We start from the raw sequence: 72,089 nt of genomic DNA, 5'->3' as shown, positions 1-72,089 counted from the left end.
GTATTTGTCTAATTTTTAGTAGCTTTTATGCCCGGCACTGCTCCTCTCCCAGTGCTAGGATGGGCAGGATCTGCTATAGAAATAGCAGGAAACAAAACAGACAAATACATGATAGCACTTATGAAAAGTGAAAGTGAAAGTCGCTCAGTTGTGTCCACGCTTTGTGACCCCATGGAAGTCCATGGAATTTTCCAGCCCAGAATACTGGAGTGGGTAGCCTTTCCCTTCTCCAGGGGACCTTCCCAATCCAGGGATCAAACCCAGGTCTCCCACATTGCAGGCAGATTCTTCGCCAGCTGAGTCACAAGGTAAGCCCAGGAATACTAGAGCGGGCAGCCTATCCATTCTCCAGTGGACCTTCCTGACCCAGGAATTGAACCAGGGTCTCCTGCATTGCAGGCAGATTCTTTACCAACTGAGCTATCAGGGGTTATATGTGGAATCTAAAATAGGGCACAAATGAACATATCTAGGAAACAGAAACAGACATAGAGAACAAATCTGTGGTTGCCAAGGGGGAGAGAATTGAGAGCTTGGAATTAGCAGATGCAAACTAGTATGTATAGAATCGAGAAACAACAAGGTCCTACTATATAGCACAGGGAACTATAACTATATATGTTGAATATCCTGTGATAAACCAGAATGGAAAAGAATATGAAAAAGAGTATCTGTACGAGTTACTGAGGAACTCTGCTATACAGCGGAAATCAACACATCATTGTAAATCACCTATATTTCAATACAATTAATAATAAAAATAAATCAAGGAAGGGTATTGGAAGATTTGAGGGGTGATGAAATATTAATTAGGATAGTCAATGAGGGCTTCACTGAGAAAGTCATCTTTGAACAAAGACTGAAAATTGAGGGATTGAGCCATGGAAATATGGAGAAAGGATAGTTCAGGCAAAGAAGTAAAACTTTTTGGGAGGATGGGCAAGCACTTGGTGTCTTCTTGGAATAGGGAGGAGACCACTGTAGCTGGAGAGAGACAAAAAAGAGGAAAGCAGAGAGATATCAGAGAGGTAATATGGGAGAGAATAGAGCAGACCCCTGGCCAGTGTTAAGAACTATGTTGAGTGAAAAACTGATTCTGGAACTCTAAGGGACTCTTCATTGAGAAAAGATATCTTAAAATATCATTTTCCTATCTGTCTACCCTTTCTTTTAAAAAAATATTTTATTTATTTATTTTGGCTGCATTGGGTCTTAGCTGCAGTACAGGGGCTCTAGAGCACACAGGCTTCAGTAATTGCGGTGCATGGCTTAGTTGCTTCATGGCATGTGGAATCTCAGCTCCCCAACCGGCGATTGAACCCATGTTCACTGTATTGCAAGGCAGATTCTTAACCCCTGGACCACCAGGGAAGTTCCTACCCTTTCTTTTGAGTATGGGGTTTCTGCCAATGACCTCCCTGATCCTCTTAGTTCCATCACAGGAACTCTTGCTTCTCAAAGACTAGAAGACTAGGCACTTCTCTGAGAATGCAGAAGCATCATCAGAATATACATTGAAAGTAGTCTCTGTGTCATTCAGAAAAGCAGGTAGTAAGAACCATACAGAAATTTGAAAGAACCATTTCCAGAGCTCGAAGAGAGAGTAATGCATTGAGATCAACTTGTGTTTTTTTAGCAAGACATTCTCTAGGAAAAAGAAAGCTTTCCCATGAGAATCTTCAAGATACCCCAAGACATTTACTCCTTTGTAACTAAAATATTATCAATAAATATAATCTCCCATAGTTCTTTGGGCAAAGAAAGAGAAGAAACACTGAAGGAAATAAGCTACCTGTGGCTCTTCCACGTAATTATTTTACCATCCGAATCACTGAGTACCTTGTAGTTGCCTTCCTCGATATTCCTAAAGTGGTCTTTTCTAGTGACGTTGATACATTATGTTGCTTCACAGAGGTGTAAGGAATGAGGACAATTAGGGGAAAAGAATCTGGCACCACTATCTCAATGGTAGCCTCCCAAAGAGTGTAGGATTTTACATAGAGTGCAATCACAGGCCTGGAAACATGGGCTTTTTACCCTGACTATACTGTTAACTGGCACTTTAAAGTAATAATATCTACTAGTTACTGAATCATAGTTTTCTCACCTGTGTAGTAAGCAGCTGGGTGAACAATAACTATCACTTTTTCTGTTAAGAAGGTCTACAAAAATCAGCTGCCATGGATAGAGTTGAGTCCAGGTTCTCTGATAAACTCCATGCTCAGTAATTCATTACAGTTATCTTCTCTAGAGATGTTAATTACACAGCATTGTACCCCTCTTCCTCTTTTTGCTCCCATAGACATTGCGAACAGATCGCAATACTTTTCCCTGTTAAGTCATCAGAACTCAGGGTTGGTCAGAATGTTTTTTTTTTTTTTTTTTTTTTGCATAGTGACTCAGGCGATCATGACCAAACAGTTGGAGAGGGTACTCAAGGTGAAAACAGTTTGCTACTTTACCATTAGGAGAATGACTATGGAAGTTAACAGTTTTTAGTATAGCTACGAAGAGCACTTACATCCTGGCAGCCAATTTCTCCCATCCTGAAAGAGGTCTAACCTATCATTAGTTCTGCCAGCTTACCCTGGGCACAACAAAACAGATCAATTAGCTTTTCAGCCAAAGAGGCTTGACTACACAGAATTCATTCTCCTTCTTTATAAAGCCCACTTTCCCCCTGAGAGGAGAGCTTTCTGTAAGAGAAGCCAAATGAGACATTCAACAAGTAGAGACTATCACTGACTTCTTGATCTTTGTCCTTCCACTCACTCACCTTTTTATTACCCAAATCTACAGGAGCTGAGATCAAGAAAGCTGATTCGTCTCAGTTCTAATGAAAAGTCCTAACAATGTTATTTAGATAACTGTGATGAATTTTAATCTGATGACAGCTTGTGACCCACAAATTGCTGTTTAAATTAAAATGCATTCAAAATGAAACTGGCAAGACAACCACAATATTAAACTTGCAATCTGCTGGGGAAAAAACACCTATCAAAAGCACTACATTAAAAATATGAATGTAATTAATTTCTATATGGCATCTTACAACTGAAATCTGGAGATAGCCTTCAATGCCTTGTGACTAAATTCAATTGATTGATCATCTTCCTTTTTTTTTCCCCTCAAATTAAGAAGTCAAAGTAGAGTTGGATTGGTTTGTCTTGGTAATACACCCTTTGGCAGAGCTCCAGGTATAATCTAGGGCTACAGACTTCTAGGTTTCTCTTTTGATGAACAGAAGTCCTCTATTTCCTCATCCCAAATGTTCATCCACAACAAATTTATAAATGTTTTCCACCTGCTTCATTTTAAGGTTATTTATAGCTTTTAAGTTATAATTACTCAAGATACATAAAATGTTATCTTTAGAAATGTTATATATTAGTTTTAAAAATAACAACACTAATATTTTTCATAGATCAGTTCAAATCATTCCTAAATTTGATAGGAACTGAGGATATTTTTGGTAATAGCTATTTGTCTCAGGGCTATAATTAAACAATAATGTAAATAAAATTCAACCCAATGTGTATGTTTTCATCTCATATTTTGACATTAAAGAATTGTATGCAGTAATAAAAGGATTTACTACAACTGTTTGCAAATAATTTAATGACCATGTCATAGCTACATCCCGGTTTTCAAAGTGCTAAAGAACTACTGAAAATTCCACAATATAACATCATAATTATAACAATTAACATGGGTACTTAATTATAGCCTGAATGTTCCTATACATTACTTGTTCAAGAGATTCACAATACATTAAAATAGCATTAGCTAGAAATAAGGAAGTACCATCTTTCACTCTCACAATTGCCTACACAGAAAAGGACTCACCCACACTCTTTCTAAAAGATACCCCAAAATTGCAATTTTATATCCATTATCTTCATGCACTATCTCTGAACTGTAGTATATACTCAATAAAATATTGCTTGGAAAAATGAATGAATACGTGTGATTGGATGACAGGCAAACTCGGGGAAAATACCTGTTCTTTGATTGCTACAGGGATACTGCACGGACAACTGCTGTCGCAGTAGGGCTCCCAAAATCTCTCTACCATATTTTATTTTGGTTCATGTGTGCGTAAAAATGATAAAGGATTCAGTCCAGCAAGTCCCTGTATCAGATCGAGGCTGCATGTATCCAAAAAGCAGGATCTATAGCGACATTTTATGTACAATTCCCCAGGTACTTCCTAAGGTTTGCTTCCAAACGAAACCTGATACTGGTTCTGATATCAACTATATTTATATCCGGGAATCAGTCTCACTGTCATTTCTTTCTATACCTCATCAAACCCGTCCCAGGGACAGTGCCTACCCTGCGGTTGTCAGCTTTGAAACAGTGATTGGTTTTCTGTCTTGTGCCCTCGGAACCTGACCATGATGCTGAAAGAGACGAGAGAGTCCTATTTTAAAGCTTTCGTCCGTCTTATTGGTTTAGAAAATTCGACTGACAAGAGCTGGGGCCAAAGGAGCCTGGAGTGGCATCGTTAATGGGAACCGTGTATTTCGATCTTTGGGGCAGAGATGTGGTCCATCAGGTTACAGCCAATGGATCCCTGTGAGCTCTCGCTAAACCGAGAGACCTTGCGGAAGTAGCCGCTGCAGTAGAAAATATTACATCCAGTAGGGAGTCTTGTCAGCCTCCTGAAAAACGGGCAGTCAAGTGCGGAGCTTAGAAACAAAATCTGGGAGTCTAGATGGAGGGGAGGGGTGGAGGAAGCAAACCTGTATTCGCATGGAAAATGTTCATACGAGGTCAGGAAAAATCACGGGCTGATTTTAGCTTAAGTTTTCGGCCTCCGTCTTCCAACAGGTGCAGGACTCCCTCGCCCCTACCGTGTCAGCACTGTCCTGCTTTGCCTTTCTAAGGGTTTCCTCGCGAAGCCAGCTTTCCCTAGAGTCCTGGAGCATGTGCAGTCTCCCGGCGCATCCACAGCTTTGCCGGGCAACCCCTTACCTGCAGCGTGAAGACTAAGAAGCAGGCACAGCACAGGGAAGCCGACCGCTCTCCGCATAGTGCTTTGCATTGAGTGGCGGAGGAGCAACTCCGCCACGACCCCACTTCAGGCAAAGTGGTGTTGGAAAGAGCCCCCGCCGAGAGTCCTCTGGTCTCCGGGAGACATTCGCCGGTCCTGGGCTGGGGCTGGCAGAGCGGTGTGTGGCGCGAACAGAAGCAAGCACCAGCTTCTCCACCTTAAGAGAGGAGGGGAGGAAGAGGAGTGGGAGGCGGCCGCAAGCCGGGCGGCGCTGGGCGGGGGCCGAGATCGCGGGGCGCCGCTACAGCTCGGCCTTCTGGAAGCTCCGCAGCCGCGGGGGGGCGGCGGGGGGAGGAGGTGGGCGGAGCCAGCCCTGTAGCCCGGGGCCAGAGCTGTAGGAGCAGCAGCCCCACCGCGCCGCGGCGACTGAGCATGCCCGGTGCTGGCCCTCGCGCCGCACGCACAGAGTTTCAAAGTGGAATCCCACCCCTCCGGGTCTTAGCGGCTGCTGCGAGGGAAGCAGGCTCCACGGCGCGGGGGTGTGGGGGAAGCATGCTGAGACTGCCATCAGGGATCCAGCATCTGTCCAAAACCTGGGAGTGGGACCAGATGAGGGCCCGACTTGAGGAACCAGAGGAAACGGCCTAAAAAAGTGTCAGCCCCCCCGCCTCACCCTGTCCCTCCCCCAAATCTTGGTTTACACGTGGACATAGCTCATCCATGGGAGCTGACGTTCTCTGGGCCTCCGAGTGCCAACCTCTCCGGGCTGCCCATGGGAACAGAGTGCAGGTGTTGCCAGGGGGAGAGGTCATGAGGCAGCCTGCTGAGTATAAGCAGTGAACACGCATCCTGGGGGTGCCTTCTTTCTAACACGATCCCCCTCTCCCGTGTCTTCAGCGGGGTCCCTGTTTTTCAAGCTCAAAGCCTATGACCACCGTAGTGGCCTAAGTTAGGCCATACTTAGAGACTGGTAGGACATATCCATGTAACAGAAGAGAGGAAGACATCTTTTTTGTATTTTGGAGATATTATCCTTTGTCTCCACTTTACTAAGGTAAAATGTAATGGAATCACCCCTGTAACTAGACTCCTCCTGTCCAAGTCTGAGTCCCTAGGAAGGCTGTAGCAGTCTGTCTAATATAGGTGTTGATCCCCCTCATTGGGGACACTGAGTGTGGAAATCCTTCTATTAGTCCAGGGGCTCATTACTCCTGGTCATGAAGTCCCTTGGCCAGATTTCTCTCCCTTAATTAACCCAGGAGCTCTGACTTTTCTACCTCTGTGTCTTGGGATACTGTGGCCCTTCCCGGATTACTCCCACTTGCTTCACTACCACACTCAAGCTTGCAAAGGTCTAACCTTGATCTCATTTTTCCAGAAAGCCCTGGGCTAACTCCAGATTACAGTATTTCTCTTCCACATGTGAATGTATATACAACCTTTGCTTAGCAACATCACATATTTTTCTTTTATATTCATTCATCTGTGGTTCATCTTACAACATAGCTGAGGGGCCTTAAGAACGTCTGCATCTTTGTATCACTGAAATTGAATAAAGTCATTCTGGGTAAATAAAATGTATGACTAAGTGCTTGTTGAATTGAACTGCGTATCTCTTCAATGCTTTCTTTCTCCATCCTCTGTGGACTGGGACAACTAATGGGAAACATGCTACCCATAAGAGTTTCAATTAGAGAGGATGTCACAGGATCTGAGCCTGGGCAGTATCATTTCCTTTATAATTTATTTCATCTCTAGCACTGAGAGACAAGGCCAGAAACTTCTGTGCTGAAAATCGAGCTCTGTGCAGCTTTACTCTCCCCACTCCACCACTTCCCCACATGGGTGTGTTACGTACCATTTCTGTGGCAAAACCATTTCACCCCAAATCTCCCTAGGCTACAACCTCTTTCCTTACTCTGGATTCACTTTTCCCCAGTCTCCTTTCCCATAGTATATATCGGTTTCTAACATACCAGAAGAATTACTAATGGCATGGAATGGTCTATCATTCATTATCTCTTTCCTTAACCCCACCCCCTTCCCACAATGGAATCCAACCTCTACAATGGCAGTTATCTTTGACAGTTGTATTCACTGATGTATGCCAACTGACTCTAACAGTGCCTCACACAAAACAAATGATCAAAAATAAATTAATTAAAAGCAACTAGTTGATAAAATTCAATAGTGACAGTTTCCCAACTCTTTGGAATTCTTACTAGATATTTGAGATAACTTATTTATCTATGTTTAAGAATCAGAGGAGTAACTCTTCTCATCTAACATCAGGTCCTAGAATTGCTGAAGGGCTGAGAGTCAGGAGGAGTGATTGCAGCCCAAGTACAATGGGTGTACTTCTATTATTCCTAATAAAAAACAAACTTACCAAACTCCATAGATCTCCAAGAAGAAAATGCACATTCAGCAAGGAAGCAATATTACTGTAATGCCCCAAACCCCTTGCTTTCCCACAGATAATTTCAACATTTATTTGGGGGATATTTAGAGTTTCAAATAATATAATTCGCTGTGACTTTGCCAACAAGCGTTCAGCTAGCTATTTATTTTGCCCAGGGGTGGAGGTAGCTGAATTATTAAACTGTGCATGAAAATTCCCTTCACAGCAAAATTTCCAGTTTCTAATTCAAGATATACCACTAGAATAGTTCAGTACAGTAAAAATAACCTCAAGTGAGATGTAATTTTGGTGACTGGACAGTAATTATTAATTCACTTGAAAAAGATAAAGGAGAAAAAATTTCATATTCCTTGGTGAGTTGACCTAATATACTTTCAAGAGATTGATCCCGTGACATGTGAAGTCAGAGTATAATAAGTAAATCAGCCAATCAATGAAAAGCCAACCCCTTAATTCTTTGAGACAGATTCGCTGCTTTCCCTTGACTCGGCGATCTAACACCAGTGAGGGCAATTTGGTGTTTTAGAGAAGAGCCTCTGTTAGTAAACTACACCCAGTTTCAGAAAACTAGCTCCAGTTTAAAGAAGTATGGAAATTACTATGAGAGAGCCAGGCAAATTATTAATAATACTGGATTACAGAACTATGTCCTAAAGGAAATCATTTACATTTTGAAAGAGAAACAGAAAATTACTCTCATGGGAAATCTTTTCACCAGAAAATGCACCATCTCTGTTTCCTATGAAGTGAGAGTCAGGAAGAATTTATACCGGAAAGAAGCCTTTCAGAACATGCCCTCAAACTGAATATAACCACTATGAGCCTCCACATTAACATGTCTATAAATGGATGGAAACCATTCATACTGGCCATCTTTCCCTAGGACACTTAAAAGAAATTGGATCTACTGACTGTAAAAGTTTCTTCTTTAAATTATTTAGATTATGATTATTATTTAAATATGAGCATTAACCTTGATTAGCGCTTCTGTGTGCCAGGCTGCATTCTAAGCATATGAATTTCCCACTTAAACTTTACAATATCCCTGCAAGGAGGTATTATCATTATCTCAATTTAGAGATGGTAGGGCTTTGCTGGTGGCTCAGTGGTAAAGAACCCACCTTTCAATGCAGGAGACGTGGGTTTGACCCCTGGGTTGAGAAGATCCCCTGGAGTAGGAAATGGCAACCTACTCCAGTATTCTTGCCTGGAAAATTCCACAGACAGAGGAGCCTGATGGTCTATAGTCCATGGGCTTACAAAGAATCAGACACGACTGAGCACAGTTAGACAAACATCAGAGAAGCACCTTGCCCAAACTCAAGTAGTAGGTAACCAACCAAAAGACAAATTGGTAGAGTTAGGATGCACAATCAGATAATTTGTTACCAAACCACTACAATAAACTACTTCACATATAATCAATGTAAATAGTGACAGTTGTAATTAACTGATTAGAATTAGGTCAGGGCCAGAGCAGAAGACACCGATCCTATATCTGGCAATAAAGCTCTGTAGCGAGAAACACCCATAGGAGATTGTCTACAAATGGATGAGGCAATGCTGTGGCAGTGGACTCTAAGGTCAGCATCTAGTGAACAAAGATAGACAGCACCCACAATCATGCTTAGAAGAACCTGTAAGAAGTATGCTTACAGTAAAGTAGAGCAGGAGAGAGATGATCTCTTCTTGAAGGGTGGAAGTGGGGGCAGGGATGTGTAGCGGGCAAGAAACTATTCGTGGAAAGCAATAAATAAGCTGAGTCTCGCTGGATAAATAAGTTCTAACTGTTCCATATGAAGAGAGAGGTTGTGGGATTGTGTGAGCCGGGAAAAGAGGCATGAAATAGTGAAATGAGTGCAAGGAACTTCTGAGTGTGTTCAGGAGCAACAAGTGACAGTGACCACGTGTTATTGAGGCCTGTAATGGGTTTACCCTGCCCCATGCTTTATAGCCATTTTGTCAGTCACAAAGTTCGTTTCCTTCGCCTGAGAGATATCTATAGATGAGAGGGGAAAAGAAGAGTAGTAATTTATTTACACAAATTGAAGGACTGGAGGTGAATTAAGCTGCATTCAGAGTAGAACGGCTCAGAATCCAAGAGAAGGAAGTAGAAATTTGGGGGCAAAGGTACATTCAGATGAGTGGCTTCACCATTAATTTTTAAAAATAGTTTTCCAACTATGAAAAAGCAGAACAATCTACCCTTCCGTGTAAGCACACAGGGAAGAAAACAGCGAAGTAGAAAGGGCACCAGGAGTGAAGACGAAATGACTAAAATTTACAAAATATATATTTTCACACTCTCACAAAAGCTCTGGGAGATGTTATTTTCCTTTTTGAGGAAAGAAGGAAACTAAAACTCAGTAAGGCTAGTAATTTGCCCATACATCCAGCTAGTAAGTGATATGGCTGGGATTAAAATTCAGGACTGGTGACCCTAGTACTAGGCTTTAACAACTCTGTTGTACTGATTCCCTGATAAATAGAAAGAATTAACTTCAAGACTTAAATGGAAAATGTAGTGTTTTCAAGGGGTTCCCATGGTGCCTCAGATGGTAAAGAATCTGCTTGTAATACAGGAGACTTGGGTTTGATCCCTGAGTTGGGAACATCTCAAGAAACAGACTTCATCAAGAGGATTAATGACAATTAAATTTTACAACTTAACAGAGCTCTAGTTTTTTTGAGTTTTAGCTATTCAAGTGTTTGATACACATACACACACAGACACACACACACACATACAAATACATAAAGACAGCAATATGTATTCTGAGAAAAAATTAGATACCCAAAATAAGATATATAGTCTTCTATAGCTGTCTTAGTATAATACGGGCTTCCCTTGTGGCTCAGCTGGTAAAGAATCTGCCTGCAATGCATGAGACCTGAGTTTGATCCCTGGGTTGGGAAGATTCCCTTGGAGGAGGGAATGGCTACCCACTCCAGTATAATACAAAAAAATCATAGTAGAAAGGCTATAAGTACTGATAGATTCCGCTCCTGGTTCATCATTAAAATTTTATTCAAGATGAAGCATAAGCTTTCCTGGGAGCTAGCTAGTAGTCATCTACTCTGGCACTGCAAAGGTCAGATTCAGCCAAGATGTCGGTAATAGATTTGTAAACTGCTGACTCTCTGCATTAGCTCTCTGTCCATCCCAAGACACTAATCAGGATGCACTTACCCCCTACATCATCCTGAGCAGCACACAGACGTGAGAACCCCCAGTGTCAGCTTAGACCAGCTACTTGGGGCCAGTCACATACATTTTTTACATTGTTTGATCATTCTTTAAGATTTCCTTGAATGAGGCCCTTTTGGAACAATTCATTCACCCAAAAGCCCAAGACACTAAGAAGATTCAAAGAATGTAGCTATGGCTTGGTTAAATCATTTAATCTGACTCCATTCCTGTTAATCATTTTCTACCATAACTGTAGGATGATGTGAAAGAATATCTCCCAAACATGGGCTTCCATGCCTTTCTTACTGATTGCTCACTCTTAGAAATGAAAAGCCATGGTTCTCTCTGTCTTATAGTTCCTTATTCCCCTCATTCCCCTCATTCTTGCAGCTGTATGCCTATAGAAGAGAAGATGGTAACTTATCAGTCTAAGACTTAGTGTGGACAAACATTTTTAGATTAAGATGTTCCTTTGTGAAAAAACCTACACCTCCACACATGGAGAGGAGAATTAGAGGAAAGCTTAGTAAAACTGACTGTAATATGATCATTCGTGTCCTCAAATAATTAAGCAGTCAGTCACCTGTCCATGGCCATGATTTTGACTTATTCAACAGAATCCAAATGTGCCAGGACAACACTAGCATCATTGCTCAGAGAATATACTAGGAAACAGTATTTGAAGTCAAGTTACAATGGGATAGGCTACATCGCATTCATTCCCCAAAGAGTGAAATAATCTGCTGATATTTCGTTGATACCTTATTTGACCTCAAATAATTTAAAGAAAACAGACATTGAGTACCTGTGATGATCCAGGAGGTGTTTTTAGTTCTTAGGATGTATTATTAAGCCCCAAAGACAAAGATTCCTGTCCTCAAGATGCTTGCATTCTAGGAGGAAGAATTACACATTTAACAGTAAATATAAGAAAGAAATAAATTATATAATATGGTGAAAGTTGATAAGTGCTTTGGGGAAAGGGAAAATTACATGGAAGTATGGGAAATTAGGAGAGTGAGGGTGGGGTCAAAATGAGTACAAGGAGTTTAACAAATTAATAAGATATTCAAGATAAGCCACATGTGAAGCTGAGCAAAGACTAGAGACTTGAAGTTGGTGAAAGAGTTATCAAACAGATACCTGGTTAAAGAACTTTCCAGAAGGAGGGACCAGCAAAAGGCTCTAATTCCATAGACAGCTTAACCAACCTGGAAAACCACATTGTGTCAAAAAATGTTTCCAGCATGGCTTTAAATATACTATGTATATAAAGAGAAATACAGTAAGAAAAATGCAAAATTAAACTAAATGAAAATTTCTCCATAAGAATTTTTAAATTAATTCTAGTTGCATTGATTTCAAATTACAGTAATATAACTCTGCAAATAACAAAAACTCAAGAGACGGCAACTACCCAATGGACATAATCATATGAAATTCCACTCTTTATTTCATGCTATTAGTGTAAAATAAACATCTTATTAATTAGAAATGTGGGTGCATTTCTAATTAAAAATGCATTAATTAGAAATTAATTAGTGCATTAATTAGAAATGCATGTGTTGAGACTTTATTTATCCTAAGAGACTTAGAGAAAAAATTTGTGAACTACCCTTATATTAAACTACCAACAAAAGAATCAATCCAATGTATTATGGATGAGAAATCTAAGCAGAAAAAGAAAGAGAAAAATACCCTAGCAAGCATTTTTGTGTTCTCGGTTTCTTCCTTGGCAAATGGTATCAAAATACTTGAGCTAAATACTATCCAAATGCTGGAGAATGAAGATTTTGCAAATGTCCTGTTTCTTAGAGTAGCTTAATTTTGATTTTTTGTTGTTTGGGATAGAACAGAAGGTAACCTCACTTTACATTTTAATAAAATATCTTTTTCATTCAAGTCCATATGACAAGGGCTCATCCAAATACTACTTCATGGTTAATACAAAAGGAGAAAAATATAAATAACCTCTCTTGAAAGAAGTCATCTGTATCCTCTGATCTTAGAAGTACTGTGCTTTAGAAAAGAAAGTAAAGAATCTAGCCTAGATTTTGACTGCAGAGCTTAAATCAAATTTTATATTTGATCTGTTCTAAATTGATAATCACAAAGATTGAAAAGTATACTCCTTTCAAAACCAAATTCAATAACAGAAGTGCTGTGGTCAGGTGCTCAGCTGTGTCTGACTCTTTGCGACCCCATGACTGTACCCTGCCCGGCTCCTCTGTCCATGGGATTCTCCAAAAAAGAATACTGGGATGGGTGCCAGTTCCTTCTCCTCTAGAGGATCTTCCTGACCCAGGGTTTGAACTTGCAGCTCTTGTGTCTCTTGCACTGGCAGGTGGATTCTTTTCTGCTGGTGCCACCTGGGAAGCCCTCAGTAACAAACGTGGAAATAAAACTAAATTTATCTTTGAATTAGCCATAATTAGATAGCACTCTAACTTTAACACACTATTTGTAGGAAGTGGGCAAAAACAGATGCCATATTTCTGAAATTTACCACATTTCTGAAATTTATTTAGATTTAAATAAAGTTTAAATTAATTGTCTTTAGAGTTGAACATTCTAAATTATGAAAGTAAAAGCATCCATTGAACGATAGACAATACAGAAAGAAAGAAAAAGGTGTAGTCATGGATTTCATTAAGTGGTGATAAACAGACGTAACATTTTGGCACATAGAGTTCCCTTCCACTCCCACCCTGGGGAAATATGAGTCTATGCATCCATGTGTTTATAATTATTACTAACTTTAACAAAATTTATATGTCAGTAGCATCAAACTATGGATTTGGACACTGTTTTTCCCCCTAATAGTATTCTGGGAGCATATTACCATGTGATTATTTTTAATTGTCGCATAGCATTGCACTATGACATTCCATTTTGACTTCTCAGTTTTAGAGTTCTTCCTCAATTATTGTGAGCTGCTTAGAGAGTAAGAAATGATACTCCCTTAACCTGCAAAACATTTGGAAACACATATAGGAGATTGAAAGTTATAATATTTCTAACATAGCCATGCAGTACTAGCACTGGTGAAGCCGCTGCCCCAGTCAAAAAGGAAACTCTAAAGTGTCAAAGCCAGGTGTCAGGAATGGGAAGTCACAGATTATGAGTCCTACCTCAACCTCTGGCAAATTAGGAAGAATCAAAATGTGTACATTCCATTCAGACTACTGCCTTTCCTAAGAATGATGAATAAAGCAGGAGATGAATGAACAGTATTTGTTCCTTTTTTCATTATCCTTGGATAACTCAATCAACTGACTCTGAAATTACCATAACAAAAAGTATTATGGGGTAAAAAGACCCGTAAAGTGAATTGTATAAATAGGAGCTACAAGTAATTGTGTATTTCCTTTCTATTTAAAAATATTATTTTAGCTTCTGGTTTCTTTTTAAAATCTGAACAGTATAACTACCTTCTCACGCTTATTACCTTCCTGCTCAAATGTGATGACACTCATGATTTGGTAGTTCCTAATCAGAGCTTTAAACTTACTGTAAATATCCATAAACAATAGCAGCATTGTTTAAATTTTAATGTTAGTTAACTGGCATTATATTCTAACCTGTTCATGGAGTTCTTGAGGCAAGAATACTGAAGTGGTTTGCCATTACCTTCTCCAGTGGATCATGTTTTGTCAGAACCATATTCTGTGGGATTATAGTGAATATTTTGTCAGAATTAAATTCTATAAAGCTCAATTTTTTGCATTTTCCCCTCTATTAAAAATAAGTTTAAAAATGTTTCAATAAATCTTTGCATATGTTTTTCAAGCATGTTTACAACAGCTTGTCTAAGGCAGACACATAAAAGTTAAATTGCTCACATATAGGCTATCACTATGTAGTGTTGATAGTAATTTGCATTCACAACAGCAACGTATGAGAATCAATTTTGCTATAGCCATAGGTTTGCTATACCCATACATAAGCGTCATATTTAGCAATTATTTTGCCCAATCAATACCTATTAAATAGTGTCTGATTTTTAAAACATCTTTTCTTGGTAGTTAGCACAACCATTTTATTATTCATTTTTTGTTTGTCCCAACCAACCTAGATAGCATATTGAAAAGCAGAGACATTACTTTGCCAACAAAGGTCCGTCTAGTCAAGGCTATGGTTTTTCCAGTGGTCATGTATGGATGTGAGAGTTGGACTGTGAAGAAAGCTGAGCACCGAAGAATTGATGCTTTTGGAACTGTGGTGTTGGAGAAGACTCTTGAGAGTCCCTTGGACAGCAAGGAGATCAAACTCCAGTACTTTGGCCACTCATTGGAAAAGACTCTGATGCTGAGAGGGATTGGGGGCAGGAGGAGAAGGGGACAACAGAGGATGAGATGGCTGGATGGCATCACTGACTCAATGGACGTGAGTCTGAGTGAACTCCGGGAGTTGGTGATGGACAGGGAGGCCTGGTATGCTGCGATTCATGGGGTGGCAAAGAGTTGGACACGACTGAGCAACTGAACTGAGCTGAACTGAAGCCTCTTTCCGTCACCTCCACTAGCTTTGTTCGTAGTGATGCTTCCTAAGGCCCACTTGACTTCACATTCCAGGATGTCTGGCTCTAGGTGAGTAATCACACCCTTGTGATTATCTGGGTCTTGAAGATCTTTTTTATACAGTTCTTCTGTGTATTCTTGCCACCTCTTCTTAATATCTTCTGCTTCTAATAGGTCCCTACCATTTGTCCTTATCGAGCCCATCTTTGCATGAACTGTTCCCTTGGTGTCTCTAATTTTCTTGAAGAGATCTCTAGTCTTTTCATTTTATTTTTTCCCTCTATTTCTTTGCACTAATCACTGAGGAAGGCTTTCTTATCTCTCCTTGCTCTTCTTTGGAACTCTGCATTCAAATGGGTATACCTTTCCTTTTCCCCTTTGCTTTTCGCTTCCCTTCATTTCACAGCTATTTGTAAGGCCTCTTCAGACAGCCATTTTGCTTTTTTGCACTTCTTTTCTTGGGGATGGTCTTGATTCCTGTCTCCTGTACAATGTCACACAGTGGAGTTATTTCTCCACTGATCTCCAATAGCATATTGGGCACTATTGACCTGGGGAGTTCATCTTTCAGGGGATGAAGATAGGGGAGTTCTATCTTTTTTGCCTTTTCATACTGTTCATGGGGTTCTCAAGGCAAAAATACTGAATTGGTTTGCCATTCCCTCCATCCATAGTTCATCAGGCACTCTGTCTATCAGATCTAGTCCCTTAAATCTATTTCTCACTTCCACTGGATAGTCATAAGGGATTTGATTTAGGTCATACCTGAATGGTCTGGTGGTTTTCTCCACTTTCTTCAATTCCAGTCTGAATTTGGCAATAAGAAGTTCATGATCTGAGCCACAGTCAGCTCCCGGTCTTGTTTATGCTGACTGTATAGAGCTTCTCCATCTTTGGCTGCAAAAAATATAATCAATCTGATTTCGGTGTTCACCATCTGGTGATGTCCATGTGTAGAGTCTTCTCTTGTGTTGTTGGAAGAGGGTGTTTGTTATCACCAATGCGTTCTCTTGGCAGAACTCTATTAGTCTTTGCCCTGCTTCATTTGTACTCCAAGGCCAAATTTGCCTGTTACTCCAGGTGTTTCTTGACTTCCTACTTTGGCATTCCAGTCCCCTATAATGAAAAATATATCTTTTTTGGGTGTTAGTTCTAGAAGGTCTTGTAGGTTTTCATAGAACTGTGTAACTTCAGCTTCTTCAACATTACTGGTTGGGGCATAGTCTTGGATTACCATGATATTTAATGGTTTGCTTTGGAAATGAACAGAGATCGTTCTGTCGTTTTTGAGATTGCATCCAAGTACTGCATGTTGTTGACCATGATGGCTACTCCATTTCTTCTAAGGGATTCCTGCCCAGAGTGGTAGATATAATGGTCATCTGAGTTAAATTCACCCAGTCCAGTCCATCTTAGTTTGCTGATTCCTAGAATGTTGATGTTCACTCTTGTCATCTGTTTGACCACTTCCAATATGCCTTGATTCGTGGACCTAACATTCCAGGTTCCTATGCAATATTGCTCTTGACAGCATCAAACCTTGCTTCTATCAACAGTCTCATCCACAACTGAGTGTTGTATTTGCTTTGGCTTCATCCCTTCATTCTTTCTGGAGTTATTTCTCCACTGATCTCCAATAGCATATTGGGCACCTACCGACCTGGGGAGTTCATCTTTCAGGGGATGAAGATAGGGGAGTCCTATCTTTTTTGCCTTTTCATACTGTTCATGGGGTTCTCAAAGCAAGAATACTGAAGTGGTTTGCCATTCCCTTCTCCAGTGGACCACATTCTGTCAGACCTCTCCACCATGACCCACCCATCTTGGGTGGCCCCACAGGGCATGGCTTAGTTTCATTGAGTTAGACAAGGCTGTGATTCGTGTGATCAGATTTGCCTGTTGTCCGTGATTGTGGTTTCAGTCTATCTGCCCTCTGATGCCCTCTCTCAGTGCCTACCATCTTACTTGTGCTTCTCTTACCTTGGACGTGGGGTATCTTTTCACGGCTACTCCAGCAAAGCACAGCTGTTGCTCCTTACCTCAGAGGTGGTTTTAGAAAAGGAAGAGGAAGCAGAGATCAAATTGCCTACATCCGCTGGATCATCAAAAAAGCAAGAGAGTTCCAGAAAAACATCTATTTCTGCTTTATTGACTATGCCAAAGCCTTTGACTGTGTGGATCACAATACACTGTGGAAAATTCTGAAAGAGATGGGCATACCAGACCACCTGACCTGCCTCTTGAGAAACCTGTATGCAGGTCAGGAAGCAACAGTTAGAACTGGACATGGAACAACAGACTGGTTTCTAATTGGGAAAGGAGTATGTCAGGGCTATATACTGTCACTCTGCTTATTTAACTTCTATGCAGAGTACATCATGAGAAACGCTGGGCTGGATGAAGCACAAGCTGGAATCAAGATTGCTGGGAGAAATATCAATAACCTCAGATATGCAGATGATACCACCCTTATGGCAGAAAGTGAAGAAGAAGTAAAGAGCCTCTTGATGAAAGTGAAAGAAAGTGAAAGTAAAGTCGCTCAGTCATGTCTGACTCTGCAACCCCATGGACTATAACCTACGAGGCTTCTCCATCTATGGGATTCTCCTGGCAAGAATACTGGAATGGGTTACCATTTACTTCTTCAGGGGGTCTTCCCGACCCAAGGATCAAACCTGGGTCTCCCTCATTGGAGGCAGATGCTTTAACCTCTGAGCCACCAAAAGTTGGCTTAAAAGCTCAGCATTCAGAAAACTAAGATCATGGCATCTGGTCCCATCACTTCATGGCAAATAGATGGGGAAACAGTGGAAACAGTGGCTGACTTTAGTTTTCTGGGCTCCAAAATCACTGCATATGGTGATTGTAGCCATGAAATCAAAAGACATTTACTCCTTGGAAGGAAAGTTATGACCAACCTAGACAGCATGTTAAAAAGTAGAGACATTACTTTGTCAACAAAGGTCTGTCTAGTCAAGGCTATGGCTTTTCCAGTGGTCATGTATGGATGTGAGAGTTGGAATATAAAGAAAGCTGAGCGCTGAAGAATTGATGCTTTTGAACTGTGGTGTTGGAGAAGACTCTTGAGAGTCTCTTGGACTGCAAGGAGATCCAATAGTTCATCCTAAAGGAGATCAGTCCTGGGTGTTCATTGGAAGGACTGATGTTGAAGCTGAAACTCCAATACTTTGGACACCTGATGCGAAGAGCTGACTTATTTGAAAAGACCCTGATGCTGGGAAAGATTGAGGGCAGGAAGAGAAGAGGACGACAGAGGATGAGATGTTTGGATGGTATCACCAACTCAATGGATATGGGTTTGAGTGGACTCCGGCAGTTGGTGATGGACAGGGAGGCCTGGTGTGCTGTGGTTCATGGGATCACAAAGATTCGGACACAACTGAGCAACTGAACTGAACTGAACTGAACTGAAGCCTCCTTCCCTTCTTCCTTTTGGATTGCTGAACTATTTTTAATAGTCTATTTAAATTTTTAAAATTTAAACTCCTTTTGAATTTACTTATTGGCCTTTTAGAGTTTCCCTGGTGGCTCAGCGTTAAATAATCCACAATGCAGGAGACATGGGTTTAATCCCTGGGTCAAGAAGATCCCCTGGAGAAGGAAACGGCAACCCACTCCAGTATTCTTGTCTGGGAAATCTCATGGACAGAGGAGTCTGGCGGGCTACAGTCCATAGTGTCACAAAGTGGTTCAGTTCAGTTCAGTTGCTCAGTCGTGTCCGACTCTTTGCGACCCCATGAATCCCAGCACTGGCTAACTCATTTTGTATCATTTCTTCAATAGTTACTCTAGGTAGTAAAATGCACTTACCTTCCATTAACAACCTACTTAGAGTTATTATTCTGCTGCTATTTTAAGTAAAGAAGATCTATACCCAAATAGGTTCCTTGGACCTGCCCTTCTAATTCTCATATATATTACTTTTATATACATTGAAATCCATTATAAATATGATAATTTTTGCTTTTAACAGTAATACATGTTTTAAAGATCTTAAAAAATATAGTCCTTTATATTTACCCAGATACATACCATTTATCCTGCTTCACTGATGTTTAATTGGTGTACAAAAAACTGTTCATGGTTAATCTTCTAAGTAACGTGGGGTGTTTTTTTTCTTGCTTTCAAGATTATTTTCTTTACTTTTAAATTTCGGCAGTGATGTGTCTTGGCAAAGGTTTTTTTTCTTTGTTTTAGTTTATAGTATTTCTTGAATCTATAAATTTATAATTTTGTCCACATTTAGGAAAAATTTTGCCATTATTTCTTAATATACATTTTCTGCACCCGTTTTCTCTTTCTGCGATTCCAATTACATGATTTTGATTTTGATCATTTCCCTGATAGAGAATCCACCTGATAAAGAATCAGCTGGTAAAGAATCCTCCTGCAAGACCAGAGACCTGGGTTCGATCCCTGGGTTGGGAAGATCCCCTGGAGAAGGGAACGGCTACCCTCTCCATTATTCTGGCCTGGACAATTCCACGGACTGTTTAGTCCATGGGGTCGCAAAGAGCTGGGTATGACCGAGCGACTTTCACTTTCCCTGAAGTTCTGCTCATATTTTTTTTCTCTCAGTTCTTTAGATTGTATCTGTTTTTCTACTGTAATTTTTTAGCAGCAAACTCCACTCACTAGTTCTTTGTTCCAGAAGAACTGCATGTTTCTTAATGGAGTTCATGATGCCCTCTTTGCTAACTGCCACAAAAATGAGTAGTTTACGCTGTCTATGCCATTCCCTTCAAAATGTCACCTCTCCTCCACAATATACCTAGTTTTATCTTTTCTTCAGTGCTGTAAGTTCAACTTCTTTTGCATCTTTTTTCACTCTTAATAGTATCTGTGAGAGTAGTGGTCCAGTAACATCTGAATCAAACCAGAAGCATAACTCAGAATCCTTACATTGTGTATTTATGACAGTCCTTCAGTGGTTCCAAATACATGTAATCTCTCACTTTTCAACTCATTGTCTTACTCAACGTTTATTATTTGTCTATATTGCGAATTAAAGCCCAAATGCAGAATATAATAACACTCCTAATCTCCCTCCTACTCCATAGCACCATATCCACCATCATTCTAAACTTCTTTCCCAATGTCAAGTTGTGCTTAGTACCTTGACTTCCATTTCCCCATTGAGTTTTGTCCTTTGGGGATACTTCTTTCTTAATTTTAAATTTGGCAGTACTTTAAATTTATTTGTCACAATTTTTTCATCACTTCTAGGCATTTTCTCGGAGAAGGCAATGGCACCCCACTCCAGGACTCTTGCCTGGAAAATCCCATGGATGGAGGAGCCTGGCAGGCTGCAGTCCGTGGGGTCGCTAAGAGTCAGACATGACTGAGCAACTTCACTTTCTCTTTTCACCTTCATGCATTGGAGAAGGAAATGGCAACCCACTCCAGTGTTCTTGCCTGGAGCATTCCAGGGATGGGGGAGCCTGGTGGGCTGCCGTCTATGGGGTCGCACAGAGTTGGACACGACTGAAGCGACTTAGCAGCAGCAGCAGCAGGCATTTTCTAACAGAAGGGTTAGGAAGACGTTAGTTTAATCAATTATTCTGTCAGAATGAGAACATGATCTTTGTCTTCTATCTTATAAAGCAGATATCTTAAAGATGTCTTATAAAGTAGAAGCACTATACATGTATGTATATATATATATATATATATATATATATATATATATATATATATATATATATATATATACATATGTGTTTGTCATAATAGGCATTGTAACTTGGTAGAAAATATAATTATGATGATGTTAGTGATTATAACTTCTACTAAAACAAAAGTCTTTGCCTCTATCCAAATGCTGTTTTACAAAACCGCAACATATAAGGTACAGTTCAGTGCAATCACCGTGGTTTGCCACTAGTTCATACCGTCAGCAGTGCATTGTTACATAAGTACTAGCATGAAAGCAGGCACAGGTCACTCCGTATTCGGCAGCTGAATCAGGAACTGTTTCTCTTCTTGAATTGTCCTCAACAACTCTAAATACACTGAACAAGCATATAAAAGTGAACTCAGTTAATCATTACCTTCTGCTTATTTAGTAGGCCTGAAATGGCTTCTAAAAATTAGTTATAAATGGCAACCCACTCCAGTGTTCTTGCCTGGAGAATCCCAGGGACGGGGGAGCCTGGTGGGCTGCCGTCTGTGGGGTCGCACAGAGTCGGACACGACTGAAGCCACTTAGCAAGCAGTAGCAGCAAATCGTAGTGGGCTTCCTAGGTGGCGCTAGTGTCTTCTGCCAATGCAGAAGACTGGAGAGACCTGGATTTGATCTCTGGGAAGGGAAGATTCCCGGGAGGAGGACATGGCAACCCACTCCAGTATTCTTGCCTGGAGAATCCCATGGACAGAGGAGCCTGGTGGGCTACAGCCCATAGGGTTGCAAAGAGTCAGACATGACTGAAGTGACTTGGCAGGCATGCAATCATAGTTATGTGTGTTTGGCTAAAAGGGGCCAAAGACTTTTTCAAAATTTAGAGCAAATGACTGGGTATGTTTATTTGGGGGATGGAAATGCTCAATACTAAACTGTATTTCTAAAAAAAAAAATAAAATAAAAAAAATAAACTGTATTTCTTCCATAATTTCACCATTCCTGTTTTATTAAAAAGAGTGAAATTCCATGTCTCTAAAATGTACCAAAATGCTGATCTCGCTTTTGGTGAATCAGGATTTGATTTTCTGATGCCCTACTCACTATCTGTGCTTGCCAGTTTGTTTCTCTCTGTCCTATCACCACAAACACATCATTTGCCTTTGTCAGCTATTTCATAAATATGTGTGTTTCTTGTTACTGAGAGATCAAATAAGCAAGAAGACATGGATCAACAAAATGTCACTTTATTCTCAGAAGAGAAGAACATTTCAAAGCAGGGTAATCACCTTACATAAAAAGTATATCCAATAAGTGGTTAATATCTAAAATATACAAAGAATTCATACAACTCAAAATAAATTAAAAAATTGGATTTAAAAATGGGCAGAGGACGTGAACAGACATTTTTCCAAAGAAGACAAACAGATGGCCAACAGGCACATGAAAAGATGTTCAACATCATTAATTATCAGAGATGCGTAAGTCAAAACCACAATGAGACATCACTTCACATCTGTAAGAATGGCTAATATCAAGAAGACAACAAATAAAAATTGTTGGTGAAAGTATGGAGAAAAGAAAGAGAACCTTCATGAACTGTTGGTGGAAATGTAAATTTGGTACCACTGTTATGTAAAACATATGGAGATTCCTCAGAAAGTTAAAAAATAACAGTACCATATAATTTAGCAATCCTATTCCTGGATATTTATACAAAGAAAACAAAAGCACTAATCCAAAAAGATCTATGCATCCCAAATGGTCACTGCAGCATCATTCACAGTAGCCAAGATAGGAAGCAATCTAAGTGCCTATCAGTAGATGAATGGATAAAGATATGGTGTGCATAATGGAACACTATTCAGCCATGAAAAAGAATGAAATCTTGTCATTTGTGATAAAACATGGATGGACCTGTTAGGCTAAGTAAAATAAGTCAGACAGAGAAAAATAAACACTGTATGATTTCACTTATATGTGGAATCTAAAAACAAAAAAATGAAGAAACATAATAAAACAGAAATAGAATTATAGATGCAGAGAGCAAACAGATATTTATTAGAAGGGCAGGGAGTAAGAGAAGAAAAGAAATAGAGGAGGGAGATAAAGAGATACAAACTTCAGGTTGTTAAATAAAAGAGCCATATATATGAAATGTACAGTGTGGGGATTATAGTCAGTAGTTATATTTAATTAATATAATATCTTTATATGTTAACAAGTGGTAATTAGACTTACCATGCCGATCACTTTAAAATGCATAGAAATATTGAACCACTATGTCGTGTAACATAAGCTAACATAGGGATGCAGTTCAAGTGGACTTCATAAGCAAATAAACAAACTGACAAAAAATGAGATCTGATTTGTGGTTTCCACCTGTGGGAAGTAGGGAGGAGGGGGAATTGAATGAAAGCAGGTAAATGGTACAAACCTCCAGTTATAAAATAAATAAGTACTAGTGATGTAGTGTACAATACGATTCATACTGCTGTCTGTTAATATAGGAAAGTGGTTAAGAGAGTAAATCCTAAGAGTTTTTAATCATAAGGAAATTTTTTTCTATTCCTTTATTTTTTATTTTTTAATTTTTATTTTTACTTTATTTTACTTTACAATACTGTATTGGTTTTGCCATACATTGACATGAATCCACCATGGGTGTACATGTGTTCCCAAACATTAGTTTTTGAATCTATATGAAATGTTGGATATTTAGCAACTTATTGTGATAATAATTTCATGATGTATGTAAGTCTAGTAATTATGCTGTATATATCTTAAAATTACACAGTGCTGTAGGTCAATCATATCTCAATAAAGCTGGAAAAAAAAAAGAGTAGCATGAGCCTTGCCTTGAGGTTAATGAGCCACTGTGATCTTCAGTGTGTAATGCAATAATCTACTGGTCATTTGGGAACACTTCACAAGTAGGCATTTGTTGAGTGTTACACTACACATTACTTGAAGAAGTTTTCTGAGGAAAGTTTTATCTTGAGTTTTGGTTTAAAATCTTGTCAAATGAGTAAAAGGACCATTTAACATTTTAATATTTGGATTAACGCTTTAGGGACTGATTTTGAAATTCTTGAAACGAGATCCTCAATGCTTTGTAAGTTTCATGGTTAAAATGTTGTTTTCACTGATCAGATGGAAAATGAACTCATGCCCTATAATTCTCTGAGATTTGCTGATGTGATGTTTTACAAAGTTCTAAAAAACCACAACCCAGGAAAAGTCTAACCAAGAAGTAGAAATATAAGTAGGTGCTGAGGTTCCATCGCTGATGTGTTGGGTATTTTCTTTATTTCCCCATCCTATCCCAGCTATTGTTAAAGGATCATAAAGATAACCTCTTCCTGAAATTCTCATATATAAGATGGATTGCTGCACAAACTTTGCCAGAGGCAGGTTACGGTATTTCCCCATAATGAACTTTGAAATATTGTTTCAACTATTCTTAAAATATCATGCATGATTTTTATAGATGAGTTTCATTTATGAAACTTGACTGTGAGTGAAAGGAAATAACCATATAATAGGCATAGCATAACAAGAAATTACTTGGGTTTTTCCCTTCTCAAAAGAAGAGAGGAAAGAAAAATATATATTGCTATTTGATTACAATTATACCTTATCTATGCTGAGTAATTTTAATGGTGTCTGATGAGTCAGATCATAGTCACCACCTAACCAATCCCTTAACGTCCAACTCAGTTTCCATATCATGCATGAAATCTTTACCCACTTCTCAACATATAGTCACCCCTTCCTTCCTTAGTTCTTTTTGATCCCCCCTGAACTGCATACAGCATTCACTATACTAGTTCTCGAGTGAACCCCTCAAATCAAGGGCAAGTGCACTCTGATTCACGCATGTTCCTGGTGCACATAAAACCCTCATCACACTGCCTTATGAATCTGTGATCGCTCCTCAGTTTAATCCCAAACTAGACTAAACTCTTCGAGGGTAAGGTTCATGTCTTATAGCTGTAAAATTCTCAGTGCCTGTCCTAATGCCTGGTATACGATTAATAATCATACCTATCTTCTGAATTTATACATTATACATGATATTAATGTATACAAATTCACAAAATATATATGTGAATTTTGTGAAACATGCAATATATGCAATTAAATAAAGATTATGAAATATCTTATGCCCCTGGTATACTGGTTGCACTATTACGTTCCTTCAGATTAAGAACCATACTTTACCTTTCTTCTGTATCCTTACCCTAAAAAGTATCAGAAATAAATTCATTAAACACTTTGAAAATTGAATAATGACATATAATTATGAAAAACCTCAGAATTTAAGTCTTGATTCATGCGTCCATAATGATGTTCAAAATACCTCTCAGTTCACATCAGGAAACACTGAGGTCTTAACAGTTGTCAGGCGCTATGCTAGTCACTTGGCTAGAAGAATGGAGTCAAAGAATAAAATAAGCAGGTAGCTCCTAAGAAGCTTATATTAGGGTAAGATGACACATAGGATATTGTCATAAGCACTAAGGATAATACAGATGTATACTTGATATTTTGTGAGCATGGAGGACCACTTATTCTAACCTTGGGTTAATGTATGACTCCAAGAAGAAAATAATACCTTGAAAGATGAGTACATAGTAGCCAAGAAAAGAAAGATGGACATCCTTCTTAAATAGATCAGAGCAAACGAACACACAAAATGTTAAAGGAGTATAAAGCTTGTTAATTAGAGTATGAAATATGAGCTTAAAAGTGAAAAGAAATTCCATGGAGAGCAAGATTGGATCAAGACATATAGTTATTTACATGCCACTCTAACCAGATGGGGCAGTGGTAAAGAATCCGCCTGCCTATGCAGGAGACACAAAAGGCTTGGGTTCAATCTCTGGGTCAGGAAGATCCTCTGGAGGAGGAGATGGCAACTCACTCCACTGTTCTTGCCTGGAAAATTCCATGGACAGAGGAGCCTGGTGGGCTACAGTCCATGGAATTTCCTGGCAGGTTACAGTCCATGGGGGTCACAAAGAGTTGAACATGACTAAGCGACTGAGCATGTACATACTAAGGAACTTACACTGCATCCCACAGTCAATGGAGAGTTTGTAAATGTCTTGAGGGCTGGAGTGATGTGCTAAGGTGTACACTGTAAGGACATCACTTCAGTTGTGAGAGGGATTGATTATGGAGTTGGAGCATGACTGGAGTAAAAGAAAACAGGAAGCCACTGAAATTGTATAGGAAGAGATGATAAAAGCCTCTACTTGGTTAGTAGAAGTAGGTATACAGTGGAACAGAAAGGGTGCACATTCTAGAAACATCTGAAGATATAATTGGTATCACCTGATGAAGGATTGAAGGACAGATATATAAGAGAGAAATGAGTCAAAAATGACTTCTGTGCTCCTGGAGAGGATCAGAGCACCCACCAGGAAAACAAGAGTAGAGAGAGCAGAGATAATGGGTCCTGTCAAATGCAAGTGTACAGCCTATATTTAGACTTCTGTGACTGAATCACAGGGAAGAGGCTAAAGCTGAAGGCAAGAGCATACAGGTAGAAGATAAAGACATCATACTGAACCAGGTAACTGATGAGCAGTATGTGAAGACCAAAAAGCAATGGATAAGACAATGAAGTCTGAGTAACATCAATATTAAGGAGAAGAGAGTTGATGAGGGAAACGTTACCTGGCATGAATGCAAGATGAATGTCAAGTCTTAGACAGCATCATTAACGAAAACCAGTATCACCAGGCAGTCGCATTCCATGGGGTTGGACATGATGTAGAGGCTAAACAACGACAACAACATCACTAGGCAGTCAGATTTTGTTTCTCAATGTGAGCATTTGTGACATTTCTCTGTTATACCTGGGATTCCCTCATAGCTCAGTTGGTAAAGAATCTTCCTGCAATGCAGGAGACCCCGGTTCGATTCCTGGGTCAGGGAGATCTGCAGAATAAGGGCTAGGCTACCCACTCTAGGATTCTTGGGTTTCCCTTGTGGCTCAGCTGGTAAAGAACCACCTGCAAGGTGGGAGACCTGGGTTCAGTCCCTGGGCTGGGAAGATCCCTTGGAGGAGGGAAAGGCTACCCACTCCAGTATTCTGGCCTGGAGAATTCCATGGACTATATGGTCCATGGGGTCACAAAGAGTCGGACTGGACTGAGCAACTTTCACTTTCACTTCCTGTTACACCTTGCCATCACACAGTTTCTATTTCTCATAAATAGCTTTACAAAAATGAGACTGTCTGTAAGTCACTAAGGGTGCACTAAGTCATAAGGCATCACAGAATGAAGAAGAAGTAGGAGCATTTGTTCACAACTGCAACCTTCCAGTCATGCTGGGAAAGCAGAGAGCAGGCCTGTGGAGGTACACTTACCAAAGAGGTCATGCCATCGCAGCTAATGGAAAGTCACAGATGGTGAGATGTACGTGACGGGCGTACTCTCCCTGAGACATTTTGGGCAAACTGATGCTCTTGTAGATGGCTGTTTTGACTATACCTGTGAGGACCTTAATACTGTGTCTTGATGTATATTTGATGTGAATTTTTAATGTATCTTAAAGTCTCTGCACAGCTATACTCTTCTCTGTACCCCCAAAGGGATGTTATTTGCAAATCTTATTAAAAATTAACAACAATCCATTTCCTATGCTCTGTCTGTCATAGATGAAGAATGGCATATGTTGATAAGCACAAGGCAGTCATTGATTTCTGGGCGCAGACACACTGGAAAGCATCACAAATCGTATGATGGGACCGGCAAGACTCAGTGATTTATCTAAATGACGTTCAGAAATTAACGTGTCAATAAAACTCTTTGAGGGCTATAAATCCAGAAAGATGCATTTTTCTTTCAAAGGAGGAAATATATTATTCTATGAACTGAGTTCCAATTTATATATTTCTGAATGTATTTGCTTTTTATTCAGGCTTTGTATGTTAGAACAAAGCCACTCAAGTCAACACCACACCAGTGATGGATTCAGAGTTTGAGAAAAGGCAGGTCAAATGAAAATTCACAGAGAAAACCTTCTAATGCTACAGAATCCTGGTTGCAACCGACTATTGTTAAAGGTATTCAATTTATATCTTGCTACCTTATAAAAGTAAGAATGAGGCCCTTCCCATCAAAGTAGAAACAAAATAAAAGCTTTATGAAACACTGCCTAAAATTCTGGGTTAATTTTTTCCATCACACTAATATCATAAAAATATTTGATTAATATATTCTCCTCTGTTAAATTCAATATAATTCCCAAAGAAAATGTGAAATTCAGGGCAAGAGAATGATAAGGAAGAAGCAGAAACTTTAAGAGGCATTGAATGAGTTATTTATTCTCTATAATCTCAATTTTCTCATCTGCAAAGTGGAATTCTCTGTTACTAGTAGGAGAACTGCATTATATAATGAATATAAATAAAATTCAATATGCAGCTTAATTTATATAGAACAGATGATTAAGAATGGTTACAGGATTATTATTATTGTTATTATTATTATGGAGTTTGAATTTACACTGATTCACTACTTGTAAATTCATTTTGTCATTTACTAGCAGATGACATGCAAAGAATCAAAAAGTGAAGGACATGGAGACAACCTAGAGGTCCAACAAGGGAATGAATAATCGAGATGTATATATTTATACACACAATGGAATATTACTCAGCCATGAAAAGGAACAAAATTGGGTTATTTATAAAGATGTAGATGGACTTAGAAACTGCCATACAGAGTGAAATAAGTCAGAAAGAAAAAAACAAATAATTATATTAATGGCTATGTGCAATCTGAAAAAACTGGAACAGATGATTTTATTTACAAAGCAGAAATGTATACACAAATACAGAGAACAAGCATATGGCACCAAGGAAGGATGAGAGGTGGGATGAATTGGGAGGTTGGGGTTGACATATATACGTTATTGATACTATGTATAAAATAGATAACTAATGAAAACCTACTGTGTAGCATAGGGAACTCAAAGCTCTGTGATGGCCTAAATGAGAAGGACATCCACAAAAGAGGGGATATTTGTCTACATATAGCTGATTCACTTTGCTGTAGAGAAAAAACTAATACATTGTAATGCAACTCTACTCCAATAAAAAAATTTTTTTAAAGTAAAGAATAGTAATGAGGGAAAAACCAAAAATGGACTAAATAATATTCATTAACTTTATTTTAAATTAGAAAAATATTAGAAAAAAATATATTTTATATCTGCATATTTATACATCTAGTCTATATTGTGGAGACTAGATAGTGGAGAAATCAATTTAGTGGAGAAATATGTGTTTTATAGAAACATAGTATTAAAAGGCACTTCATAAGATATAGAGTAATTAACACACCCTGAAAAATACAAACTAGCTTCCATCCAGAGAGAAATTCTTCTGCCATAAGTATTAAGTCTTCACATAGAAAAATGTAGAATATTTGCATTTATTTTTTTCCACAAGAAAGAAAGAAAAAATAAATTACTGCAATAATTATTTATTATTATAGTTTGCCAACCTCATTCTTTTCCAAGGACATGTGTGTTCAGTGTTGTGGCTTTTCCGTCATGTACATAGAATATAGCCACATTTTCTGTAAATTAAAGTGCTTCTCCTTTAAGGGAGAGCTCATTACATCAACATGCATCATTTTTCCAGGCGTTTTGCCACCTGAACAAAATTGAGAAACCCCAAGCTAATGTATGAGGATGGCTGATTTTAAGAGCAAACTATAAATCTCCAGCAATAATGGAGTACATTGAGTTTGAAGGACTCCAGTGGAAGATATGATAAAGTTAGTTGGTAGAAAGAAGGTATTGTCAAAATAATTTTAAATGGGAAAGATGAAACATTTAAGGTGACACTATCCGAAGAAGGTGACCTTTAGCAATCAAGGAGCCATTGTTAAGAATGCATTCACACATGCAACTCGCAACCCACACTTAATGAAGCATGTGTTTTGCTCCAGTCCCTGTCCTGGGCACCGAGGATGCAGAGGTGAACGTGATGTTGCATAAGGTGACAGCACTCTTAGCATATTTGGAAAACAGACAGGGAAGTCAGTTACTGAACAGGGACTTAACTGATGCGGGGTCACCGAGGATCACCTCACTCTTGGTGTGGCGAAGTCAGAATGTTGCCAAGAGGAAACGACACTTGAGCTGACTTTGAAAGACATGTACAAACCCCTAGACTGAGAAGACAGTATTGAAAACATTTTAATACACAAAGACTCAGAAGTATAAGAGTAGATAGGAGATGAGGAGGATAACAATCAGTGTTCCACTGCAGAACATGCTGCGTTGAGTAGGAGAATGTCTGTAGGAAGATAACAGGGACCCACTTTGTATAAAAAAGTGATTCAAATATGTCTGGAGTCTAACTCCTTCTGGAGGGCTTTCTCCAGGGTTCTCTGTTTCCTGGCACAGCAGCAGATGTCAATAGTGTCTTTTATCCGTGGCTTGCAATACTTAGGTCACAAGAATAAATGCCAGAATCATCTTTGAGAGGAAATGACCAGCAAATTTTGAGCCAGAAATTTGTCTAAAAGCAGCAAGAGATCTTGAGCCAATCATGAGAAGCCAAGATCTAAAGCCAAACGGGAATCAGAACTACACAGATGAGTGCAAATAGCAGGAGGGTAGAACAGGCAAACTGGTATCAATCAGGATCAATTCTGGAGGAAGCTGAAAAATCCATGGTGGGATGCTTCAGCACTCTTGGCAGTTTGTTTACGCATAGTTAGCCTGATGGTCCACAGTAGACAAATTGTCTGGCACACAGAAGGGTCTCAATACAGTGTGTGATTGTTATCTATGTGTATGCTCAGTTCTGCCTGACTCTTTACGATGCCAAGGGCTGCAGCCCACCAGGCTCCTCTGTCCATAGAATTTTCCAGGAAAGAATACTGGAGTGAGTTGCCATTTCGTACTCCAGGGGATCTTCCCAACCCAGAGATTGAACCCACACAATGCAGCATGTCCTGCATTGGCAGGCAGATTCTTGTCTGTTTACCTACGTGCCCATAGGCAGGGGTTCAACTTAGAACCAAGAATCTCTAAGGACAGGTGGTTTTTTAGAATAACTTACTAGCCATACCAACCAGTCCATCCTAAAGGAGATCAGTCCTGGGTGTTTATTGGAAGGACTGATGTTAAAGCTGAAGCTCCAATACTTTGGCCACCTCATGCGAACAGCTGATTCACTGGAAAGGACCCTGATGCTGGGAAAGATTGAGGGCAGGAGGAGAAGAGGACGAGATGGCTGGATGGCATCACCAACTCAATGGACATGGGTTTAGGTAGACTCCGGCACTTGGTGATGGACAGGGAGGCCTGGCGTGCTGTGGTACATGGGGTTGCAGAGAGTCAGACATGACTGAGCGACTGAACTGAACTGAACTGAACTAGCCATACAGGTATCTTATCCCTTCGAAATAATTATCTTTCAGGTTGTCACTGTATATCAAGTCCTATTATAATACCCAGACTAGATATGCTCTGAACTGAACTGAAATGAAAGAGCCCTCCAATGCTGCCTCACCACCCTGCCCACCCCACCCCACCCTCTGGAAGCTCAAGCAAAACTGTGGAAGATCAGTGATATCTATACATTTCTCAGTTTCGATTTTTAAATGGACCAATCGGTTTAAAAAGTGATAACAATATAAGCACCAGGCTCCTCTGTCCATGGAATTCTCCAGATAAGAATACTGGAGTGGGTTGCTGTTTCCTCCTCCGGGGATCTTCCCAACCCAGGAATAGAACCTGGGTCTCCAGCATTGCAGTCAGATTCTTTACCAACTGAGTTATGAGGGAAGTCATATCAGCCATATATCAAAATTAAAGTAAACAGTCTTATGTAAAACACTAAACTAAAATTAAGAATACAAACAGACTTTATAACAAGATTCTGATACCACCCTTAGCGCAGAAAGTGAAGAGGAGCTAAAAAGCCTCTTGATGAACGTGAAAGAGGAGAGCGAAAAAGTTGGCCTAAAGCTCAACATTCAGAAAACGAAGATCATGGCATCTGGTCCCATCACTTCATGGGAAATAGAAGGGGAAACAGTGGAAACAGTGTCAGAATTTATTTTTTGGGGCTCCAGAATCACTGCAGATGGTGACTGCAGCCACGAAATTAAAAGACACTTACCTCTTGGAAGGAAAGTCATGACCAACCTAGATAGCATATTCAAAAGCAGAGACATTACTTTCCTGACTAAGGTCCGTCTAGTCAAGGCTATGGTTTTTCCTGTGGTCATGTATGGATGGGAGAGTTGGACTGTGAAGAAGGCTAAGCACCGAAGAATTGATGCCTTTGAACTGTGGTGTTGGAGAAGACTCTTGAGAGTCCCTTGGACTGCAAGGAGATCCAACCAGTCCATTCTGAAGGAGATCGACCCTGGGATTTCTTTGGAAGGAATGATGCTAAAGCTGAAACTCCAGTACTTTGTCCACCTCATGCAAAGAGTTGACTCACTGGAAAAGACTCTGATGCTGGGAGGGATTGGGGGCAGGAGGAGAAGGGGATGATCGAGGATGAGATGGCTGGATGGCATCACGGACTCGATGGATGTGAGTCTGAGTGAACTCCGGGAGATGGTGATGGACAGGGAGGCCTGGCATGCTGCGATTCATGGGGTCACAAAGAGTCGGACACGACTGAGCAACTGAACTGAACTTATAACAAGATACTGAGGAATGCTTTACAAAGCATTATCTTTATGACATTGAAAACAAAAAAACAAGGTATATTCTATGATTAACAAATTGGAACAAAGAATTTTTATGATATAAAATGGGTTTGCAGCCTTACAGATTATTTGTATATGTAAAACAAAACCATGGAATTTTGAGAGCTGAAAGAAAAGAGATTATCTGACTCAATCCCTTGCTATTATGAATGGAGACCCACAAGATGGTTTACCCTAGAGTTCTTTTTGTGTAACTCTTTTTTCAGCACTTAATGATACACTAAAATCAGGTATATCAGAGTCTTTATTTTCCTCAACTATTAAGTTCTTAAGCATAGGCATTGTGCAAAGGTGAATATCTTGGCATTGCCCTAATGCAGCATAGAGAGAAAGGCATTTGATATAAAGTCAATGAATATTTGTTGAATGAATGAGTAACTGAACGCATGCTGCTCTGTTTATGTAATCTACGTATAACACGTAGAATTGCTATCTCATTCACTAAACGCATGGGTTTCCCAGGTGGTGCTAGTGGTAAAGAATTTGCCTGACAATGCAGGTTAGATGTAAGGGATGCAGGTTTGCCCTCTGGGTCAGGAAGATCCCCTGGAGGAGGGCATGGCAACCCACTCCAGTATTCTTGTCTGGAGAATTCCAGGGACAGAGGAGCCTGGCAAGCTGCAGTCCATAGGGTCGTACAGAGCTGGACACAACTGAAGCAACTTAGCATTCATTCATGGATCACTAATGTGTATCTATTCTGTTCCTAATCTAGGCTAGACTTCATCCTAGAATGCTTTGCTTACTGATGGATACCAGGTACCAGATTTTGTTCCATGTTTCTAAATCTAGATTTCTTAAGATTGAGAAGCTCCTGTGGTGTCAGAGGTTTCCCCACCTCTTATTCCTAGAAGCTTAACAAAGTTATTTATCCATCAGGATCTTACCTTTTTCAGATCAGTTCTGAGGACTGGTTGATTATGGTTTCATCCCAGCTTTAGGATCTTAAGCAAAGCTAAACTGTTTTATACATAGCCCTTCATATTTTTATGACAAAGGTTAAGAATTTGTTTTGAATGCATGAAATCGCCCTATGATGAGACATGCCATCAGCACTAACTTAAGTCGGTTTCCGGCAAATGCGAAAACTGATGAAGGTGGTAATCTGAATTCACATTTTCTTTGGTTTGAATCCACCTCAAAGAGGCCAGATTGAACCATTAAGCCATTCAGAAAAACAGTCTAAAAGACATAATCCACTAGCCAATGTACTTTGTAAACAGATAACCAGAGATATTGGCATAACACTAAAAGAATAATCGACGGTTTATTTTTCATTAGATTTTTTTGCAAGAAGTCTTGATGTGAGGGGGTCAGTAGGGTGTTTATTCCTCAGAGTTTACAAAGAAATAGGGTTGTGTGGGCTAAGCATTACTGGGATCGTGAGTAAAACTCACAATATACTCTCTGCCAGTAAGAAAGGGGAGAAAAGCAGTTGTTAACAGTGGGAGTCATACATAACGGTACAGCAAATCACTGTCATTCCCTTGCTTCCATATTCCAGAGAATTCACTATGCAAAGCTCTGAGAATGCTGTTGAATAAATGCTATCAAGACAGAATTTTCAAAGAATTATCTCTGTGGCAGAAGACACAATGGCAATTTTTTTGATGCTTTCATTTTTTTTTCTTATTTTCAATAGAAAATGGAAATTAACAAAATTTTCATTCTTTTTACCAGAATTTAAATTTCTTCCCTTTGAGTGAAACTAACCTCTGTACCTGTTGTTTATTCATACTGTATCAGAATAATTACAGGAAAAAATGCCCATCTGTCATTATGCAATGCTCTAGATGAAAAAATTAAGCATCTCTTTTTAAAGAACGTAAACATATAAAGTATAATTGGAACATATTCTTTAAAGAAAAGCTTAAGTTTTCTCTAAGGCACCTGTTTTATTCTCCTATGAGATTGTATTCATGTTTCAAAAGTCTTATTCTTTGGAGTATTGATAACTTGATAAGTTGCTATTATTTAAAACATTTATTAATTTAACAGATTTGTAATAAGTTGACTGAAGAACTTAAGTCCATTGAAGTATTATGATGAAATAGATTTCTTAGTTCTAGTAGCTGCCCTCCACTAGCCTATGCTGAACCTAACCTTCCCACTAGGTAAAAGAACTCTTCATAGTATCTTGGGTCAGATTCTATAACTTTCCTGATAAGTATTGATGTTATAATAGTCTCATTTTAATATTTAAGCCAATATTTAAAACCACAACACCAAACTGTATAAAGTTTGTCTTTACCCAGTGTTTCATGCCAACAAGACATGATCTAGGCACTCTGCCAATGCTATTCCCTGACATAACACTGTGGAGTAAATACTTTTATCATCCGCACTTATAGATGAGGAAATTGAGGTTCACTGTCATGGGAAATAGATGGGGAAACAGTGGAATTAGTGTCAGAATTTATTTTTTTGGGCTCCAAAATCACTGCAGATGGTGACTGCAGCCATGAAATTAAAAGACACTTACTCCTTGGAAGGAAAGTTATGACCAACCTAGATAGCATATTCAAAAGCAGAGACATTACTTTCCCCACTAAGGTCCATCTAGTCAAGGCTATGGTTTTTCCAGTAGTCATGTACGGATGTGAGAGTTGGACTGTGAAGAAGGCTGAGCGCCGAAGAATTGATGCTTTTGAACTGCGGTGTTGGAGAAGACTCTTGAGAGTCCCTTGGGCTGCAAGGAGATTCAACCAGTCCATTCTGAAGGAGATCAGCCCTGGGATTTCTTTGGAAGGAATGATGCTAAAGCTGAAACTCCAGTACTTTGGCCACCTCATGTGAAGAGTTGACTCATTGGAAAAGACTTTGATGCTGGGAGGGATTGGGGGCAGGAGGAGAAGGGGACGACAGAGGATGAGATGGCTGGATGGCATCACTGATTCGGTGGACGTGAGTCTGAGTGAACTCCGGGAGCTGGTGATGGACAGGGAGGCCTGGCGTGCTGTGATTCATGGCGTCGCAAAGAGTCGGACACGACTGAGCGACTGAACTGAACTGAACTGAGGTTAAGTTACTTGCACAATTTGCATAATAATGAGCAGCAAGTGACCTGAGCTGCCGAATTTCCAGTAGAATACAATACTCAATTAGTAAAGGTTTCATATCATCATTTTATGACAGATCACTTTTTTAAAAGAAAGGCACTGGTAATTATCTGGAGTAACATTCTTTAAACATGCATCATATAATTTATATTTCCCATGAGGTTCCATACATTAAAAATCTATAAATTTATTTTCTCCTTCAAGAAAAAAGGTCATTTCTCAATTTTTTCAAAAAACTTTGATATGACCAATTTCTAACATCCAATAATTATATACATCGATAGATCAGCAATGTTGTCCATTATATTAAGTGATTTAATATGTGAACAGTATTAACTGTAAGATTCCTTATTTATAAATTGCATAGCTGAACATACTAAAGGCCCTTGGGCCTTTATTGCTTCAGTTCAGTTCAGTCACTCAGTCGAGTCTGACTCTTTGCGACCCCATGAACTGCAGCATGCCAGGCCTCCCTGTCTATCACCAACTCCCAGAGTTCACCCAGCTCTTATTCATTGATTCGATGATGCCATCCAGCCATCTCATCCTCTGTCTTCCCCTTCTCCTGCCCCCAATCCCTCCCAGCATCAGAGTCTTTTCCAATGAGTCAACTCTTCGCATGAGGTGGCCAGAGTTTCAGAGTTTCAGCTTGAGCATCAGTCCTTCCAAAGAACACCCAGGACTGATCTCCTTTAGAATGGTCTGGTTGGATCTCCTTCAGGTACAAGGGACTCTCAAGAGTCTTCTCCAACACCACAGTTCAAAAGCATCAATTCTTCAGCGCTCAGCTTTCTTCACAGTCCAACTTTCACATCCATACATGACCACTGGAAAAACTATAGCCTTGACTACACGGACCTTTGTTGGCAAAGTAATGTCTCTGCTTTTGAATATGCTATGTAGGTTGGTCATAACTTTTCTTCCAAGGAGTAAGCGTCTTTTAATTTCATGGCTGCAATCACCATCTGCACTGATTTTGGAGCCCCCCCAAAATAAAGTCTGACACTGGTTCCACAGTTTTCCCATCTATTTCCCATGAAGTGATGGAACGGGATGCCATGATCTTCATTTTCTGAATGTTGAGCTTTAAGCCAACTTTTTCACTCTCCTCTTTCACTTTCATCAAGAGGCTTTTTAGTTCCTCTTCACTTTCTGCCATAAGGGTGGTGTCATCTGCATATCTGAAGTTATTGATATTTCTCCCGGCAATTTTGATGCCAGCTTATGTTTCTTCCAGTCCAGTGTTTCTCATGATGTACTCTGTATAGAAGTTAAATAAGCAGGGTGATAATATACAGCCTTGACGTACTCCGTTTCCTATTTGGAACCAGTCTGTTCCATGTTCAGTTCTAACTGTTGCTTCCTGACCTGCATGTAGGTTTCTCAAGAGGCAGGTCAGGTGGTCTGGTGTTCTCATCTCTTTATTGCTTATTTGCTTCTTTTCCAAGTTATTCAAAGAGGTATAGCAGGATTTCTTTTTTTTTTTTTGGCGGAGGGGCATTTAATAGTCATTCCAGAAGTACACGTTTCCTTTTTTAAAAAAAAATTTAACAGAGTACAGTTGATTTATAATGTTGTATTAGTTTTGCGTATATAGCAAATGGAATCAGTTGTATGTATACATATACCCACTTTAAAAAAAATATTTTTTTCCCGTATAGGTCATTACAGAGTATTGAGTAGAGTTCCCTGGGTCATACAACAAGCTCTTATTAGTTATCTGTTTTATATACAGTAGTGTGTATATGCCATCCCAATCTCCCAATTTATCGCTCTCTGCCCCACCCCATTCTCTGGTAACCATAAACTTGTTTTCTATTTCGCCACATTGATTCTTTTTTTGAACCTGTGTTTTCCACTTCCCCTTGTTTTTGTTTGACTTCTAAAGCATTAGCAATTATTAGACATCCACTTAGCTTGTCATTTGACCCATTGTTTTTATTCCCTTGGCTATCAGTTAACCTTCAAAACCATGCCATCTGGAGTTGCTGATACATATATTTCCCATTTTTATCCAAGTATTCCCTTAGCAGCTGTGTTGCAAACTGATCTATCACGTTCCTTTTCAAAAAACATTTTTATCTTATATTGGCATAGTTGATTAACAACACTGTGTGAGTTTCAGTTGTATCTATTCTTTTTCCCAAGGCTACATGATACTGAGCAGAATTCTGTGGGCTATACAGTATGTCCTTGTTGGTTATCCAGGTTCTTTTTTGAAGACCAACTTAGAAGCTACCTGTGTAGCTCCCTTCCAAAATTCTCGTGGTTTATTTTTTCTATTCTATTGATAATACATTTACCTCTGTTTTACAGCTCAAGTCTACTTCAATGTGTTTAGGAAAGCCTTTCTAAGTATCCTTAGCATTAGATCATTTTTCATTGAACAATACTTGACATTAAATGCTATATGACTTGGAATTCCCCAAAGAATTTAAGAATCTTAGCAAATATGAAAACTTTCATGTTTATCTTTGCCAAAATAGATCACAGGTATGTAACAAGATCCTTTCAACTAATGCCCAGATGGTCTTGCAAAGTTCAGATTACCTTAGCAAGTTTTTTTTTAGGGAAAACAAGTCTAATTGTTGCTATAACTAGGGGAATGGGACCCTCAAATTTAAGATCTACTTTATCTAAAATTTCAGTGTCACTGCTTACTTGCCCAATAAATTTTCCAGATCATTTGATTAAAATGGAATCTTTAGAGCTTTGACTGTTAATCTCTACTTCGCTTTACTTTTTGACCACCATCTGAATAACTGTCCTTCAAGCAAAGGTACACTCAAATAACTGTAACAGACATTTTTTAATCCCATGATTTTAAATGTGATTGGTGTATATAGAGTTTTCTATGTAGAAGATATTGTAAAAGCAGATGGGAAAAATGAAAGTTGGCCAGGTTATCAACTTTTTTTTAATAGACTTTTTTTTTAAGAGCAGTTTTAAACTCACACCAAAGGTTAGTGGCAAATACAGAGATTTCCATACATTCCCTCCCCTCATACAGCCATAGATGATTCCCCCTTATTAACAACTCTCTCCAGAGTAGTGCATTTGTTACTACTGATGCTCTTACACTGGCATATCATGACCACCTAAAAATCATAGTGGATATTAGGGTTCACTCTTGGTGCTTTACATTTTATCAGTTTGTACAGATTTATAACACCATGTATTCCCTGTTATAGTATCGCACAAAGTAGTTTCACTCCCTAAATATCCTCTGTACTCCACCTATTCATCCTTCCCTCTTCACTCATCCCTGGGAACCACGGATCGTTTCATTGTCTCCGTAGTTTTGCCTTTTCCAGAATGCCGTATAGCTGGAATCATATAGCACGTGGCTGTTTTCAGATTGGTTTCTTTCACTTTGTAATATGCATTTACGTTTCCTCCACGTATTTTCATGGATTGATGGCTCATTTCTATTCAGTGTTGAGTAATATTCTATTGAAATATTCCATGAAATTAAAAGCCACTTGCTTCTTGGAAGGGAAGCTATGATGAGAAGAAGAGACATCACTTTGGGGACAAAGGTCCATCTAGTCAAAGCTATGGTTTTTCCAGTAGCCATGTATGAACGTGAGAGTTGCACCATAAAGAAGTACTTCAATAAAACAGTTTAAGAAACAGTAACTCTGAGTAATCTAGATATTTCATTGTACTTCTATAAAAAGAACAGGAAATACTTTTTTTAAAAATTGGGCCTTATATTCACTTTGCTGTTGTTCAGTTGCTAAGTTGTGTCCAAATCTTTGCGGTCCCATGGACCGCTGCCTTTTCATACTGTTCGTGGGGTTTTCCAGGTGAGAATATTGGAGTGGGTTGCCATTTTCTTTTCCAGTGGACCACATTTTGTCAGAACTCTTCACTATTGCCCTGTCTGTCATAGGTGACCCTGCAGGGCGTGGCTCATATCTTCATTGAGCCATGCAAGACCCTTCGCCAGGGCAAGGCTGTGAAGTATAAAATAGACAACTAATGAGAATCTACTATACAGCACAGAAAACTCTACTCAGTACTCTGTGGTGACTTACATGGGAAGGAAACCCAAGAAAGAGGGTATATATATATATATATATATATATATATATATATATATACATGTGGCTGATTCTTTTCACTGTACAGCAGAAATTAACACAACAGTGTAAAGTAACCAACTATACTGCAATTACAAAATGTAAACAAAATTAATGAGACTGTTGCATTTCTGTTTAAGGCATTAGAATGAGCACAGCTCAGCTAGAGATACATGAATCTTCTAAAGCCTTATGAAGTACTCAAAGCATAATTCATGAGATAAGAAAATGATGAACGAGAAGATGGATATTAGCTGAGCCTACTGTGGCCATCATTTCACAACATATATCAATCAAAACTGTCATGTTGTATTCCTTAAACTTACACAGTAATGTATGTCAATTATTTCTTAATAAAGCTGAAAAGTGAGGAAATAAATTTCAAAATTAAGAAACAAAAAAATAATAGGTTTTTTGGAGTCATTTAGATCATCCCTGTGAGAAGCCTTCTGCCTTCAGGGGGCTTCTAACACCAATCTCAAACTCCAATCTCCCTTCTGAAGTTTCAGTGTTCCCTCAGTTCCTATGTGCAAAGTTCAAAGTCTCTGAAATGGTACACAGAGGTGCTCCTAATCTGAACCCTGTAAATTGCCCTCTCCTTCTCTTATACCCAAACACTTCCCCATCTTAGGTATGCAGAGTCATTTGTGATTATTTCTGTTCATCACCTCTGCACACGTTGTTCTTTTCTGACTGCCTGGAAAACTCCCCAAATCCTCTGAGAGGTGACAGGAGTGTTAACTTCTCTAGATTGAATCCTAATCAGGGAGTGCACTTGAGCACCTCCCCTGAAAGACTTTCTTCTTCTGGACCCTGGACCTGCTTTCCCTGCCCTGGAGCCTGGCCCAGCCTGGCGACCCACTACGCCGAAGCCCCACAGTGAGCTATATGTGCCTTAAATAGTTTGTGTCATAACGGCGGACACCACTGAGCAACTGAACAAGGACTCACAAGGAAAACTTTTACGGTTGCTATTGCAGGGAATGGCCACACGGTGGCAGACTTTTCTCAAGCACAATTGTGATTACCTGGGAAATGAAAGCTTTTGAGTTTTAATTCAGGGCTGTAATTTAATGTTGAATGTACCTGAACAAACACCCAAAAGTTTTTGTGCTTTTCCTGAGTATTCTTTTTCAAATTAACCTTTATTCCATATTATAGTAATATTGATACACAAAGTGATGTTTGTGGCAGGTGAACTGAATATATTTTCAATTTTGCTGTTATGTTATTTCTGCTTTCTCACCATTGTACCCTGATTAAATTCTAGAGACATAACATCTATTTCTTTTTAATTTACCATATAAGCCACTGGGGAAACCCCTCATCTGCATTAGCAGAACAAAAGTAATACCACCAAAGTTAGAAATCTGATTATGAAATAACATGTCCAAATTATTTGGAAGTAGTTAGGTCTTTCTTTTTGAAGAACGATTTTGAAATAAACCAAACTTTGGCCCATCTTGCATTTTTGTGTTAAAATAGCAGAGGTATTTGAAACATTCTTTCCATTTATTTTGAACTCTTCTCTGAGAAACTAAACCACACAGCCCTTTTGCCCATTAGGTTCAAGCAGTTTGATAAAAGAGAATGAAGAAAAAAACAAGACACCTCAGATGTCTTAAGAAAGTCTGGTAAGTGATTTGTCTCACAAGAAACTACGAGGCTTGAGCTCACTGCTGCTGACACATAATACACCTCATAAGCATGGAAGGATCACTGATATACATACATGTCACTGAGCATAATCTTCTATCAACCAGAAACCAAGGGTTTCAGGAGCTGTGACAGGAACCTCTCACCTCCCACTGACTCTGAATCTCTGTGACTTCCTGAGCTCCTTGAAAGTGAAAGTCATTCAGTCTTGTTCGACTCTTTGCGACCCCACGGACTATACAGTCCATGGAATTCTCCAGAGCAGAATACTGGAATGGGTAGCTGTTCCCTTCTGCAGGGGATCTTCCCAAACCAGGGATGGAACCCAAGTCTCCCGCATTCCGGGCGGATTCTTTACCAGGTGAGCCACCAGGGAAGCTGAGGAATAATGGTGTGGGTAGCCTATCCCTTCTCCAGGGAATCTTCCTGACCCAGGAATTGAACCGGGGTCTCCTGCATTGCAGGCAGATTCTGAGCTCCTTACTTTAATGAATTCTGTCCCCTTGCACTTCCTCTCTGTTCACTGATGGTGACGATAGCCCACAGAGCAGAAGGTCTGGTCCAATAACTGACTACGGGCTCTTCTCTTCCCTTTCCAGTCCTGCCTTTTCACCTCTTTCTCTTTTCTCTGCTCATTGCTCACCTTTGCCAAAATCATTGGGAGGCAGTGGACAGGCATCATTCTTCATCCAAAAAAGAACAAGTGAAAATGCATTGCTATCCCAGTAGGAACATTTTAATTTAGACATAAGAGCAGCTCACAATGAATATAACGTGTACAATTTTCTGTAGATTTGTTGTTGTTCAGTCGCTCGGTTGTGTCTGACTCTTTGCCACCCCATGGACTGCAGCACACCATGCTTCCCTGTCCTTCATCATCTCCCAGAGTTTGCTGAAGTTCATGTCCATTGAGTCAGTGATGCAATCCAACAATCTCATCCTCTGCCACCCTCTTCGCCTCCTGCCCTCAGTCTTTTCCAGCATCAGGGTCTTTGCAAATGAGTCTGCTCTTCGCATCAGGTGGCCAAAGGATTAGAGCTTCAGCTTCCAGCATCAGTCCTTCCAATGAATATTCAGGCCTAATTTCCTTTAGGATTGACTGTTGCAGTCCAAGGGACCCTCAAGAGCCTTCTCCAAAACCACAGTTCAAAAGCATCAGTTCTTTGGTGCTCAGCCTTCTTTATGGTCCAACTCTCACATCCATATATGACTACTGGGAAAACCATAGCTTTGACTAGACAGACCTTTGTCAGCAAAGTAATGTCTCTGCTTTTGAATATGTTGTCTAGGTAGTCATAGCTTTTCTTCCAAGGAGCGTCTTTTAATTTCATGGCTGCAGTCATCACCATCTGCAGTGATTTTGGGGCCCAAGAAAATAAAGTCTCTCACTGTTTCCATTATTTCCCCATCTATTTGCCATGAAGTGATGGGCTGCTGCTAAGCTGTTTCAGTCGTGTCCCACTCTGTGCAACCCCATAGACGGCAGCCCAGCAGGTTCCCCCGTCCCTGGGATTCTCCAGGCTAGAACACTGGAGGGTTCTTGGAATGGGTTGTCATTTCCTTTTCCAATGCATGAAAGTGAAAAGTGAAAGTGAAGTCGCTCAGTCGTGTCAGACTCTTAGAGACCCCATGGACTGCAGCCCATCAGGCCCCTCCGTCCATGGGATTTTCCAGGCAAGAAGTGATGGGACCAGATGTCATAATCTTGGTTTTTTGAATGTTGAGTTTTAAGCCAGCTTTTTTACTCCCCCGTTTCACCGTTATCAAGAGGCTCCTTAGTTCCTCTTCGCTTTCTGCCATAAGGGTGGTGTCATCTGCCTGTCTGAGGTTATTATCTTGATTCAAGCTTATGCTTCATCCAGCCCAGCATTTCTCTGATGAACTCTGCGTAGAAGTTAAATAAGCAGGATGACAATATACAGCCTTCAGGTACTCTTTTCTTGATATGGAACTGGACGCTTCCTCCATCTCTCCCTGGGGCCCTTAGGGGGAAGTGGCTACCACTTGAGGGAGGACCCAGCAGCTCTGGAAGGGTACAGGTGATCCGGAAGTGGGGCCTCCCTCCCGCTCTCACCTGTGTGGCTGGACCACACAAAGGCAGATGCCCCAGCTGCAGCCAAGCCTTCCGATGCCCGTAGCGCTCATGACACTCCGCCTGCATTCTGCAGACGCCGAGCTCCCAGATAACCTGCCCCAAGCGTCTCATTAAGAGAGACAGTGAGAAAAACTCTTTCCTAAGCTTCTAAATTCTGTCAGGAGGCAGACGGTGATGATGGTAGCATCCTTACAACTGAGCTTCTATCCTCAGCCGCTCCTCTAAACGTGGGATTCTCCCCACTAAAGTGTGGGATTTTAGTTCTCCACTCAGTGATTGAACCCGAGTCCCCCTGCATTGCAAGGCGGATTCTTAACCACTGGACCACCAGGAAAATCCCTGAAAATTTCACTTTTAAAAACTGATAACAAGTTTGATTTGTGAAAGTGAAGTCGCTAATTCGTGTCCGACTCTTTGCGACCCCATGGACTATAGCCTGCCAGGCTCCTCAGTCCGTCCATGGCATTTTCCAGGCAAGAGTACTGGAGTGGGTTGCCATTTCCTTCTCCAGGGGGATCTTCCCGACCCAGGGATCGAACCCAGGTCTCCCGCCTTGTAGGCAGACACTTTTACCGTCTGAGCCACCAAGGAAGTCCAGAAATATTAACTTGGTTCGCTGTGCCAGGTCTTCATTGCAGCATGTGGGATCTTCTTCCCTGATTTGTGGTGATGCCTAAATGTACAGTTGAGTGCATTTGCCAAGTCACACAGTTTTTTCAACAGGTTTTAGACACACAGCACAAAGCACAAAGCGTGTCTTCATACATCTGCAGAAAGCGTGCACTCTTACCAAAACTTTGGCTTACAAGTTTCAAAGTGATGACTGTAAAACTGTCTTCCACGACGTCGTGAGAATCACTACCAGATTCTCAGCTACACTTTGACAGCATGTTCATTGTTGCCGTGGGGCTCTTGCTAATGCTGAGCACAGAGCAGGTCTAATTCTTCAGCGGACCGTTCTTTTATGTGCTGAGCCCTGTCTCCGCAGCGCTGGGCAGAGACAGCAGCACGCCTAGTTCTTCTTACTTCTCTGAAAGGCATTATTACGGCCTTTCTCAACTGTGTCCTGATTTAAAATAATCTAAAATACTTCTCAAAATAAAGTCATAAAACAATTACCTGAAGAAGATGAATTTTTTTTTTCAAAAACATACATTACAAAACTCTATTTAGTCATCCTATTTATGGATCAGTTGGTGAAAGTTCTTGTGAGATATATAAAAGAGTAACTTACACTGTTTTATTAATACTTCAACTGATTTATTAATACTTCAAATTAAAAGCTATGTACATTAGCCCTATTTTTGATTTGGATCAAATCAGCTTGAAGAAATCAGATTATTCTTTATCAGATTGAAGAAATTCGTAGACCGAAAGAGAAAGGATGTTTTTGTCTACTCTCTAAGGCTCTGTACCTTTAGTTCTGATATTGTAAGAAAGTACTTTCTGTATTAGCCAAAATAGTTCTTCAGATTCCAGACTCCAGCTTTTTGAGCACATTAGGTATAACCTGTTTAAGAGAGAAAGAAGCGACAGAAAACGGATGTTCAGGAAACCATGGAACAGCATGAGTGGCTGTTGCATTTTGCTCTGCCCCGTTTTCCATAATTGTTTCCTGGGCTCTTGACTTCCTATTGGGAAATGTGGCTTTTGGAAAAAGTAGACTTGCCTTTTCTGATTGATTAAATGAAGTGGAAAAGGAGAAAGAACTGACTCTTCAAAGGTAGACATCTGTGAAAACCCTTGGCAACTCTCAAAGGTGTGGGTCTTTTTATTTGCTAATAATAACACTTGATTTATGTTTGTTAAGTCGGAACAATTAGGTTTCTATTTTAATGAAGGTACACAGTGCTCTCTGTACTCAATCTACACAGAATATTTGAAAATGGCCTGTTCAGTGATCCCAGTGGAAAATGTTGGCCGGAGGAGGCTCGGTGAGGCATGATGGGGGGAGGGGTGAGCTGCCCACTTGGTCTGTGCTGAGGAGGGGCAGGGAGCTGGCTGTGGTTTCTATTTCAGCTTCCACAGAAAAAACAGCAGGCCAGTAACCTTGGCTTAGGGCGGGGGGGGGGGGGGCGGGGGGGGGGAGCTTCCCAGGTAGCTCAGTGGTAGAGAAACTGCCTGCCAATGTAGGAGACATGGGTTTAATCCCTGGGTTGGGAAGATGCCCTGAAAAAGAGAATGCCAGCCCACTCCAGTGTTCTTGCCTAGAGAACCCCATGGACAGAAGACCCTGGTGGGCTACGGTCCGCGGGTCACAGAGAGTCGAACGTGACTGAACAGCTGAACAGCAGAGAGCTGCCGGCTCAGAGGCACTCACACCGTACCTGACAGTTGGCATGTGAACTCAGTCAACACCGTGAACTCGCTTATCATTCTAATGCATTGCAAGGGTTCATATAGTCAATTTATCAAAGACATTTCACTTTTAATTTAGTTTTTTGTTAAATTATAGAAATTTATCTTCAGAAATTGAGATACAAATGTAACTTTTAGAAAACTTTCAGAGAAAGATTACATATTTATTGTCAAAAAATATTGCACTTTCTTTTAGTCTCAACTTTTTTCAACCTTGTTTTGTGTAGCTCTTGGCAACTCTTGTCAGTAGTAAGACGGTCTAACTTACTTTGAGGACATAAATGAATCAGAGGGAACACAATTTTAAAATTACCCTGAGAGGAAGAAAATTGAAGAGGACCGTTCATTTTCCTTTGAAGTCAGCTCTGTTATATATAAGATACTCAAAGAGACACAGATGTATAGAACAGTCTTTTGGACTCTGTGGGAGAGGGAGAGGGTGGGATGATTTGGGAGAATGGCATTGAAACATGTATAATATCATATATGAAATGAATCACCAGTCCAGGTTTGATGCATGATACAGGATTCTTGGGGTTGGTGCACTGGGATGACCCAGAGGGATTGTATGGGGAGGGAGGTGGGAGGGGGGTTCAGGATGGGCAACACGTGTATACCCATGGCAGATTCATGTTGATGTATGACAAAACCAATACAATATTGTAAAGTAATTAGCCTCCAATGAAAATAAATAAATTTATATTAAAAATAAACATTAAAATATAAAAATAAAAAAAACAAACATTCTGAAGCAATTATCCTCCAATGAAATAATTTGTAAAAAAATGATTAAAAAAACATTCTGAAGCAATTATCCTCCAATGAAATACATTTATTTTAAAAAAAGAAAAAATAAAAAAGACACACATGTGGAATGCTCTGGGGTGAAACTGAAAGCAGAAATAACTCATGACATTAATGGCGTGTGCTCACACAACCAGATTATGGACTGTAGCCCAGTAGACTCCTCTGTCCATGGGATTCTCAAGGCAAGATTACTGATGTGAGTTACCATACCCTCCTCCACAGGATCTTCCCAGCCCAGGGATCGAACCTGGGTCTCCTGCATTACAGCAGATTCTTTACCATCTGAGCCAACAGGAAAACCACAAGATTATCTACTGTCATCAATTTGTAGAGGGTCGTTATCTGTAGCTCCTGAGAATTTATGATCAAGGGGAAAGGTGAATACAGCTCATGGAGCTTGCTCAAACTCATATCCATCGAGCCAGTGATGGCATCCAACCATCTCATCCTCTGTTGTCCCCTTTTCTTCCTGCCTTAATCTTTCCCAGCAACAGCATCTTTTCAAATAAGTCTGCTCTTCTAAATAGGTGCCAAAGTATTGGAGTTTCAGCTTCAGCATCAGTCCTTTCAATGAATATTCAGGACTGATCTCCTTTAGGATTGACTGACTTGATCTCCTTGCAGTCCAAGGGACTCAACAGTTTTTTCCAACATCACAGTTCAAAAGCATCAGTTCTTTGGCACTCAACTTTCTTCATAGTCCAACTCTCACATCCATACATGATCACTGGAAACCATAGGTTTGACTAGATGGACCTTTGTTGACAAAGTAATGTCTCTGCTTTTTAATATGCTGTCTAGGTTGGTCATAACTTTTCTTCCAAGAGGCAAACATCTTTTAATTTCATGGCTGCAGTTATCATCTGCAGTGATTTGGGAGCCTAAGAAAATAAAGTCTGTCATTGTTTCCATTGTTTCCCCATCTATTTGCCATGAAGTGATGGGACCAGATGCCATGATCTTAGTTTTCTGAATGTTGAGCTTTAAGCCAACTTTTTCACTCTCCTCTTTCACTTCTTTGCTTTCTGACTTAAGGGTGGTATCATCTGCATTTCTGAGGTTATTGCTATTTCTCCCAGCAATCTTGATTCCAGCTTGTGCTTCATCTAGCTTGGCATTTCGCATGATGTATTCTGCATAGAAATTAAATAAGCAACATGACAATATACAGTGTTGACTTATCCCTTTCCCGATTTGGAACCAGTCTGTTGTTCCATGTCCAGTTCTAACTGTGAAAAGAAGCAACTGTGTTGCTTCCTGACCTGCATACAGATTTCTCAGGAGGCAAGTCAGGTGGTCTGTTATTCCATCTCTTGAAGAATTTTCCAGTTTGTTGTGATCCACACAGTCAAGGCTTTGCATAGTCAATAAAGCAGAAGTAGATATTTTTCTGGAACTCTCTTGTTTTCTCAATGATCCAATAGATGTTGGCAATTTGATCTCTGGTTCCTCTTCCTTTTCTCAATCCAGCTTGAACATCTGGAAGTTCATGGTTCATGTGCTGTTGAAGCCTGGCTTGGAGGATTTTGAGCATTACTTTGCTAGCATGTGAGATGAGTGCAATTGTGCAGTAGTTTGAACATTCTTTGGCATTTCCTTTTCTTGGGACTGGAATGAAAACTGACGTTTTCCAGTCCTGTAGCCACTGCTGAGGTTTCCAAATTTGCTGGCATATTGAGTGCAACACTTTCACAGCATCATCTTTTAGGATTTGAAATAGTTCAACTGGAATTCCATCACCTCCACTAGCTTTGTTCATAGTGATGCTTCCTAAGGCCCACTTGACTTCACATTCCAGGATGTCACGCTCTAGGTGAGTGATCACACCATTGTCATTATCTGGGTCATGAAGATCTTTTTTTTTATAGTTCTTCTGTGTATTCTTGCCATCTCTTCTTAATATCTTCTGCTTCTGTTAGGTCCATACCATTTATGTCCTTTATTGAGCCCATTTTTGGATGAAGTGTTCCCTTGGTATCTCTAATTTTCTTAAAGAGATCTAAAGTCTTTCCCATTCTGTTGTTTTCCTCTATTTATTTGCATTGATCGCTGAGAAAGGCTTTCTTATCTCTCCTTGCTATTCTTTGGAACTCTGCGTTCAAATGGGTATATCTTTCCTTTTCTCCTTTGCTTTTTGCTTCACCTCTTTTTGCAGCTATTTGTAAGGCCTCCTCAGACAACCATTTTACCTTTTTGCATTTCTTTTTCTTGGGGATGGTCTTGATCACTGCCTCCTGTACAATGTCACGAACCTCCGTCCATAGTTCTTCAGGCACTCTCTCAGATCTAATCCCTTCAATCTACGTGTCACTTCCAGCATATAATCATAAGGGAGTTGACTGAGGTCATACCTGAATAGTCTAGTGGTTTTCCCCACTTTCTTCAATTTAAGTCTGAATTTGGCAATAAGGAGTTCATGATCTGAGCCACAGTCAGGTTCTGGTCTTGTTTTTGCTGACTGTATAGAGCTTCTCCATCTTTGGCTGCAAAATATATGATCAACCTGATTTTAGTATTAATCATCTGGGGATGTCCATGTGTAGAGTCTTCTCTTGTGTTGTTGGAAGAAGGTGTTTGCTATGAACAGCGTGTTCTCTCGGCAAAACTGTCAGCCTTTGACTTGCTTCATTTTGTACTTCAAGGCCAAATTTGCCTCTTACTCCAGCTATCCCTTGACAGCCTTCCAGTTCCCTATAATGAAAAGGGCATCTTTTTTTTTGGTGTTAGTTCTATAAGTTCTTGTAGATCTTCATAGAACTGTTCAAGTTCAGCTTCTTCAGCATTAGTGGTTGGGGCACAGATTTCGATTACTGTGATGTTGAATGGTGTGCCTTGGAAATGAATAGAAATCATTCTGTCATTTTTGAGATTTTCAACAATTAAGACTTTATTTTACCTCTATTGTTTAATTATTCTCTTTATTTTCAGTATGCTCTTATTTCTCTGCATGACTGTATAATTATAAAAAATGTAATTGCCACTAGTTAAGAAAAGGTACCTGGTGCATTTTCAAAAACCTTCCCATGCAACTAGTATTTTTTAGAACTATTTTATTTTAATCATAAATGAAGTTTTTAGTCTTCAGCAGTGAAAATGACAGTGATAACTTGAGAACTTAGGACTTAATTTTAAGCATACTACTTTACAACATAAATGGAAAATATGGAAATGAAGATGAAAATGAAGATTTTTGTTTTATTTTAAGCACGTCATTACTCAGATTGTTTTCGTAGTACTCTTGTGACTCATGAAGTACTTCCGTAATGAAGAATATCTGCTGTGAAATGGTCAAGTATTCGGTACTTATGTTTGTGCTATGACAGAGGACCTTTTCAAAGGTCAGCCATTTGAGGTTAGTATCTGAGGGCTACCTGGCTTTATCCTTCTTTATTTTTGTATTTACCTATGATTGTGTCACTGGACTACTGCAAGGACATCCCATGATGCCCATTATCATTATCAAGGCACTTTACATCCATCTTAGTGATGAGTTGCTTAGCAACTGACTGGTTGATGAAACCTATTGGATCTCCTCTTTGCCTTTTCAGAATATGTCGGGAACTAAATGGAATAGGTTGGATTTTTCACAATATTTCAGCATTCTACCATCTATGAAGGTTTATAAGCAGTTTTATTTATCAGTTCAGTTCAGTCGCTCAGTCGTGTCCGACTCTTTGCGACCCCATGAATCGCAGCATGCCAGACCTCCCTGTCCATCACCAACTCCCGGAGTTCACTCAGAGTTGCATCCATCGAGTTAGTGATGCCATCCAGCCATCTCATTCTTGGTCGCCCCCTTCTCCTGCCCCCAATCCCTCCCAGCATCAGAGTCTTTTCCAATGAGTCAACTCTTCCCGTGAGGTGGCCAAAGTACTGGAGCTTCAGCTTTAGCATCATTCCTTCCAAAGAAATCCCAGGGTTGATCTCCTTCAGAATGGACTGGTTGGATCTCCTTGGAGTCCAAGGGACTCTCAAGAGTCTTCTCCAACACCACAGTTCAAAAGCATCAATTCTTTGGCGTTCAGGCTTCTTTACAGTCCAACTCTCACATTCATACATGACCACTGGAAAAACCATAGCCTCGACTAGATGGACCTTAGTCGGCAAAGTAATGTCTCTACTTTTGAATATGCTATCTAGGTTGGTCATAACTTTCCTTCCAAGGAGTAAGTGTCTTTTCATTTCATGGCTGCAGTCACCATCTGCAGTGATTTTGGAGCCCCGCAAAATAAAGTCTGACACTGTTTCCCCATCTATTTCCCATGAAGTGATGGGACCAGATGTCATGATCTTCGTTTTCTGAATGTTGAGGTTTAAGCCAACTTTTTCACTCTCCTCTTTCACTTCCATCAAGAGGCCTTTTAGTTCCTCTTCACTTTCTGCCGTAAGGGTGGTGTCATCTGCATATCTGCAACCACAAATGCCAAAGAAGCTGAAGTTTAACTGTTCTATCAAGACCTGCAAGACCTTCTAGACCTACAAGACCTTTGCTTTTGAATAGATTTTATTTTTGTCCTTTAAACCCAGACTTCCTTGAATAGGTTTTGGTTTTGTTCTTCAACCCCAGACTTCCTTGCAAATTCCATTACTTGGAAGTTAATTATAACTTTTACTGTATCTTCAAGAGATATTATTCTTAATACTTGAATATTTGTTTCATATATTAGCTATTAGAGAGCTCAATCTTGATCAGTCTTTGTAACTAGTCAATTAAATTATGCTATGTTAGATTATTGGTAAATAGGTGTGATTTCTATCTCCAGCAAAAGGGTTTAAAATTCATCTGGAGCCACACAGCTTTATACTACACTTGGTGTCTCAGTTGGTAAAGAATCTGCCTGCAGTGTGGGAGATCCAGGTTTGACCCCTGGGTTGGGAAGATCTCCTGGAGAAGGGAATGGCAAGCTACTCCAGTATTGTTGCCTGGAAAATCTCATTGGCAGAGAAACCTGGCAGGGTGCAGTCCATGGGGTCACAAAGAGTTGGCCATGACTGAGAGACTAACACTTTAATTTTCTAACAAAGAAAGGCAATGTTTAATAAGTGACCAGCAAGTACAGAGAGTTCAGAAGTTCAGGAAGGAAGCAAAAATCATCTCCTTGATGTTATTCAGGAAAGGATAATCTTGATAGATTTCTTGGATACCGTACAGGGATAAGAGAGGGCAGATCTTTGTAGATGGAGAAAATACAGCATTCCTGAATTCCTCTTAGGTGTGCCGAAATGCATAAAGATGGCAACATTTGTAAAGGCATTGATGTTTTTCTCTTAAACCATTCTAATGTGATTAGTATGTAATTTAAAGTAGAATGCCTATCTTTTGCATGTGTTACATCAGTGGATGGCTTACCTCATTAAATGCCACACAGAAAAGATGTCTATAGCAAAAAGACTTATAATGTTATAGTTGGAGTTATAGATATTCTCTACAAAGAAAGAATGTGATCCTTCAATTCACATTTTGAGTTAAACCACTGTTTCATTCAGTTAACAAGTGGTTAGTAAGTACCTCAAAGAGACACGGCTGAGCACCCATCACACTTCATAAACAGAAATGGAGAAGCAATGTAATACAACAATGCTTATGGCATATTTAATACTCCCAGGTTGTTAGTCATATGATTCCATGTTTCACTTTTACACCTGGAATACATTGGACATTGATATTTTTTTATGCTGGGTTTCAAGGCATTTTGTTCCCCTATAGTGAGCCAATCAACCCAGAACCATCATTAAAAAGTCACTCTTTCCATTACACTGTCTCTATTATCATAAATCAGGTAATTCTCTGTCATGATTTTACAGCCATCTTGATAATTTCCACAACAACTTCTACTGGGATTAAAAAAAAATTACTGGAGTATTCTACAGGGATTTTAATTAAGATTAAGCCTATGGATCAATCTGGGTACAGCTGATAGCTTTACAATATTGAAAAATTTAATCCACAAACCTGATATATCCATTTATGTCTTTAAATGTTTCCCCTTGAATTTTCTTAGTGCAAAATAGTATTTTGTAGTTTGCAATCTAACTTGTACTAGATTTATTCCTGTTTGGTCTTTTACACAGTTTTGGTAAATCATATTTAAAATTCTTTTGTTTTCAACTTCTTTTTATTTTTAAAAAGGAACACAATAGATCACTGACCTATGACCAGGGATCATCTTAAATTCAAATTTATTTAAAAAATTGTTTGGATTTTGGACATCATCATATTGTATACAATATGTGATGGCTTTGTATTTCTTACTTTTCAGTTCCTATGACTTTCATCTCTTCTTTGTAGCCTAATTACACTGGTTCAAGTGTAATTCTTAATAGAAATTACAGTGGTTTCCCCCTCTGATAAATCAGACTGGTTGCATTCCTAAAGATAAGCCACTCACTTGAGAAAGTGAAGAGAAACTAAAGAGCCTCTTGATGAAGATGAAAGAGGAGAGTGAAAAAGCTTAAAACTCAGGATCATGGCATCTGGCCCCATCTGGTCAGTTCAGTTCAGTCGCTCAGTTGTGTCTGACTCTTTGTGATCCCATGAGCCGCAGCACGCCAGGCCTCCCTGTCCATCACCAACTGCCAGGGTCTACACAAACTCATGCCCATTGTGTTGGTGATGCCACCCAACTATCTCATCCTCTGTCATCCCTTTCTCCTCCTGCCCTCAATCTTTCCCAGCATCAGGGTCTTTTCAAATAAGTCAGCTCTTCGCATCAGGTGGCCAAAGTACTGGCGTTTCAGCTTCAGCATCAGTCCTTCCAGTGAACACCCAGGACTAATCTCCTTTAGGAGGGACTGGTTGGATCTCCTTGCAGTCCAAGGGACTCTCAAGAGCTTCCCCAACACCACAGTTCAAGAGCTTCAATTCTTTGGCACTCAGCTTTCTGTATAGTCCAACTCTCACATCTATACATGACCACAGGAAAAGCCATAGCCTTGACTAGACAGAACATTTGTTAACAAAATAATGTCTCTGCTTTTTAGTATGTTGCCTAGGTTGGTCATAACTTTCCTTCCAAGGAGTAAGTGTCTTTTAATTTCATGGCTGCAATCACCATTTGCAGTGATTTTGGAGCCCCCCTCAAAATAAAACCAGCCACTGTTTCCAACTGTTTCTCCATCTATTTGCCATGAAGTGATAGGACTAGATGCCATGATCTTAGTTTTCTGAATGTTGAACTTTAACCCAACTTTTTCATTCTCCACTTTCACTTTCACGAAGAGGCTCTTTAGTTCTTCACTTTGGCCATAAGGATAGTGTTGTCTGCATATTTGAGGTTATTGATATTTCTCCTGGCAATCTTGATTCCAGCTTGTGTTTCTTCCATTCCAGCATTTCTCATGATGTACTCTGCATAGAAGTTAAATAAGCAGGGTAACAATATACAGCCTTGATGTACTCCTTTTCCTATTTGGAACCAGTCTGTTGTTCCATGTCCAGTTCTAACTGTTGCTTCCTGACCTGCATACAGGTTTCTCAAGAGGCAGGTCAGGTGGTCTGGTATTCCCATCTCCTTTAGAATTTTCCACACTATATTGTGACCCACACAGTCAAAGGCTTTGGCATAGTCATAAGCAGAAATAAATGTTTTTCTGGAACTCTCTTGCTTTTTTGATGATCTGGCAGATGTTGGCAATTTAATCTCTGATTCCTCTGCCTTTTCTAAAACCAGCTTGAACATCTGGAAGTTCATGGTTCACGTATTGCTGAAGTCTGGCTTGGAGAATTTTGAGCACTACTTTACTAGTGTATGAGATGAGTGCAACTGTGCGATAGTTTGAGCATTCTTTTGCATTGCCTTTCTTTGGGATTGGAATGAAAACTGATCTTTTCCAGTCCTGTGGCCACCGCTGAGTTTTCCAAATTTGCTGACATATTGAGTGCAGCTCTTTCACAGCATCATCTTTCGGGGTTTGAAATAGCTCCACTGGAATTCCATCACCTCCACTAGCTTTGTTCATAGTGATGTTTTCTAAGGCCCACTTGACTTCACATTCCAGGATGTCTGGCTCTAGATGAGTGTAAGAATTCTTTCATTCTCCAGAAAGAATGAAGGGATGGGGCGAAAGCAAAAACAACACTCAGTTGTGGATTGGACTGGTGATAAAAGCAAGGTTCAATGCTGTCAAGAGCAATATTACATAGGAACCTGGAATATTAGGTCCATGAATCAAGGCAAATTGGAAGTCATCAAACAGGAGATGGCAAGAGTAAACATCCACATTCTAGGAATCAGTGAACTAAAATGGACTGGATTGGGTGAATTTAACTCAGATGACCATTATATCTGCTACTGTGGGCAGGAATCCCCAACAAGAAATGGAGTAGCCATCATAGTCAACAAAAGAGTTTAAAGTGCAGTACTTGGATGCAGTCTCAAAAACGACAGAATGATCTCTGTTTCCAAGGCAACCCATTCAATATCATGGTAATCCAAGTTTATTCCCCAACCAGTAATGCTGAAGAAGCTGAAGTTGAATGGTTCTATGAATTCCTACAAGACCTTCTAGAACTAACACCCTGAAAAGATGTCCTTTTCATTATAGGAAACTGGAATGCAAAAGTAGGAAGTCAAGAGATACCTGGAGTAACACGCAAATTTGGCCTTGGAGTACAGAACGAAGCAGGGCAAAGGCTAATAGAATTCTGCCAACCAGAACACACTGGTCATAGTAAACACCCTCTTCCAATAACACAAGAGAAGACTCTACACATGGACATCACCAGATGGTCAACACTGAAATCAGATTCATTATATTCTTTGCAGCCAAAGATGGAGAAGCTCTATACAGTCAGAAAAAAAAAAAAAAAAAAAAGACCAGGAGCTGACTGTGGCTCAGACCATGAACTCCTTATCGCCAAATTCAGACTTAAATTGAAGAAAGTAGGGAAAACCACTAGATCATTCAAGTATGACCTAAATAAAATCCCTTAGACTCTACAGTGAAAGTGAGAAAAAGATTTAAGGTACTAGATCTGATAGACAGAGTGCCTGATGAACTATGGATGGAGGTTCGTGACCTCGTACAGGAGACAGAAATTGAGACCATCCCCAAGAAAAAGAAATGCAAAACAGCAAAATGGCTCTCTGAGGAGGCCTTACAAATAGCTGAGAAAAGAAGAGAAGTGAAAAGCAAAGGAGAAAAGGAAAGATATACCCATTTGAATGCAGAGTTCTAAAGAATAGCAAGGAGAGATAAGAAAGCCTTCCCCAGAAATCAGTGTAAAGAAACAGAGAAAAACAATAGAATGGGAAAGACTAGAGATTTCTTCAAGAAAATTAGACATACCAAGGGAACATTTCATGCAAAGATGGGCTCTTTAAAGGACAGAAATGGTAGAGACCTAACAGAAGCAGAAGGTATTAAGAAGAAATGGCAAGAATACACAGAAGAAATGTACAAAAAAGATCTTCACGACCCAGGTAATCATGATGGTGTGATCACTCTGATCCCATCACTTCATGGCAAATAAGAGGGGGAAAAGTGGAAGGAGTGACAGATTTAATTTTCTTAGGTTCCCAAATCACTGCAGATGGTGACTGCAACCATGAATTTAAAAGATGCTTGCTCCTTAGAAGAAAAGCTGTGTCTAACCTAGACCACATATTAAAAAGCAGAGACATCACTTTGTGATGAGCAGAACAATCTGGGACTCAATAAAATCCCTTTGGGTTGTAAATCAGTTCTTTTTTCACTTTCATTTTATTTTGCCTAGAAGGGACATCTTGAGTTATTGTCTTGCTCTGTCTGGCTGAGTTCCCTTAGTGTATGAGTATTCTAGATCTGTCCCTGTGGCTACTGTAAGGAAAGTGCAGGCAGAGAAAAGAGAGCAAGCCTGCAGTCAGGCAAAGAAAAGGGAAATTATTGGAGGGAATCGAGGGGATAACTGACCCTTAAGGAGAACCATTTTCCTCCCTTTCTGAGTCTTTCTTACACCCCACCAATGAAAAATTCCCTGAAAGGAGGTGGATTTTTAGCCTGTAGTTGAGTCCAGTGGTCACATAGGTGGAAGTCTGGAATCCAGTGGCCTTGTAGCCTTGAGAAGGTAGGTGTCAGCAGGAAAACAGAATGCTGTTTGGGCAATTTGGTCGGTCTCAAGGGTCACTGCGATTTTATTCTTTGTTTGTTTGCAAGGTCAACATCATGAGCCTTATCTGCCATGAGCCCCCATGTGGACCCTGTCATTCAGCCTTTTTGATTTGGGACAAGGGCCGAAGGTCAATCTTCTGTAACTGCTTCCCGCGGAACAGGGGTGTCATGGAGGTGAGATGAGAAAAGCCTGGAATGTGGGTCAAGGGGGTTTGTGTGGGGTCAAAGTTTTTGTTAATTTGAGTGAGTTAGAAGTAGCTCATGGATAGTTCGGTTGGTGAAGGCTCATAAGTGGTCCTGAAGATATTTTGAAAAAAGATGCATGAAACATGGGCTAAAAGCTAAAATAAGGGTAAGTAGAAGAAGAGGCCTAGAAGAGGGAGGACCCAAGGCATCCAATTCCAATTGCTTAACCAGTTTCCCCATGAATTACTGAGGTGTTGCTGTATTCTTGAGGCCCTGTTTGTTAGATTTCTGGCTGTTTCCTTTATAACCTGGCAGCTCAGCTGGTGAAGAATCCGCCTGCAATGTAGGAGACCTGGGTTTGATCCCTGGGTTGGGAAGATCCGCTGGAGGTGGGGAAGGCTACCCGCTCCAGTATTCTGGCCTGGAGAATTCCATGGTCGCAAAGAGTAGGACATGTCTGAATGACTTTCACTTTCTTCCTTTACAATGCCTGATTTGTTGGCCTAGAGGCAGCAAGCTTTCTCCAAAAATAGACAGAGGCCCCCTTTTTCTGCCATGAGAAGGTCTAATCCTCTTCTTTTTGGGAGGACCACAACTGCCAGGGAATCTAGCTGGTTCTGGATCGTGATAAAGCTGGTAGCTATTTCTTTTAGCTCTCACTGAGGTCTTTAGAAAGGCTTTGGTAGTAATTTAAAGAAGTTGTGAGTCCTGCTCATAACTCATTGGAGTTCCAATCCAGCTGCTATTCCTATAGTTATTAATAGAGGAACGAATTGAATCGCCTATTTAGGTCGATAATGAATTAGTCGGATAGGGAGGGTCTGTAAGGAATATGTTGTTTCCAGGTTATGCCAAGGGATTGGGTTACTTGTTAAGTGATTTGGGAGATAAAAGCTAGGCCATTATTGGATTGGAGAGAGAGTGAGAAGCCAATGCGAGGGATGTTTTCTCATATGAGAATCTGTGTTACTCAGTTTCTGGGGCAGTTTCTGGTCTCATAGGAAAAACCTCAGTCCACCCTGAGAAAGTGTCTCTGATAGTGAATGTGAGCTTTAATTTTCATGAATGAAGTCAATTGGCCAGCCCTCTTCTGGGATATGCCCTCAAACCTGATGTGTTGGAAATGAAGGAATAGGCTTTAGGGTTCCCTGCGGGGAGACTGAAGTCCAAGTAATGCAAGAGGGAGTGATTTGTTGTAGGAGTGAAAGAAGGTTAGGATGGGTGATAGGAGGTCTTCAGTTCAGTTCAGTTGCTCAGTCATGTCTGACTCTTTGCGACCCTATGGACTGCAGCACACCAGGCTTCCTTGTCCATCACCAACTCTCGGAGCTTGCTCAAACTCATGTCCATCAAGTCGGTGATGCCGTAAGAGGTCTTAAGAGATGACGAAGAGGTTTAGCGCCTGATGAATGTCCGTAAGGATCTGTGTGGCCTGAGACTGGGGAGGGACGTAGCAGCCCTGTTTCATAACCAGTCGCCTTGTGGCTGTGCTCCCTTTGGTAATAATCGTGTGTTTTTGGGGGGAGGTGAAGGGGCTTTATGTTGGGGATTACTATGAGTTGTTGTGCTGATAATCGGAGTGAGGCTCGCTTTGCTTCTCTGTCTGCGGTGTTGTTGCCCTGTGAAATGAACTCTGAGGCCACCTGGTGACCTTAGCAATGTATGATGCCTACTTCAGTTGGCATGTTGGCTGCCTTTAAAAGCTGGAGAATAAGCGAGAGTGTTAGTTATGGGAGAGCATTTAGTAGATAGGAGGTCTCATTCCTTCCAGATGGCAGGATGGAAATGTATGATGTGGAAAGCATATTTAGAATTAGTGTACGTGTTTGTCCTCTTATTAGCTGTGAGGGTAAAGGCTCTAGTTAGTGCAATAAATTCTTCCTTTTAAAATTTTTATCTATTTTTTATTGAAGGATAATTGCTTTACAGAATTTTGTTGTTTTCTGTCAAACCTCAACATGAATCAGCCATAGGTATACATATATCCCCTCCCTTTTGGACCTCCCTCCCATCTCCCTCCCCATCCCACCCTTCTAGGTTGATACAGAGCCCCAGTTTGAGTTTCCTGAGACATACAGCAAATTCCCATTGGCTGTCTATCTTACATATGGTAATGTAAGTTTCCAAGTTACTCTTTCCATACACCTCACCCTCTCCTGCCCTCTCCCCATGTCCATGTCTATTCATGTCTGCTTCTCCACTGTTGCCCTATAAATAGATTCTTCAGTACCATTGTTTCTAGATTCCATATATATGCATTAGGATACGGTATTTATCTTTCTCTTTCTGACTCACTTCATTCTGTATAATAAGTTCTAGTTTCACCCACCTCATTAGAACTGACTCAAATATGTTCCTTTTTATGGCCGAGTAATATTCCACTGTGTATATGTACCAAAACTTCTTTATCCATCCATCTGTTTAGGGACATCTAGGTTGCTTCCATGTTCTAGCTATTGCAAAGAGTGTTGCAGTGAACAATGGGATACGTGTGTCTTTTTCAGTTTGGTCTCCTCAGGGTATATGCCTAGGAGTGGGATTGCTGGGTCACATGGTGGTTTTACTCCTAGTTTTTAAAGGAATCTCCATATCATCTTCTATAGTGGTTGTATCAATTTACATTCCCACCAACAGTGCAAGAGCATTTCCTTTTCTCCACAACCTCTCCAGCATTTATTGTTTGTAGACTTTTTGATGATGGCCATTCTGACTTGTGTGAGGAGATATCTCATTATAGTTTTGATTTGCATTTCTCTAATAATGAGTGATGTTGAGCATCTTTTCATGTGTTTGTTAGCCATCTGTATGTCTTCTTTGGAGAAGAGTCTGTTTAGGTCTTTTTCCCACTTTTGTTTGGGTTGTTTATTGTTTTGGTAAAGTTCCACCTTTTGGGAAGAGGTTCCCAAGGAAAGAGGTTGGGATTCAATAATTTTGGTGTCAGAGACAATTGCACATCCAGCTACCTTTTTCCTTTTGATGTCATAGAGGCGCTGCCATCAATATACCAAGTAAAGTCAGGGTTATTTAAAGGGGTTTAGGAAATGTGGGAGAAACAGGGCATCAGGTCTTCTTATGCCTCTTTGCAAGTATGGATGGGGAGGCTCAGAAGAATTAGGGATAAGGTGGGGCTGAGAGTAGGACAGCGTTCAAAGGAGAACTCGGGAGATTCAAGAAGAGTGACATGAATTAGTTGGGTGAGTGAAAGAGATAGAAGGGTCATGGATTTGTGGGAAAGTAAGTCTCTAAAGTCATGTGGTGAAAGAATGACTGTGGGTGCTCCAAAAGTAAGCTTTTTACTTTCCTGAGTGAGGAGTGCAGCTGCTGCCAGAGTACGTAGGCAGGCCGGCCATCCTTGAATTGTGGATCTAGTTGCTTTGATAGATAAGTCACAGGGGTGAAGGAGGGCCCTGATTTTGTCCCAAAACTCCTAGGGCAATTTTTTCTCTCTCAGTAGTGTAGAGTATAAAGGGCCAAGAAAGGTCAGGAAGTACGAGAGCTGGGGCTGAGAGAATGGTTTGCTTAAGGGTCTTAAAGGCTGAATGGATATTTGATTTTAGCTCTAGGGATGCTGAAAGATCTCCTTGGGTGGCTTGATACAGGGGTGGTGCCAAGAGGGTGAAATTAGAAATCCAGAGGCGTAGATATCCAGCTAACCCCAAAAAGGACAGGATCTCTGTTTTTGATGTTGGAGTGGTAGGGTGGATATAAGGGGCTTTCTATCAGTAGTAGTATATATTTTGGTTGGTAATAAAAGGGCTCTAAGATGGGTGACTCTAGGAAGAGAGAGCTGAACCTTGGTGGGAGACACTCAATAGCCTCAATCGGCTAGAAAATTGAGGAGTTGTACAGTGTGCTGTTGAGAGTGTGTAAGCGAAGGACTACAAAGGAGGAGCTCATCCACATATTGGAGGACAGTACTCAGAGTAAGGTCAGGAGAGGTTAGGTCTGATGCTAGAGTTTGGCCAAAGAAATGAGGGCTACCGCGAAAGTCTTGAGGGAGGACTGTCCCTGTCAAATGGTGGGAGCAATGATAGTCTGTATCAGTACAGATAAAGGCAAAGAGGTCTTGAGAGTTTGGGTGTAAAGGAATGGTAAAGAAGGCATCTTTGAGGTGTAGAACCATGAAGGGGGCAGTGGGAGAAGGAATGAGAGAGAAAAGAGTATAGGGATTTGAAGCTATTGGGTGTAGGGGGATAAAAGCTGCATTGATAAGTCTCAGGTCCTGAACCAGTTGATAGGAGCCATTTGACTTTTTGATGGGTAAGATAGGGGTGTTATAGGGAGAGTGGCTTGGGCGCAAGAGGCCCTGAAGTAGGAGTTTAGTGGTGATAGGCTTTTACCTTTGATGTTTTGGGGAGATTGAGTACTGTGGTTGATTGGGGGATTTAGAGGCCTTTTTGAGGCGGATATGAACTGGAGCATGGCGAGAGGTGACAGATGGGTTGTCTGTATCCCGAACTATGGGGTTTATGGATGAGGAGGCAATGGAGTGGGGGAAAAGAAGTTGGGGTTGAGGAGCAGTAGCCAGGCTACAGATCAGAAGGTGGGTTTGTGATAGTAATAGAGGCTTTGAATTTTGAGAGAAGGTCTCTCCAAGAATAGGAGTGGGGCTACTGTGCATAGTGCTGCAGTGCTAGTCGGGGCACATGTGCCTCTTTGAATGATGGATTTCTTGGGATCTATGCCCAGATGTGGGAATGTCAGATCCTAGACCTCGCCTCTGTTGATAGTATATTTTTAGGCATTCAGAGACAGTCCATTATACTAGGTGTTGTGAGTGTGCCTTCCCACCTACTGTGTAGGGGCGTTCCCTTTCCTCAGGCTCTCCTGCCCTTAGTGTTTGTAGCCTCCTGAGGATGCTCTGATGGGACTTGATTTCTTGTTTTCATTTTGATTGGCATTCCTGCAGTAATTAGGGATGCTGAGCATCTTGTCCTGTGGTGGAGGTTTGGGTCTTTGTTTTTTTCCGTGAATGGTGTGAGGAAAATTTATCTGTGGCAGTTGGCTTCCTGAAAGCCGGTTGTGTTTGGAATTTATTTCTGCAATTCCTGCCGCAGGGCATGTCCTGAGGACAGCTGAGAAATAGAGATGCCAGTAAGCGCTGGCAGCAGCAGCAGCAGTAGTAAGCGCTGGAGGTGCAATTGTAGTTACAGAATGTGTCCACAAGATGGCAGCACTTTCCCCGGGCCACCTCTGGTTCCTTAGGCAAGCAGAGTCAGGGCAACTTGGCTTCCTTGGCTGTGAATTGGAGTGGAACGTGCCTGAGCAACAAATTAAGGGATTGTGTCTCAGTTCTTCCCCCTAAAACTTCACCCATTCCCTTCAGATTCATTCCAACCGGGGCCACAGCACCCTGCTGAGGGGCCTAGGAGGCTGCACTCTCAAAAAGGAAGCTTGAGTTGGGAACCCCAGCACCAGAGGTCCTGGGGGCTAGCTAACATTTCCAAGATCCTGGAAAATAGAGGTCTGGGTCCCCATTCTTTGGGAGCACTAGGGACTCTGATCTCAGTCAGGAAAACCAGAGAGAAGAGGTTTAAGAGGGGTCTCAATTAAGGGCTCATTGCTTGGCTGTCTCGACTCCACTCCAATCCAGCGATGGGACCCAAGCCTACTCAGGCTCCAGGGATAGAATAGCAGTGCAGATCAGGAAGGCTGGAGGGAATAAAAAAAGCGATGCTTTCATTTTCTTTAATTTCATGCCTATGCTATGTTGGAGTATATTAATTTTGTGATTTTCTGTTTTCTGTTTGCCTGATTCATTTATGACATATGCATACAGCATATCTGTATTCTTTTCCCATAGAAGTTTTTTGCTGAAGGTCAGCATAGTTCCCTGTGCTGATCATCAAGTTCTGGTGGAGTATCTAGTATAGACACAAATTTCTGTGTATGTATTATGCCCAACATTCTAATCAACTCTTTGGCCTTTCCTTTTTTAATTTTTAAAAATTCTGGTGTTTGAATTCTCAGAGTCCATTTTTGTGTTGTAATTTAGCTCCTTTTTGTCTCTTTAAATTTTGCCTAGAAGGGACATTATATGCTCTTGTCTTCCTCTGTCTGGTTGGTTTCAGTTAGTATGTGATTCTCCAGCATCCATTTCTATTGCTACAAGTGGAATAATTTCATAATTTCATTGCCAGTTTTTCATGGCTGAATAACCGTCCATTGTCTATAAGTACCAGGCCCTTTCTAAGCTTAATTTATCAGTGGACATTTTGCTGGGTCTTTGTCTTGGCTCTTGTAGGTAGAGCTGAAGTGAATGTTGGGGTGATGTGAATTTTGAATAATGGGTTTCTCAGGATATAGGTGGAGAAGGCAATGGCACCACACTCCAGTACTCTTGCCTGGAAAATCCCGTGGATGGAGGAGCCTGGTAGGCTGCAGTCTATGGGGTCGCACAGAGTGGGGTACGACTGAAGCGACTTAGCAGCAGCAGCAGCAGCAGCAGGATATAGGCCTGCTATAGGATATGGGGTCAGGGAAGAGTCGGACACGACTGAGCGACTTCACTTTGACTTTTCACTTTCATGCATTGGAGAAGGAAATGGCCACCCACTCCAGTGCTCTTGCCTGGAGAATCCCAGGGACGGGGGAGCCTGGTGGGCTGCGGTCTATGGGGTCACACAGAGTGGGGTACGACTGAAGCGACTTAGCAGCAGCAGCAGCAGCAGCAGGATATAGGCCGAGATATGGGAATGTCAGATCCTAGGGTTAGCTCTCTTAATTTTTTTTTTTTTTTTTCCTGCTCTGCAGAGGCTGTCAGTTCTAGTGGGTGTTGCCAGTGATCGTTCTGCCAACCATGTGGGGATTTCCTGTTCCTCTCTGCTCTCTCCCACATATATCATTTGTAGACTTGTGAGAATGGCCATTCTGACTGGTGGAATTTGATTTGTTGTTTTGATTAGCATTCTTGCTGCAATAATTAGGGATGCTGAGCATCTTGTCTTGTGGTGGTTAGGGTATTTTTTCTTCTTTTTCTTTTAGTTAGGCATGTGTGGAAAATTTACGTTTCTATTGGCATCTTGCAAGTTGGGCGTGTTTGCAATTTATTTTTCTAATATTTACCTCAGGACCTTTGTTGAGGCAAGCTGTCAGTGACAGCATCCCCGTCCCCCTGTGAATTAGACTTTGGTCAAGTTGTAGTTACAGAAAATGTCCATAAGGTGGCAGCACTTTTGACGCTTACTCTGGTTACTGGGGCAAACAGAGCATTAGGGAAAGTCGGCTTCCAGGGTTGTGAAATAAGAGTGGAATGTACCTGAGTAAACGTTTAAGGGCTTGTGTTGCACTACTTATTTCCCCTAAAGCATCACACACACACACACACACACACACACACACACACACACACACACACATCGCTTCCAGACTAATCCCAGCTGGAACCACAGCACCTTGCTGGCTCTGCTTCAGTGCCTAGGAGTCTGCACTCTCAGAAAGAAGGCTTGAGCTGGGAACTCCAGCATTAGGAGACGGGGAGGTTAGGTGACTATTGCCCTCAAGGTCTCCGAGGACTTGATCCCACGCGGGTCTCTGGTCCCAACCAGAGCACAGCGGACTATATAGGCTTGAAAAGGACTCAACGAACACCCTGCCAGGCTGTCTCAAAAACATAACAGTCTAGCTTGGAGACCCAAGCCTGCACAGGCTCCAGGATGGATCACACCCAAAGTCAGGGAGAGGGGAGGGAATAAAGCAGGCACTGCTTTTCTTTTCCTTTAACGTCATGCCGATGCTGTGTTGGAGGACAGTAGATTCGCAGTGTTGTGCTTGTGCTCAGTGTACAGCCGCCCGATTCTGGTAAAACATATTCACGGTGTATCTCTATTGCATTTTTGAACTTTTTACCATTGAAGGTCGACAAGAGTGCCAAGCATCGGGTCCTTGTGAATTATACATCTCAGATACACTTTTCTGTGTACATAAAGAAAGGAATTTAGGAGATAATTTTTGTGGATTATCTCTTAGAGATACAGATTGCTGTCTTTAGAGATACAGATTGCTGTCTATATGTGGAAGATAGAAAGGATGGAAGGGGACAAACTGTAGACTATATATTACAATACAGATTTCTTGTGTATGTAGGCATGGACGTCCTAATTCATTCCCAGGCCATCACTTATGTTTCTCTGGAACCCTTCCTTTGACTTTGAATTCTGAGTCTCATTTTGGGTTGTAAGTTTGTTGCCTTGTATGTCTTCTTTTATTTTGCCTGGAAGGTACCTCACATACCATGGTCTTCCTCTGCCTGACAGACTTCCCTTAGTGTGTGATCCTTCAAGGACTATCCCTGTGGCTACTACTGTCTTAATTACCTAATTTCAGTGATGGTTTTTTACGAGTGAAAAATAGTCTTCTGTATATATGTACCAGACCTTGTTTCAGCTTTAATCCCTCAGTGGAGATTTTGCTGGTAGTGTGTCTCAGCTATCAGAAGCAGTGCTGAAGCTTTGCTGGGATGTCCAAGCCTTTTGATCAATGGTTTTCTCAGGGTATAGGCCAAGGTGTGGGAATGTCAGACCCTAGTTTTAATCTGAGACTCTTTTTTCAGGCATTCAGAAACCATCCATTATACTGACTGTTGTCAATGTATATTCCCAGAGACAGCTTAGGGGGATTCTTTTTCCTCCAGGCTCTCTCCCACGTTTATTGGTTGTAGATTGGTTATGATGACCACTGTGACTGGTGGGATTTGATTTTCCATTGTCGTTTTGAATGGCATTCCTCCAGCAATTAGGGATCCTTAGTATCTTGTCCTATTGTGGAGGTTTGAATTTGTTTTGGCTTTTTTTTTCTTTTTTCCCTAAAAGTTGTCAGGAGAATTTGCTTTTAACAGTTGGGTTATTGAAAGTCAGCTGTGTTTGGAATTTCTCCATTATCTGTCCCAGGACATTTCCTGAGGTGGGTAATGTTAATTTCTGTCATCAACAGAAATCCAGCCCTCGTGATTTGAGTTGCCAGTGAATACTGGAGAAAATATAGTTAAAGAAAATGTCTACAGGGCAGCAGCATTATTCAGGCCTACCTTTGGTACCTGGGGTAACCAAAACCTTAGGGAAAGTTTGCTTCTTGGCAATGAAATAGGGATGGGTGTTCATGAGCTAACCTGAAAGGGCTTGAGTCTCAGTAATCTTTCCCCCTAAAGCATCACACAAACAGCCTGCCCTGGCTAATCTTTCCAGGACCACAGTATGCTGCTGATGGTGCTTAGGTGCTAGTGCTAGGAGGCTGCACTCTTAGGAACGAGGCTTGAGCTGGGATCCCCAACATTAAGAGAGGTCGAAGCTAGCTGAAATGTGCTTTCAAATCACTTGAGGCCTTGATGCCATGAGGGACTCTGGTCCCAGCCAGAACGTAGGAGACAGTAGACCTTTAAAAGGGTCAACCAAGAGCACCCTGCCGGGTTGTGTCAATCACCTCCAGTTTAGCAGTGGGACCCAAGCCTGTCCAGGCTCCAGGGATGTGATAGCATCCCAAGCCAGGGAGGTCAGAGATAAGAGAGTAGGCACTGCTTTCTCTCCTTTTCTTACCATCTTGTTGATGCTGCAGTGCAGTACACTGAATTTGAAATCTTGCGGTTATTGTCAGTGTACAGCTTCCTGAAGCAGGCGTATGTATTTATGGCATGGTGTATTTCTCTCTCTCTCTCTCTCTTTTTTTTTTTTTTTTTTTTGGCCATAGAAGGATAAGAAGAGTGCTGAACATCAGGTCCTTCTGAATTATCTATCTCAGTTATACTTTTCTGTGTATAAATAGAAAAACTTTTCAAATGAGTCAGTTCTAATCAGGTAGCTAAAGTATTGGAGTTTCAGCTTCAACATCAGTCCTTCCAGTGAATATTCAGGATTGATTTCCTTTAGGATGGACTGGTTGGATCTCCTCGCAGTCCAAGCGACTCTCAAGAGTCTTCTCCAACACCACAGTTCAAAAGCATCAATTCTTCAGCACTCAGCTTTCTTTATAGTCCAACTCTCATATCCATACATGACTGCTGAAAAAACCACAGCCTTGACTAAATGGAACTTTGTTGGCGAAGTAATGTCTCTGCTTTTTAATATGCTGTCGAGGTTGGTCATAACTTTTCTTCCAAAGAGTAAGCATCTTTTAATTTCATGGCTGCAGTCACCATCTGCAGTGATTTTGGAGCCCCCCAAAATAAAGTCAGCCACTGTTTCCACTGTTTCCCCATCTATTTCCCATGAAGTGATGCCATGATCTTCGTTTTCTGAATGTTGAGTTTTAAGCCAACTTTTTTCACTCTCCTCTTTCACTTTCATCAAGAGGCTCTTTAGTTTCTCTTCAATTTCTGCCATAAGGGTGGTGTCATCTGCATATCTGAGGTTATTGATATTTCCCCCCACAATCTTGATTCCAGCTTGTGTTTCTTCCAGCCCAGCGTTTCTCATGATGTACTCTGCATAGAAGTTAAATAAGCAGGGTAACAATATACAGCCTTGACGTACTCCTTTTCCTATTTGGAACCAGTCTGTTGTCCCATGTCCAGTTCTAACTGTTGCTTCCTGACCTGCATACAGGTTTCTCAAGAGGCAGGTCAGGTGATCTGGTATTCCCATCTCTTTTAGAATTTTCCACAGAATTTTTCAAATGGACTATGTTATAGGTCTTATACAAATCAGTGTTACAGCTCAGTGTTACATCTCTATTTTACTTAGAAGACAGCAGGACAATCCATCTTCGAGGTGTGAGGGCACATTGATCCAAAGATGTGAAGAGAAGAGCGCCCCAGTGCATGGGAAAGAGAGAGAGAGCTGGCTTTGGCTCTTCTGTTTATACGTTTTTCTCTCCCTGAGCCTGTCCTGTGTAAACTGGGCCAGCCAGGAGTGTTGTTTGTTTTACCTGAGGTCCTCACTCCGGTCCTTGGACCTCCCTCTGTTCTATTTTCACGGGCTTTTCCCTTCCTTATCTTTTGGCCACCTCCCTTTTGGACTCCTTTTCCCTGTTCTACCTGCCTAACCGATGGATGGGGAGAAAAGAACATTCCTTGTGGATAATCTGTTACAGATTCACATTTGTTGTCTATGAGGCCATTCACATATTTTATTCCCCTGGAATCCTTTGTTTATCTTTGAATTCTGAGTCTCTTTTTGGATTGTAAAATTTTGGCCTTGTATGTCTAATTTTATTCTGCTGGGAAGGTACATCCTATACCGTAGTCTTCCTCTGCCTGACTGACTTCCCTTTGCCTATGATCCTTCAAGGTCCGTCCCTGTGGCTAACAGTGTCTGAATTCCCTAATTTCAGTAGCTGTTTTTAAAGAGTGAGAAATAGTCCACTGTATATATGTACCACGTCTTGTTCCAGCTTGAACCTCTCATTGGAGATTTTTCTGGTTGTGCGTCTTTGCTATTGGAAGTGTAACCCAGAAGGGTTAATTTTCAATTTGCACTACATCTGCTTCTGTGACTTTAACCCGTTTTGTTACTGTAAGCAAACAAAATGGCCTGCAACCTGAGCCGCCCTCCTGTGAAGGACTGGAGGAAACGAAACTAATACAGTTCCCTGCCTGAGGCTTGCCATTCTGGGGGACATTTGCAAAGACTGAATAGTCTTCTTTCTTTATTACCTCACCTCCCTGCCATCTCTGTTGCTTTAAAGGACCTGGCAACCAGGCCCTGACAAGACGGTTATTTTGGGGCACTAGCCTGCCTTCTTAGTCAGCTGGCTCCCTAATTAAAGTCTCTTCTTGCCTCAACACCTCATCTTTCAAGGAATTCATTGGTCTGTGGTGCAGTTATCAGAGTGAGCTTGGACTCTGTAAAAATTTGGCTTAGCCTGCCAGAAGCCTTGTTACTTGCGGCTAACTGGCTCCGACTAGGGAATATTGGGGCAAGACCCTGGAAGCTGCTGGGACCATTTGTTGTTCTGATGTTCTTTCCTTCAAGATTCCCTGAAGAAGTGCCACCTGCCCCCAGCGCTTGGCAGTTGAGACAGGAATAGACAGACTTCTAGAGTCAGACTCGGTTTGTAAGGTAAGTCTACCCAGTTCGATAGACAGTTCATTTGTTTTGTGTATCCTTCTGTGTTAAGAGCCTATGGGCTCGATTCCAGAGGGTAAGTTGTGCCGATGTGCACACCATGAACATTTTTTTCCTCCTCAATCTGGGTTTTTCTCTTTACAGGACAAGCCAATTTGGTTGGGTACCCATTTGCAGAGGGGAGGTGTTGTTGGACTCCACCCTGAACCGATTCACTGGGAATGAGTTCTCATGGAGCAAGCCCACCTTCAGTTCAGTTCAGTTCAGTTCAGTTCAATTCAGTTGCTCAGTCACTCAGTCGGGTCTGACTCTTTGTGACCCCATGGACTGCAGCACACCAGGTTTCCCTGTCCATCACCAACTCCTGGAGCTTGGTCAAATCCTTGTCCATCTAGTCGGTGGTACCATCCAACCATCTCATCCTCTGTCGTCCCCTTCTCCTCCTGCCTTCAATCCCTGCCGGCATCAGAGTTTTTTCCAATGAGTCCATTCTTAGCATCAGGTGGCCTAAGTATTGGAGATTCAGCTTCAGCATCAGTCCTTCCAATGACTATTCAGGACTCCTTACCTTTAGGATTGACTGGTTTGATCTCCTTGGTTTGATCTCAAGGAAATCTCAAGAATCTTTTCTAACACCACACACAGTTCAAAAGCATCAATTTTTGGCACTCAGCTTTCTTTATAGTCCAACTTTTACATCCATACATGACTGGTGGAAAAACCATAGCTTTGACTACACAGACATTTTTTTGGCAAAGTAAGGTCTCTGCTTTTTAATATGCTGTCTAGGTTGGTCATAACTTTTCTTCCAAGAAGCAAGCATCTTTAATTTCATGGCTGCAGTCACCATCTGCAGTGATTTGGGAGCCCAAGAAAATAAAGTCTCTCACTGTTTCCATTGTTTCCCCATGTATTTGCTATGAGGTGATGGGACTGGATGCCATGATATTAGTGTTCTGAATGTTGAGTTTTAAGCCAACATTTTCACTCTCCTCTTTCACTTTCATCAAGAGACTCTTTAGTTCCTGTTTGCTTTCTGCCATAAGGATGATGTCATCTGCATATTTGAGGTTATAGATATTTCTCCCAGCAATCTTGATTCCAGCTTGTGCTTCATCCAGTCTGATATTTTGCATGATGTACTCTGCATATGTTAAATAAGCAGGGTGACAATATACAGCCTTGACGTACTCCTTTCCCAATTTGGAGCCAGTCTGTTTTTCCATGTCCAGTTCTAACTGTTGCTTCTTGACCTGCATGCAGGTTTCTCAGGAGGCAGGTAATGTGGCATTTCAGACTCTTGTTGACTATGAGGGCAACTCCATTTTTTCTAAGTGATTCTTGCCTAGAGTAGTAGACATAATCATCTTCTGAATTAAATTCACCCATTCTGGTCCATTTTAGTTCACTGATTCCTAAAATGACAATTTTCACTCTTGCCATCTCCTGTTTGACCACTTCTAGCTGTTGACTAAAAAAGATGTACAACTTGAGAGTTGTGAGTTAAGTTTTATTTGGGGCAAAATGAGGGCTGCAGACCAGGAGGCAGTGTCTCAGATAGCTCTGAGAGCTCCAAAGCAGCAGTGGGGGAAGGTCAATATGTAAGGCTTTGGGGAAGGGGAGGTTCAATACTCTGAAGCATTCATTTTACAAAAGTTATTTTGTTAGTGATGAGGACGTGATGTTGGGATTTAGTGCTTCTCTAGATGAGAAGATGCAGGCATGGAGATCATAAAATCGGTTCCTAAAAACATCCAACTTTCTAAAGACCTGCCCCACCAGATTCCCTGGAGCACAGAGGGCCTCACTCCTCCCTGAACACCCTCTTGGGTTGTTGAAGGGCAACAGCTACAGCAGCACGGGGTTCAGTCTCGGTAGAGGCAGACGGCAAACGCCTTTGCTGTTCACTTGTTGGCAATGCTCTTGGTAAGTGCCAGTTTGTAGTTGACACAGTTTACCTTGATTCATGGATCTAACATTCCAGGTCCTTATGCAATATTGTTCTTTACAGCATCATCAGTCCATTCAATCGCTCAGTCGTGTCCGACTCTTTGCGACTCCATGAATCACAGCGCGCCAGGCCTCCCTGACCATCACCAACTCCCGGAGTTTACCCAAACTCACATCCGTCAAGTTGGTGATGCCATCCAGCATCTCATCCTCTGTCGTCCCCTTCTCCTCTTGCCCCCAATCCATACCTTACTTCTAACACCAGACACATGCAACGACACCAAATGGCCAATACTCAAATCAAACTGATTGCACTCTTTGTAGATGAAGATGGAGAATCAGCACACAGTCAAGAAAAACAAGACCTGGAGTTGACTGTGACTCAAATCATCATCTTCTCATATCAAAATTCAGGCTTAAACTAAAGAAAGTGGAGAAACCCACTAGGCCATCCATGTCTGACTTAAATCAAACCCCCTATGAATATGCAGTGGAGGTACCAACTAGATTCAAAGGATGAGATCTAGTTAACAGTGTGCCTGAAGGACTATGGCTGGAAGTCCACAACATTGTATGGGAGGCAGCAATCAAAACCATCCCAAAGAAAAAGAAAAGCAAGAAGGCAAAGTATTTATCTGAGGAGGACTTAACAAATAGCTAAAGATGGAAGAGAAATGAAAAGCAAGGGTGAAAGGGAAAGGCATATCCACCTAAACGCAGATTTCCAAAGAACAGCACAGAGAGACAAGAAGGCCTTCTTCAAAGAACAATGACTAAAGCTAGAAGAAAAGAGCAGAAGTGGAGAGACTAGAGATCTCTCCAGGAAAATTGGAGATTTCAAAGGAGCATTTTGCCCAAAGATGGGCACAATAAAGGACATAAATGGCAGAGACTTAGTAGACGCAGAAAAGATTAAGAATAGATGGAAAGAATACACAGAAGAATGGCATAAAAAGATCCAAATGAACCGCATGGTGTGGTCAGCCACACAGAGCCAGACGCTCTGGAGAGTGAAGCCAAGTGGGCCTTAGGAAGCACATGCTGCTAATAAACCTAGTGGATGTGATGGAATTCCAGTAGAACTATTAAAAACCCTAAGGAAGAATGCCATCAAGGTGTTGCATTCAATATGTCAGCAAATCTGGAAGACCCAGCAATGGCCACAGGACTGGAAAAGATCAATCCTCATCCCAATTGCCAAGAAGGGTAATACTAAAGAATGTGCTAACCATCGGACAGTTGCACTCATCTCTCATGCTAGTATGATCATGCTTAAAATC

This window comes from Capricornis sumatraensis, unplaced genomic scaffold (assembly GCF_032405125.1).
Source record: "Capricornis sumatraensis isolate serow.1 unplaced genomic scaffold, serow.2 scaffold22, whole genome shotgun sequence".
Lineage (NCBI taxonomy): Eukaryota > Metazoa > Chordata > Mammalia > Artiodactyla > Bovidae > Capricornis > Capricornis sumatraensis.
The sequence above is the reverse complement of the archived record's forward strand: the minus strand, read 5'-3'. Positions refer to the sequence as shown.